The sequence below is a fragment of the Amblyomma maculatum genome, chromosome 11 (genome assembly GCF_055883805.1).
Source record: "Amblyomma maculatum isolate TAMU_Amacu chromosome 11, ASM5588380v1, whole genome shotgun sequence".
Taxonomy (NCBI): Eukaryota; Metazoa; Arthropoda; class Arachnida; order Ixodida; family Ixodidae; genus Amblyomma; species Amblyomma maculatum.
In genome coordinates, this window is record NC_139354.1 from 112,410,987 (window position 1) to 112,483,075 (window position 72,089).

Genomic DNA, 72,089 nt, shown 5'->3' on the forward strand with positions numbered 1-72,089 from the left:
CCCTCCCACTGCTCGACTGACGGGTCTGTTATTTCGGAGATGCATCCAAGTGCTGTGTAGTGTTGTTGTTGTAGCGACTGTAGGAAGAAGGAAAAGAAAAATTTGGAGGACGCTTAAGCTTCGCCTTCAAGAGTGGAACGCGATAGCATTATTGCACCTCGTCGAGAAAACTTACTGAACGCAAGGGTATTGGGGCATCCTCGCACGGGTACCCGCGCGGCCCGAAGGGGAGAAGCGGGTGAGCGAAGATAGTGATCTAAAGAAAGGAAAGACGCTTGATTCTACAACCTGGGAGGGTGCACGGCGAAACGTCAGGGGCGAGTGGCGCGCCACGTGTCGGGGCAGCGCCGCACATTGCGAGGAGGGGTTCTTCTGTGTTTGCCGCAAGATGGCTCTGCATGTGCGCAGAGCGCAGAAGAAATGTAGCGGAAACGTACTTCGCTACTCGTGTAACTGCGACTTCTGTAAGTAACATGCTCATAATTACCGATATACACTGCAGTATAACGTTCTACGGCATGTTTCTAAGGCAACACCGCATTCACTAGAAGCGCTTTTGTACCGCTTTCAAGCATCGAACTCGTGGCTGAGTGGTAGCGTCTCCGTCTCACACTCCGGAGACCTTGGTTCGATTCCCACCCAGCCCATCTTGGAACTTGCTCTTTATTTATGAAGTGCATGTTTATTTATGAAGTGCATGCCGGGATTTATCACTCACTGGACGCCGACGACACCGGCTTTTCTGCGACACGAGCTCCTTAACGCTACCGCGCTAAAATGCGCGGGCCTGCTACTGGCTCTGCATCTGAGCCACCTCCGCTGCCTCGTGCGGACAGAAAGATAAATAAAGAAGAAATAAAAATTACCCACGACGTTACTTCCTAATGCGAAAATTGACCGCAGCTCATCACCTGTTTCACCTTTTCGATAGATTTAGGCAAAGATGTCCGGAGTTCCCGGGTTCGAATCCGACCTCGGCGGCTGCGTTTCGATGGAGGCAAAACTAAGTGGCGTCCGTGTGCTGTGCGATGTCAGCGCACGTGAAAGATCCCCCGTTGTTCGAAATTACTCCGTAGCCCTCCACTACGGCTCCCCTTTCTCTCTTTCCACTTTCACTCCCACCTTCATCCCTTCCCTTACGGCGCGCTTCAGGTGTCCACAGAAACAAATGTGACAGATACAGCGCCTTTCCCTTCCTCTGAACCACTATTATTATTGTCGAGCAAGACACGTATGTACAATTAAAGACAACTTTTTTTTTTAATTTGCACACTTATTCTTTCACGAAACACTCCACTAACAGTTCCTTCACGAAGCACTCCACTAACAGTTCTTGCCCCGCTGGGGTGGCGCAGTGGTTACGGCGCTCGACTACTGTTTCCAGGGATGCGGAATCGAATCCCGGCCTTGGCGGCCGCTTTTCAATGGGGGCGAAATCAAGGCGCCCGTGTGCTTTGCTATGTCAGTGCACGTTAAAGGGCCCATGAAAAGCTTGAAGCCGTGCTTAAGAAAGGCGCACGAGCGGTCGGCGTGTCTTCACTAGTCAGCAAAGCGCAAAAAAATTTTAGGCTAACATCTTTAATAGCGCAGATATTCCATATTAAAAATGACGCTCCTCCTCTCCCGTCACTGTAGCCCTCAACTCATACACGCCGATGCGCCGGCCAAAAAAAAAAGAAAATGTCCGGGCCGACGCCCCGCCCATAATGCGTCACGAAGTGACGCCACCGACTCTCGGTTTGTTTACTTCCGGTAGTGCTCCGATTTCTTCCCCTTCGCGTTTGCGGCGGTTCACGTGTCGGTTGCCATGGATCGTATGGATCCCGAGCTCAAAGCGAGGCTGCGTGAAGCCGCTGCCGAGCTGGACTTTGATCCATATGATTATACTCCGTTTCGTGATCCGCTAGACAGCGACGACAGCAGCACGCCATCGACTGGCCCTTCTGAACCACCCGCTGGGAACGGAGACGACGGCCTACCATGGTGCGTTCCGTGGCGCACGCGCCACTGCACATAAGTTATTACAACTTTCTTATTTCGCGAAATGCCGTTTCGTGTTTGCTTCGCGGCCTTTTGACATTTTACTTATGCGCAGGTGCCGCTGCGGCCGCTGCGAAAGCATGTCCACACCTGAAGAAGATGTGTGCTGCCGCAGCATGCCGGAGGTGCTGGTGGTGTGCCAGCAGGACGGCGGCTGCATTACGATCCACCCAGCGTTCCAAAGCGTGTGCCTAACGCCCGAAGTCTGATTTATTTATAGGCCTTCGGGCTGTGCACATTGCACTAGAGGAGGAGGGAGCGAACATCGATGGAGACGGAGATGTAAACAAGTAGGTAGTGCGGAAGCGTCAGGTGACAGATTCGCATTATTATTTTTTTTTGTGTGTGTGTATGATCCGTTTACTGTAAGGCGTGGTATTTTCAGGCAGCACCGCTTCATAGCCTACCGCTTGTTTACCATGTGGATTTGGGGCAGGCTGGGCGAAGGCAACAGGGTGGTCCTGCCAGCCTGCGTCGTTTGCCGGGTTCGGCGTGAATTTCCGTCGGCGAGCTACGTGGGATTCAGGCACCCTCCCCTTTAATCTCAGGTGATTGTCGCTTCACTGCATGCTGTATTCTAAACTTTATCACGTGTGCCAGGCGCACTGCTTCGAGTGGTGCATGGCAGTGCGTTTATTTTTAAGGTGGAAAAATAGAGAATGCTATTTTATGAACGCCAAGTTATGCACTGCGTCAAGTGTCTGTTTTGTGGCACTGTTTAAGAACAGACATCTCATTCCTCTAAAGTGCCAGACCTTGTAGATATCTAAGCAAGAAAGGTGTAGGACTGTTAGTTAGTGAAAAATAAAGCCTGGGAAGAAAATTCAAATCCTAGTAAAAAAACAGATACAAATCCAAAAACAATCCAGAATGGAGGACAATGCTGAGAGCATCGCCAAGTCTGCTTGAGCACATGCTTCCAAGCATCTACCATAAACATTCATTTATTTGGAATGGAATTTTATAGAAAAAAAAAAATTAAAATCGAAACACAGAATGCTTGTGCCGAGGCAGCACAAGCATTCTGTGTTTTGATTGATACCGAGTGTGTGAGTGCTCAATACTGACACAGTGAAATGAGTGCTTGAAGGTTTGTTTATTGATACTCCTAGCCGTGAATACATGACAACAGGTCACAGAATACATCCATTCCAGCAGTGGAGTAATACAGGTGAAGCACAGATCAAACCACAACTCTTGTTCCTGCATTTGCTGATCTGAATTATTAATTTGAATTTATTTACAGTCTAATATGCTTGCAGAGTGTTACATTTCTTATCTCCAAGCTGCAGTAATAGCTGGTCCCTTTCAGGTGTGTTTGCCAAAGTGTAGCGGCAGCACTGCATATTTTCAAAACGTTGTGCAGGTTCAACCGTCCTTGAACCAAATTTCATGAGCGTTAGCCATTGGCCGCAGTCACAGTTGCTGCTGCCACTTCGATCTTGGCTCGCTTGCACTCTTGCTCAGCTTTTTGGCAATGGGCTAGTCTGGCTTCTCTTTGTTCAATGGTCTCGGCAGGCTGTATGGCACGGTTGCAACCTCCGTCTATAGTGAGGTGGCGTATGTGCATGGTGTATTTCCGTAAGTTTAATGAAGGAGAAGGAGTAGATGAAACATTAAGACGATGATCATTGTAGCGCACGAAAATGTCTTGCAATTAGAAATTGATGGAGGCGATGTTTACTGTACAGTGCGAGAGTGTGTTGTAGTTTTACTATGAGGTGTGATAGGTTGTGGCAATAGCATAGTGCTCTCATGTCTAAGCTATAAAGATGACATTGTTTGCTGCACAGCGTGAGAGTTCAAAGTCAACATTGCATTCACTTTGAGGTTTGTGCACGGGAGAAGTCGAGCGAATGCTCTAAAAGCCTTATTTTAGCTGTCTCGGCTATCACCAGCTGTCATGCCTGGACATAATCCCCTATTTCTTGATTATCAGCTGTATCTAACTGTGCATTACATCGCTCTCCTTTCACAGTGAATATATGTACACAAATTCTGCCAGCTAAGGTAGCCACTGCTTCTCATTTTGTGGCCTGTACCACAGGAATCACTTAGTTGGGCTGGGAGACCTTGTCATTGCCTGTTCTAATATTTATCCCTCTAGCATTTTATAGAGCGAGGAGCCTCTTTCATAATTCATTCATTTGGCATTGTTGATAAGGATGTTTTTAACTTGTTCTCTTGCAATTTCTGGGGCCTGAACTTTGTCGACAGCTTGGCTTGTTATCTTGCTTCCTTGAGATATGTGAATATATTTCTAGTTTTTACTGTCTCTTTTCTATCCGCATATCTCCTCTTCTGTGGCTTCTTTTCATGGTCGCTTTTTCCAGTGTTAGTGTTTACATTTTATTCATCTGTGCAGGATAGTCAAAGGAAAACGAAAGGCAGTATAGAACAGAGCACCAGATAGAAGGAACAGAACTGAAGAATTTACAGCTTTGCAGAAAAAGACCACGATGAAATTTGCAAGGAGAGAAGAAGGGAGCACTTATCCAAGGGGAAGAGGTCACCTGCCTTGGGGCAGAGCATTCCGACCAGTTGCGTGGGCGTGTGATGGTGGGCTGTCGGCTTTGACGGTTCCAAGCGGCCTCCACTGGCTTCTGCTTTGGTTATGTGGGCTGAGGCATTCCCCGTCTACGGTACGAGCAATGCACTTTGCAACACACTCTAATGCTGTGCAGTAAGCATCATTCTCTTCATCAAGTTCAAACTACAACATACTGTTCAGCTGTGCGCAAACATTGTGATCTTCATGAAGTACCATCTGCACCACTCCTTCATTTAACCTGGGTAAATATGGCATACACGTACGCCATCTGGACGAGTGCGGCCGAGGTTTGCTAGCGTAATGTCGGACCAATTTAAGCAGTGTGACATAATTCGCAGTGCTTTCACATTACTGCACCTAAGCAGAATTGAGTACACTCGTGCAATTTCTTTTGGAGGGGGGGGGCAGTTCTTTTGGAGGGGGGGGGGAGGGAGCAGTTCTTTTCACTGCACTAGAGTATGCAGGTTGTGCCACAAATATTTCTCAAAGTTGGCAAATCCCATGAATCCTTGCAGCTCATTGACCTTTTTGTAATTTTTGTAATTTTTTAGCATATGTAATACCTTTCCTGCAGTTTTGGTCTGTTCTATATTGTCACAAACCCCGCCTTAACGATTAACAGAGGCGCGGGATCCCCTTTACGGTTACCCGTCGTCCCTCTATGAGGTTTGAGAACACAGTTAAAAGTTAGGCCGGTCAACCAGTGAAGTGCGTGTGTTGGTGTGTGATCAAGGAATAATTTTATGCGTCACTTTTTTAACACACAATGGGAACATATATTGGGAAAGGTTGAGGGTTGCCGGAGAAGGGGTAGGCAGCGAACGCGATGGTTAGATGGCATCCTCGAGGCACTGCAGATGAAGTTATGTGATGTTAGGAAGATAGTGAGAGACCGGAAAGCGTGGCGTGACATGGTCAATAGGGTCACGAAGAGTCGGACACGACTGAACGACTGAACTGAACTGAGTCCAAATTACACTGCATAAAAAAAATTAATAAAACACCAGGACATGATAGTAATAAAAAACGGCTCAATAAATGACAAGAGAAAAAAACCGACAATGAACAAACGCTGCGATAAAGAAGACTATAAAATAACAAAGCAAAAATTCCAGAGATAGTAAGTAAGGGCGAGAGACACAAAAACACAGCGTAAAATACTAAGCCAGGTCAAGGTTTAAACAAAGGCAAAAAGAATATTCAATTAACAAAATACTAAGCCAGGTCAAGGTTTAAACAAAGGCAAAAAGAATATTCAATTAACCGACAGTCTGTAGCAAAACGGATTCTCACAGCCTTCTTATCTAATGAGGTATCGTAATCGCAGAGTTGGTCGGTAGCGGCGGCCGTACAGGGAGTGGGGACGACAAGTTGGTCGTGGGCTCGGTGAAAAAAACAAGACACTTTCCTGGAGCAAGCAGCCACGAGAGTAAACTTTTTTGTATAGCAGGCCATCACATAGGCATAGGCAAAACTGGCTGTTCGAGGTTGGGTCTTGAGCAGCCGCTAATAACGACTCCAGATGCTGATCGGTGTGTTCCTGGGTTAAAAAGGTATGAGTATTTGGAAATCTCTGAGATAAAGCAGTGACGTAATGATCAAAGTTGTCCGTGTCGCATTCCGTCGTGGCAGGTGGCAACCAGGAGAGGCAGTCTCCATCTGCGTGCCGTCGGCCACTTTTGTATGAAATGCTGTAGTCGTATTCTTGCAAGCGAAGTGCCCAGTGGGCTAGGCGACTAGACGGATCACAGAGATTGATTAGCCAGCATAGGGAATGGTGATCGATTACTACTACGAAAGGCTCTCCGTACAGATAGCAGCGAAACCGCTGCACGGCGAAAACAACCGCGAGACATTCGTGCTCGGTGATGGTGTAGTTGTGCTCAGTCTTGCTTAAAGTCCGACTGGCGTAAGCAATCACATGTTCACAGTCGTCATAGCTCTAAACGAGGACAGTACTGAGGCCTATGCCACTTGCGTCCGTGTGCACTGCAGTTGGAGCAGAAGGGTTGAAATGCCGTAAGATAGGATGTGATGTTAGGAGGAACCTCAGTTGTCGGAAAGGATGAGTCGCATTACCTCACCGACTTGAACTTGTGCAGTGTGCAAAATGGCTCCATTCTGCACAGCTAGTACACTGCAAGTCATGTACTTTGCGCTGTAGCCTGGCGAGTCACAGCGATCATCCCCTGCCAGGTCTGTTGTTGTCCCTACAAGCTCACTAGCAAGTTCTGCTTGCCTGTGCTGAAAAAGCTGCAAAGAAGGAGATGTTCAATTTAGAGGCTACAAACTTGCAGTCATGTGGTTGCCTTAAAGCATATTAGGATGAGGGGGGCAGGTTTCAAATGCTGCATTGCTTTTCACTTTTCTCACAGCACATTTACTAAAAAAAAAATATTGCAAAAATTATGCCTTCAGTGCTAGAGCATGCAGCTGGTCTATTAAACATGTAGCCAAAGGCAACAGAGATGTGCAGTAGCAGGTGCATTGCACTTCAATGCCTCCGCTGTTGCATATATGCTGCATTTTATGCTTTATATGTTGCATTGTAGCTTCAAGTTGTTGTCATGAAAGGATGCGACATCTAGTTATCGAGTTAATGACATATACTTTGACTTGAATGTTGTATGAGAGATATCCTTATTGTCAAACCTCATTTCTGGCAGGTAGCAAGTATGCCCGTTGGTAGTTGTAGTTGGTCCTCTCTGTGATGCCTTGCACCCCAATGGATTGCAGGAACCGAAGAACTGAAGCTATACCGCAGCCAGAGAACAAGATGCCTGCAGCCAGGAGGACATTTCTTGCTGCCTTTCTTTCAACCAGTGGTTGGCTTTTCCAGAGGAAAGAATGCTGCAGTGAGCATGTCCCCTTCACAGTCACAAGGCTTCCCGCTATGCTAAAGTAAAGGGTTCTTGTTTGCCCGCACATTGTTCAGGTCTCAAGAAGCTGCCGCAGGCAACCCTCGAACACAAGGAATTTTCGCTCTTTGTAGAGGGGTTCCTCAGTCGCTGACTGGGCCGTTTCATCCTGATGGTCGCTGAAAAAGAAGTGCAGTGATGTCAGCGATTGGTGCCATGTGATTGTTAATATTGTGAACTAATACGTAGCAGCCGTGGATGTTCATCTCGGAATGTCTTGGCTGTAAATTGTGCTAAATAAAGCTGCTGTCAAAGTTTATAGTAGGTATGCATTTTTTTTCTTTTCATTCTATCAACAGGGAACAGAAAAATGCCATGGCAAATTAGGTACACTTTAGGGCTACGCAAATTATTTTTTTTTTCACAACAGAATAAAATATCCTTGTGCATCTTAGTGACTTGTTCAAATATTTGTGCAAAATTAAACTTCAAAGTGCATGTGATGGCTCCGTAGTAGCTCTAAAGACAGCACTAATGTACACTAGGCAGACACAGCATGACCATATTATGTAAGGAAAAATTGCCCTTTTGCTACCTGACGCAACTGTGAATATCCTAACACCACGTCCGAGATTAGTGGTGTGCAAGGTATGTATGAGGCATGGTCTCTATAGACTCATCAAGGCAATATTTGTTGACCCATTGTGAGTATTACCACATCCTTAATCATGTCAAGCCATGCATGAGAGTTATGAACGCTATCATTCGAATGGACTGTGTCACAGGGAGGGTATATTTGCAGGTTTGAACGAGTGAATATGTGACACATAGGTGACGTATTTCGTCAAGTTTGTTTTTTTTTTCCTAATGAACAGTGCTTAAATGACAAATTTTCTTGCCTGCCATAGCCAGCAAATGCACAAAAGTGGATGAAAGAAGTTCTGTTCTAACGAGCGGCCAGTGATACCAGTAACTGGCCAGTGATAGCAGCCTGCCACCGACTTCTCTGGTGGCAGGCTTCTCTGTTTGAACCTTGGTGCTGACTAGAGACTTAAGTCCAATAGACACCTGTGTGCCTGGAAAAATTTCATATATTTAAAATTATTCGCAAGCACCCCATCTACGTTTAATGTAATCAATCATATAGCTCTTTAATACATTTTCACAACACTACAAAATCTTTATCCATAATGACTTACTAACAGAATGGCACTCCCACATTGTGTTGCCACAGTATGCGTGCGAGTAGTTGAAGGTCCCGCTGGTGATGCTTCCTGCAGACAGATATTCATAATTATAATGATGGTTGCAGATTTGAAATTTTTCATGCTTTCATTTTCAGGTGCTGTATAGAGTGAACTGCCCGTAACAAAATGAAAAGATTGTCAACTTGCTACACATACACAAATATTCTGAAAGTGGAGAACTGATATGACTAAAAAATTTGCACAGACAAGCTGTAGTTTGTGGAGTTTCAAGAGCCCTGAAAAATTTGGAGGCACGTTAGCAGCACAAACAAAAGACACAGTGCAGGACAGTCGACTAATACACTGTTCCATGAACCAATTCAGCAGCTCATTATTTTAGAACGTCGGGTCTCCCATGTTAATCCAGTTAATATATGTGCTCAGAGTTTCTTTTTTTGGTGCGCCAGTGCACACCAAAGCCTTGCATCATCCACTAAACAAAATTAACTATTTGAACTGAAAAATAATCTCATCTATATAGGAAGAGCTACATTTTAATTGCTTCCAGAAGGTGCCTCAAGCGATGATCGAGCTTGTGCATGGAAGCAGACATAACATTTGCACTAATTTGCATAGCTTACTTACTCGGGCAATAGAGCCATTATATGCAATATAATACAAAGCTGTTCAGTACAGTTGAAAATTAAGCATGTACGTATGTCAAAAGACTTTCATCATCCACTGGACAAAATGAACTATCCAAAATATTCTCACCTCTACAGGAAGAGCTGTGGTATTTGGATCACCTGCGGTAGGTGCCTGAAGCAATGGTTGAACACGTAACTAACTGCATGAAAGCATAATGACATAGCAACAGTTGTGCTAGTTTATATAGCTTCTAGCAATAGAGCCATCATATATGTGTGCAACATATTCCAAAGTTATATATGTGGCCTAAGTATTCATAAATATAAATATAAAAGTATATATACATTGTTATTAATACCATGATAACAGTACTAACCTGTCCAGAGGAAACCTGTGTAGTGCTGAGGTCTTTCAGGCTTCCTGGCGATGATGGTTTGCCATGCTAGGAAAAGAAAGGAAATTTGTGCGTAATCAACATTGTGTTAATGGCAGTTTTATTATTCTGCACATGAATGAGAATGAAAGGAGACAACAGTCTGCAAGTGCAAGGTCATAGGGGATACCTTCTTTTTTTTTTATCTATATACCACATGTTATTTTTCCTTCCACTTGGTATTTAATTATCTTTCTGCCTAAAATCGTTACATGACTAATTCTGATCAATATCAACCACAAAAGTATTTTTAAAAAAAACCTACATTTACCTTGGACTCGACTGTTGGCTCCTTTCATTAATTGTATCATAACGAGCCAATTTCCCCTTCAATTTTCCGCTTCATGAATGAGAAAGACATGCATATACAGGTGTTAAAAGGCAAAGATCAAGAGTAGACTAAACGCACTGTAAAATAAGCATATCTTTAGGTGGATGGGGGTGGGGGGGGGGGATGCAGTTGGTCTGTATTGTTATTAGTGTGCTGGTATTTTTTTATTACAAGTCAGGCTTGGTTTATGGGGTTCAACGCCCCAAATTCGACTCAAACGAGGCGCCGCACAGCACATGTACAGGTGCGGACGTAAGTAAACGGAGCAGCTAGGCTTTTTCAGTAAAATTAAAATAACGCCTTCCTCACTGGAGATCAGGAAATATTTGTCCGTGAAAGGGCACTTGCGTCTGCTACCGGTCCACGCATACCACGACTACCAGCTTCAAATATGCACCGAGTGAAAAATGAAGAAAAAGCGTGCTCCGTTTACTTTTGTCCGCGCCGGTACGCGGGCAGCTTGCTTGCGCTTCCGTTGAAAAGCGGCCCTTGGGCACAGCAGTCGACCACCCTAACCCACTGCACCACCCAGGCAAATTATACTGCGATTGTTGTGATCGCGTACACGTTAGTGTATGTTAATTCATGGTTTCATGTGCGCAGGTCGCCTTATCTTTTTTTTTTTTTTCCTTATCCGCGCGCCGCAGGGCGAGAGCTCCCTTTCATACATTTTCAGCGCCTTAACTTGTTGTGGTCCTCTCGCAAGAGCGGTTTGCGCGCAAGGAATCTGCGCCTGCAAAACTTGCGCTAGGCTTCATGAACTTCCATGCGAGACTCCGAGCCATGCTACGCGTGTTTCCACAATAACTCGCAACCCAGAAAACTTACCATTCCAGGGAGAAACTGCGTCGGCAAAGCGTCGGACTTGAGGCGTTGACGTCTCACGTTGAGGCCAGTTTGCTGCGCCAAACTGGGATTATACTGGTATGCGTCACGGAAAAAGTGGCGGCCACGAACTCTGAGCTCCTGGCGCTTGTCCGACGATGACAGCCCGACGCGTTGGAGCCAGCTTTCTCGCGTGACACCTTGCTTTGTAGGGACACGATGTCGCATTATAACATCTTTCCTGTCCTCGGCTTTACAGCCAACTACACAGCAATGGTGGTCCATTGCAGACCAGAAAAAAGCAGCAGCAGTTGGGATCGCGAGATTTCAAGACTGACAACCGGGCAACACGTGCTTTTGCGAGCAGACGGATCTCTCTCGGCCGGAAGTGTTCCGCTTCTATCAAGATGCGCGCAGAATTCTTACCTTTCTTTAATGTACAATAATAACTAACGAATAAAATACTACTTTCAGGAAGAATAGTGCTAATTTTAAAATCTATAATTGCAAAAATTACACGTGACGTCATATGGCAATGGCCAATGATAACGCTAACCCCAATGACGTCGCATGGGCTGGGCGGCTGAAAACGCACGGTGGTGAGTCGCCCAAATCGGCTGCGAGCGGCAATTTTCCAAAATTATTTGTAAATTACAGCTAACACGCAGAGCTTTTTGAATGTGATCTCGATGCTCACTAAGACCACCTCTAAACACATGCAGCATCAAAATACGGCCGTAAATGGCGTTTCAGGGGCCCTTTAAAGAACCCCAGGTGGTCGAAATTTCCGGAGTCCTCCACAACGGCGTCTCTCATAGCCTGAGCTGCTTTGGGATGTTAAACCCCACAAACCAACAAACCAATAACTAAGAGTTCTTGGCTGTCATGAAATAACTTTTGTAGCCGGAGAAATGAAGAGAACAATTACGTTATTGGGAGGTGGTGGGAAACAGCGCGTGGGCCCATAGGAACGTTGCGCGACGAACAGATAGCAGCGACTTACTGATATCGCTGAAGCAACTAGCGAGTGGGGGTGGCGCTGCGGTCGCCGACGGGAGGGGACGTGCTTCTCATCGGCCCCTGCTATTATTCCAATTAACGCAGTGTTAATTTACAGTTACCGCGATATATTTGGTACCAAAGTGTGCGCGAAGGTGCGGGGCATCGACCGGTACCAGTTTTGACCAAGCGGTACGTGATTCTCCCGATTTACGAGGACTTTTCTCTGGTGCGGTGCGGACTTTTCTCTAAGCCTAACGTCGGCCTACCACGAGTATGGCCACCGGTGGCGACGGGCCCGGCCGCTAGGCCTAAACCGGCGACGAGTACGACCAAGATGGCGTCCGAAATGGAAGTGGCCACGTCGATGGAAGACAACATGACGTCAGCACCGAGCATCGGCAGTCTCGGCGGGCGTACGTGCATTGAAGTTCAAGGAGAGGACATTACACCGGAAGAAGTCGAAGGCAGGTCGGCCTCCGGCAAGCGCATCAAGCAGATCATGGCCGGCAAGGAAAACGGTGAGTCCGCCGCCATTACTCGCCAGTCTAGACCCAAGACTAGGGCCAGCTTTGCTAAGAGAGTTGCAGCCTCGGTAACGAAAGCGGCGAGGATGCCCATGGACATGCCGAAGGAAGACACTAAGATAGTCATGAGACCACGGGGAGGTCTCAACGTAGCGAGAACTGAGGTTTCAATAATTATGTCGGCCGTCATGACGGCTGCTCGAGTAACGAAGGAAGAAGCCAAAGCACACACCATCTGCACGAACGCGCAGCAAAACATCATCGTGGTCAGCACCCCGGACGAGAGGCGTGCCACGCTGTACTCTAAGGTCAAAACCCTTAACGTAGGAGACAGGACATACGAAGTCAGCGCCTACCGAACGGCGCCGGACGGCACGGTCAAGGGAGTCATCCGAGGCATAGCCGTAGACGACACCCCGGAGGAGATAGCCGAAAACATCGTGAACCCGTGCAACCCCCTAGCGGTGGAGGCGCACAGAATCGGCAATACAACCACGGTGATAGTACTCTTCGCAGGAGAGAAAGTACCGAACTACGTCAAGTATGGCTCGATATTAGTCAGGTGCGGGCTTTACCGCAAGCACTTTGACGTGTGCAGGCAATGCGGCAAGATCGGCCATAGAAGAGACGTATGCCCGAATCCCAACACCAGAGTATGCTTCGGCTGCGGAATCGCGAACCCCAGCGAGGATCACAAACGCGAATGCAAGCCCAAGTGCAGGCTCTGCGGGGGACAGCATCCAACGGGCGAGAGGGAATGCAAGAACAAGTACAAGATGCCGTATGTGTTTAAAAAACGGCAATGGGAACGCAAGATGGAAGCCAAGCAGCAACTGGATCCGAAAAGCTTTCCGCCGCTGCGAGAGCCGTCTGCCGAGAGACCCCGCGGAGATTCGAGGCAGCGCGACAGCAGCCGCAAGAGGGACAACAGCAAGGGAGGCAGGAGCGCCAGCCGCCACAGACCGTCGCAAACGGGGGAAACAGTCGCCTGGGCCGAAACAGTCAAGGCAAACATGGCAGAGAAGAGACAACCACCGGCGCAAAACGCCACGAAGAAGTTCCAAGAAGAGAACGGGGTGGTAATAAAAGCCCTAAGAGACGAGAACGAGAAGCTAAAGCAGAGAATCGCCGAACAGGACGCAACCATCAAGGAAATCAACGCTAAGCTAACGACATTAATTGCGATGCAGCAAAAGCAGCAGCTGCTGCCGAGGCCCGCACAAGAGAGGAAACAAGAAGATATAACCGAGGACGAACCAGAGGTCGAGGTGGACCCGAGAGCCACGAAAGCGGCGGGACCGGCTCCCAAGAGGAGAGCCATAGAGGGCGCCAAGGAACGAAAGACAATGGAGAGAATCGAAAAACAGGACGACAGACTCGACCGTCTCGAGGCGATCAGCAAGGTGACCAACGAAAGCCTTACTGCGCTCACGCAAACGGTTCAGCAGATGACAACGAACATACAGAGCACGATCCAGAACATGATGGCGCAAACGCAAGCACAGCTGCAGACGCAGATAGAGGCACAAATACAAGGTATGGAAGCACAGATCATCGCCAAACTGCAGCAATCATGGACGGGACAGCACGTACAGCAACATCCACACCACCAGTGAGAGACCTCTTGGTCTGGCACTGGAACTGCAACGGCTTTGCCGGCAAGAGAGCGGTGCTGCAGCAACACTTGCAGCAACTAACAAGGAAACCAGACGTCATAATGATTCAAGAAACACACAGCGAAGAGACGCCGAGACTGCCGGGCTACCGGTCGCACGACAGCCCGCCGAGCAAAAGGGACACGTTTAAGGGCAAGGGCAGAGGGGTCTGCACCTTAATTAGAAAAGGGATCACCTTCGTGGAACACGAAATGATCGGCAGAAGCGCCATCGAACACTGCACGGTGGAAGTAATCACGGGCAAGAAGAGGAAGGAGAGCACTTTCCTGGTGAACGTCTACAGCAATCCGTCCCACGGACAACAGAAATTCAAGGCACTGCTCCACAAGGCAACTTCAGTCGCGGGGAGCAATACGCTCGTAGTGTGCGGAGACTTTAATGCTCCGAGCCAAGACTGGGGCTACCACAGAACGACGGTCAAGGGGAGAGAGCTGATGCAAGACGCCACCGACGTCGGACTGAACCTAATCACGGATCCGGCCTTTCCCACCAGGATCGGCACATCTGTTACGAGAGACACAACTCCGGACCTTACCTTCGTCAAAACTGACGGAGGATCAAGAGAAGCGAAATGGAGAAACACGGGCCAAGAGCTGGGCAGCGATCACTACATCGTGGAGGTCGTCGTACCGCTCGAAGGCCAAGGCAACACCGGCATAAGGAAGCATCGCATTACGGACTGGGACGCCTTTCGAAAGGCGCTACCCGCGGAGCAAGTGGACATTACGAACATCGAGCAATGGACGGCCAACGTCGTTGAGACGACGGAAGGAGCCACCAAAGAGCTAGAGACGGACGAACGGATAGACAAGATTGACAGTCGGCTGGCCCACCTGATAGAAGCCAAGCAGTCCATAAAGGCGAGGTGGCAGAAGCGACGAACCAACCGAAGTCTAAGGAAGAAGATCGCCGAGCTCAACAGGCAGATCGAGGTCCACTGCAGGGTGCTATGCACCCAACAGTGGAACGAGGCCTGCAACGAAGCCGACGGACAGATGCACAAGGGCAAGACGTGGAACATGCTGCGGAACCTTCTCGACGAAACCAAGACCAAGGGCCACCAACACAACAACCTGGCCAGGATCCTACACAAGGCAATCTGCGAACACGGGGAAGACGAGGTCAAGCGGCGCTTGGACGCCATGTACCTGCCGACCACCCCCACGGAAAGACACCCGGATTACCAAGGCAAAGAGAACGATACGCTAGATCGCGACATCCAGACCTGGGAAGTCAGAGTTGCCCTGCAGGATCTCAATGGAAGGTCTGCCGCGGGTCCCGATCGAGTGACCAACAGAGCGCTCAAGAACCTCAACGAAGCGGCCATCGAAACGCTCACGAACTTCTACAACAAGTGCTGGCAAGAAGGAAGGCTACCCAAGTAATGGAAAGCAGCCAAGACGATCCTCATCCCCAAGCCTGGCAGGCCGCCCAACATAGAGAACCTCAGGCCGATCTCGCTCACTTCGTGCGTGGGAAAGGTCCTCGAGCACGTTCTCATGAACAGGTGGCAGCGTTACCTGGAATAATCGGAGTTTTACCCAAATTCCATCATCGGGTTTCGGAACAAACTCGGGACGCAAGACGCCATGATCTTACTAAAGAACGAGATCATCGACGATACGACGGGCACCAAGGACAGCAGAGCCGTACTCGGGCTGGACTTGCAGAGCGCCTTTGATAAAGTGAGGCACTCGGCTATCCTGGCCCAAGTATCCAGGCTAAATATGGGCAGGAGGACATACCAGTACATCAAAGACTTCCTGACGGAGCGGACCACCAAAATCTGTGCGGGAGACCTGCAGCTCGAAGAGAAGAAGCTGGGCAGCGTCGGAACTCCGCAGGGGTCGGTAATCTCCCCGCTACTCTTCAACCTCGTGATGATCGGGGTGGCCACCCGGCTAGAAAGAGTAGCGGGAGTCCGGCACACCATCTACGCCGACGACGTTACGCAATGGGTACCGGGAAGAAGCGACGGACACATCGAGACAACGCTGCAAGAAGCGGTCAACGCCATCGAGGAGCAGCTGGACGGGTCTGGACTCGTTTGCTCTCCGGCCAAGTCAGAACTGCTGGTGATTCCCCCGAAAGGATCGGGCAGGAAAAGAAAGAATATGGAAGTCAAGTACGAGCGTCCCAAGATCACGGTCAAAACGGCGGGAGGACAAGTAATACCGGAGGTCGAGAAGATTCGAGTACTCGGGCTGCTCATCCAGCGAAACCGAGCCAACGGTGAAACGGTCAACAAGCTCGCGGGCAAAGCGGCTGCGGCAATGAGACTCATCAAGAGGGTGTCCAACAGAAAAGCGGGGATGAAGGAGGAGAGCCTGACTAGGCTCGTTCAATCCTTCGCAGTTAGCCACATAACGTACGTGGCCGCCTTCCACAACTGGAGGCCGAGTGAACGTAACAAGATAGACGCCACCATACGCAAGGCGTATAAGGCGGCACTCGGTCTCCTCGGGGGCACGAGCACCGAAAAATTCATGGCGCTGGGAAACCACAACACGCTGGACGAAATAGCCGAAGCACAGAGAACGGCGCAACTCGAGCGTCTCTCTGAAACGAGAACCGGAAGACAGATACTGCGGGACCTTGGCCTCGAACCGAGAGAAGGCAAGCAGCAGAAAGACGTACCTATACCAGATAGCATCAACAGAAAGCTCAGGGTCTTCCCGATCCCGAAGAACGTGGACCCCGAGCACAACAGGGAGCGGAGGTTGGCGAGGGCCAGGGCTCTCGTAGACCTCCACGCCAGAGAAGAAGGCGCCGCCTACGTGGACGCGGCGGAGTATCGAGGGAACACCGACCCATACGCGGCGGTGGTTGTCGAGGCATCGACGGGTGCAACGAAGACCGCGGTGAGCGTCCGGACTCGAGAAGCGCACCGGGCGGAGGAGGTGACCATCGCCTTGGCCGTTTCCGACCCCGGATGCACTACAGTGTTGTGTGACTCTAGAACAGCAGTGAAGAACTACGCCAATGGTAGGGTATGTAGTGAGGCCGCGCGCATACTGCGCAAGGCCGAAGACATCGGACGCAAAAGTCCTGTGGTGATCAAGTGGTTTCCGGCCCACATGGGCAGTGACGTGTCGGAACGCGGAAACGTGAACCACAACGAGACGGCCAACTCGGCCGCGCGAGGACTAACCAACCGCGCGGCTGCAAGCACGGCCGACTCGGAGTCTTGGTCGCGGCGCAGTGCCAAGGACAAGATGACAACCTTCAACGAAATAGTGAAATGGTACAGACTGAACAGACAGACTATGCCGCCACCTCACCCGGGGCTTTACCGGAAGGAGGCCGTGTTATACAGACAGTTACAGACGGGGTCCCTGCTCACCCCGGTGCTAGCTAAGCACATGTGTCCGAGTGTGCACGCGAGCGACATGTGTAGACTGTGCGCGAAGGAGAGAGCTACCGCGGCTCACATCCTTTGGGACTGTAGCGTAAATCCGCGCGAAGCCAGCGAGAAGACGACGATCCCGCCGCAGCTAGAGGCTGCAATGAGGAGCTATGATCAAGAGACACAACTCAAGGCCGTCCAGCAGGTCTCGGCAGCTCTAGAGAGGCAGCGACCGAGCGAAACCGAGGAGAGGGGGGGCAGCACCCCCAAGAAGGGGGCGGCGGCCCTCTCGAACCCGCGGAAGTAGCGAGGGACGTAACAAGACCTCAAGGAGCACAACGCACGAGACTGACGTAGTGGCCGCGTCGCGGTAAAAGCTTGTCCTCCCTTCTTGGAGGGAGCCTAACCGATTCTGCAGGCATTTTAAATAAAAGTTGTTCTCTCTCTCTCTCTCTCAACTAGCGAGTGAAGCGAGTGAGAACGGGATCGATCCCGACTTGCGGCGGCTGCGTTTCGATGGAGGCGAAACGAAGAGGTGTCCGTGTGCTGTGCGATATCAGCGCACGTAAAGATCCCTAGGTGGTCGAAATTATTCCGCAGCCCTCCACCACGACTCCTCTCTCTATATTTCCACTTTCACTCGCAGCTTCCTTCTCTGCCGCCGTTTCTGCAACTGGCGAGCACCCTCTCCGCCAAGCAGGAAGAGGGGGGACTCCTCCTCTTTCTGCATGGCGGCGAGGGCGTTCTGGCCCGCGGGGGTGGTGCAGTGGTAAGACTCCCGACTACTGTGCGCGGGTTCGAACCCGACCTCGGCGGCTGTGTTTCGATGGAGGCAAAACGAAAAGGCGTCCGTGTGGTGTGCGATGTTGTTGTGGCTGTAGGAAGAGAGAGAGAGAGAGAGAACAACTTTTATTTAAAATGCCTGCAGAATCGGTTAGGCTCCCTCCACGCAGGGAGGACAAGCTTTTACCGCGACGCGGCCACTACGTCAGTCTCGTGCGTTGTGCTCCTTGAGGTCTTGTTACGTCCCTCGCTACTTCCGCGGGTTCGAGAGGGCCGCCGCCCCCTTCTTGGGGGTGCTGCCCCCCCTCTCCTCGGTTTCGCTCGGTCGCTGCCTCTCTAGAGCTGCCGAGACCTGCTGGACGGCCTTGAGTTGTGTCTCTTGATCACAGCTCCTCGTTGCAGCCTCTAGCTGCGGCGGGATCGTCGTCTTCTCGCTGGCTTCGCGCGGATTTACTCTACAGTCCCAAAGGATGTGAGCCGCGGTGGCTCTCTCCTTCGCGCATAGTCTACACATGTCGCTCGCGTGCACACTCGGACACATGTGCTTAGCTAGCACCGGGGTAAGCAGGGACCCTGTCTGTAACTGTCTGTATAACACTGCCTCCTTCCGGGTAAGCCCCGGGTGAGGTGGCGGCATAGTCTGTCTGTTCAGTCTGTACCATTTCACTATTTCGTTGAAGGTGGTCATCTTGTCCTTGGCACTGCGCCGCGACCAAGACTCCGAGTCGGCCGTGCTTGCAGCCGCGCGGTTGGTTAGTCCTCGCGCGGCCGAGTTGGCCGTCTCGTTGTGGTTCACGTTTCCGCGTTCCGACACGTCACTGCCCATGTGGGCCGGAAACCACTTGATCACCACAGGACTTTTGCGTTCGATGTCTTCGGCCTTGCGCAGTATGCGCGCGGCCTCACTACATACCCTACCCTTGGCGTAGTTCTTCACTGCCGTTCTAGAGTCACACAACACTGTAGTGCATCCGGGGTCGGAAACGGCCAAGGCGATGGCCACCTCCTCCGCCCGGTGCGCTTCTCGAGTCCGGACGCTCACCGCGGTCTTCGTTGCACCCGTCGATGCCCCGACAACCACCGCCGCGTATGCGTCGGTGTTCCCTCGATACTCCGCCGCGTCCACGTAGGCGGCGCCTTCTTCTCTGGCGTGGAGGTCTACGAGAGCCCTGGCCCTCGCCAACCTCCGCTCCCTGTTGTGCTCGGGGTTCACGTTCTTCGGGATCGGGAAGACCCTGAGCTTTCTGTTGATGCTATCTGGTATAGGTACGTCTTTCTGCTGCTTGCCTTCCCTCGGTTCGAGGCCAAGGTCCCGCAGTATCTTTCTTCCGGTTCTCGTTTCAGAGAGACGCTCGAGTTGCGCCGTTCTCTGTGCTTCGGCTATTTCGTCCAGCGTGTTGTGGACTCCCAGCGCCATGAATTTTTCGGTGCTCGTGCTCCCGAGGAGACCGAGTGCCGCCTTATATGCCTTGCGTATGGTGGCGTCTATCTTGTTACGTTCACTCGGCCTCCAGTTGTGGAAGGCGGCCACGTACGTTATGTGGCTAACTGCGAAGGATTGAACGAGCCTAGTCAGGCTCTCCTCCTTCATCCCCGCTTTTCTGTTGGACACCCTCTTGATGAGTCTCATTGCCGCAGCCGCTTTGCCCGCGAGCTTGTTGACCGTTTCACCGTTGGCTCGGTTTCGCTGGATGAGCAGCCCGAGTACTCGAATCTTCTCGACCTCCGGTATTACTTGTCCTCCTGCCGTCTTGACCGTGATCTTGGGACGCTCGTACTTGACTTCCATATTTTTTCTTTTCCTGCCCGATCCTTTCGGGGGAATCACCAGCAGTTCTGACTTGGCCGGAGAGCAAACGAGTCCAGACCCGTCCAGCTGCTCCTCGATGGCGTTGACCGCTTCTTGCAGCGTTGTCTCGATGTGTCCGTCGCTTCCTCCCGGTACCCATAGCGTAACGTCGTCGGCGTAGATGGTGTGCCGGACTCCCGCTACTCTTTCTAGCCGGGTGGCCACCCCGATCATCACGAGGTTGAAGAGTAGCGGGGAGATTACCGACCCCTGCGGAGTTCCGACGCTGCCCAGCTTCTTCTCTTCGAGCTGCAGGTCTCCCGCACAGATTTCGGTGGTCCGTTCCGTCAGGAAGTCTTTTATGTACTGGTATGTCCTCCTGCCCATGTTTAGCCTGGATACTTGGGCCAGGATAGCCGAGTGCCTCACTTTATCAAAGGCGCTCTGCAAGTCCAGCCCGAGTACGGCTCTGTTGTCCTTGGTGCCCGTCGTATCGTCGATGATCTCGTTCTTCAGTAAGATCATGGCGTCTTGCGTCCCGAGTTTGTTCCGAAACCCGATGATGGAATTTGGGTAAAACTCCGATTCTTCCAGGTAACGCTGCCACCTGTTCATGAGAACGTGCTCGAGGACCTTTCCCACGCACGAAGTGAGCGAGATCGGCCTGAGGTTCTCTATGTTGGGTGGCCTGCCAGGCTTGGGGATGAGGATCGTCTTGGCTGCTTTCCATTGCTTGGGTAGCCTTCCTTCTTGCCAGCACTTGTTGTAGAAGTTCGTGAGCGTTTCGATGGCCGCTTCGTTGAGGTTCTTGAGCGCTCTGTTGGTCACTCGATCGGGACCCGCGGCAGACCTTCCATTGAGATTCTGCAGGGCAACTCTGACTTCCCAGGTCTGGATGTCGCGATCTAGCGTCTCGTTCTCTTTGCCTTGGTAATCCGGGTGTCTTTCCGTGGGGGTGGTCGGCAGGTACTTGGCGTCCAAGCGCCGCTTGACCTCGTCTTCCCCGTGTTCGCAGATTGCCTTGTGTAGGATCCTGGCCAGGTTGTTGTGTTGGTGGCCCTTGGTCTTGGTTTCGTCGAGGAGGTTCCGCAGCATGTTCCACGTCTTGCCCTTGTGCATCTGTCCGTCGGCTTCGTTGCAGGCCTCGTTCCACTGTTGGGTGCATAGCACCCTGCAGTGGACCTCGATCTGCCTGTTGAGCTCGGCGATCTTCTTCCTGAGACTTCGGTTGGTTCGTCGCTTCTGCCACCTCGCCTTTATGGACTGCTTGGCTTCTATCAGGTGGGCCAGCCGACTGTCCATCTAAGGAAAAAAAAGTGCACGGGCCTGCTACTGGCTCTGTTGCTGGGCCCCCTCCGCTGCCTCTTGCGTCAACTTACATTAAAGATCCCCAGGCGGTCGAAATTACTCCACTACGGCTCCTCTTTCTCTCTTTCCACTTTCACTCCCACCTTCCTCCCTTCCCTTACGGCGCGGTAGAGGTGTCCACAGAAAACTAGTGAAGCAGTTACCGCGCCTTTCCCTTCCTATAAAGAAACAAAAAATCTGTTACGCATACCTGTTTGTTCCTCAAATCTTGCTTCCATCGTTCTGAACATAATCATCAAACCATATAGACGTGTTCTATAGGAGTGGCAGTAATATGCGTGCAAACTTATACCGTGCGAGTCAGCATGAGGCAACGGAGGTGGCTCAGCTACAGAGCCAGTAGCAGGCCTGTGCATTTTCTTTTCACTCAGTGGGTTGCTTTCCGAGTTCCTTCACTTTCTGTCTTCTGCCAGCACAAGGCAGCGGAGGTGGCTTCGCCCCGCCGGGGTGGTGCAGTGGTAGGACGCCCGACTACTATGCTGGAGCACCCGGGTTCGAACCCGACATCGGTGGCTGCGTTTCGATGGAGGCGAAATGAAGAAGCGTCCGTGTGTTAGCGATGTCAGCTTACGTTAAAGATCTCCGGGTGGTCAAAGCTACTCCGTAGCCCTCCACTACGGCTTTTCTTTCTCCCTTTCAAATTTAACTCGCACCTTCCTTTTTCTCTTACGGCGCGGTGGAGGTGTCCACGGAAAACAAGCGAGACATTACCGCGCCTTTGCCTTCCTAGAAAGCAATCTACGCAGTCAAGTTGTCTTGACTCGCTAGCGGCGGCAGCGGCATCAGTCAGTCGCTGTTAGCGCTGCCTTCACTGACTCCCCCCCCCCCCCTCCTTCCTTTCCTTGTGTTCTGCGGTTACTGCGCGCGCTCGTGCCCCCATCGTTCGCCGCTGAGGGTACTCCCCCCCCCCCTCTTACTGCGAGGTTTCGGTTGATTGATTGATTTATAGGAAGTGAAAGGCGCGGTAACTGTCTCACTTGTTTACTGTGGACACCTCAACCGCGCCGTACTGGAAGGAGGGAAGGCAGGAGTGAAAGCGGAAAGAGGAGCCGTAGTGGAGGGCTACAGAGTAATTTCGACTACCTGGGGACTTTTAACGTGCGCTGACATCGCACAGCACACAGACGCCTCTTCGTTTCGCCTCCACCGAAACGCAGCCGTCGAGGTCGGGTTGGAGATTTTGGTGTTGGACGACGACTGTCTAGATGCGCGTCCTTCTCTCTCTGTTCTAGAGCGCAGCTCTGGCGCCCGTTCCTGGGTTTCGCGTCGGCGTCGGCCTCGTAACCAGCTTCACACCCTTTCATTCCTCCAGTTCGAGCCGGCGCTTAGGCTTCGGTTGACGAAGCTCCGGCTCTAATTGGGGTGATGAAAGGGGGCGAAGCTGGTTACGAGGCCGATGCCGCCGACGCCGACGCAAAACCCAGGAACGGGTGCCAGACCTGCGCTCTAAAAGAACAGAGAGAGCAAGACGCGCGTCTGGACTGTCGTCGTCCAACACCGAAGCGACGACGGGTGCAATGACGGCTTACAACAGATACAAATCCTATGGCATTCCAGCCCCCGCCACAATTACGCGGCGGCGACCTAACAGTCCCAGCCCCGTAGGGCCAGGAGCAGCCATCCACCCTCCCTACACTAATGTCACTGCTCATTAAAGGCACCCAGTCGAAGTTATTCCACAGCCTTCCACTAAAGCACCTCTTCCAGCGTTCAATTCCACTTCCTTTCCTTGCAGTGCAAATGTCCACGAAGTAATGCTACAGATATTGCGGCTTTCCTTTCCCATCAACCAATTTACAGTCGAAATACTACACAGATAACACACCTTTTCGTTTATCTGCCCCGAAAAAATGAATGAAATTGTTCACAAGGCAGCAAAGGCGCCTGTCACTTTTTTATCTGTCACTTTTTTCTGTGAACACCGGCCACGTTTTGCGACTAGAGGAAGTAGGAAAAGAAGTTACACGGGCCTGCTACTGGCTCTGTAGCTGAGCCACCTCCGCTGCCTAGTGTGGACAGAAGTAAAAATAATTAGACGGTCTCTTAGATGTCAAAAGGAGAATGGCGAAAGCCTACCCTTCCTATCCTATAATTTGCCTCCTATCGTTAGCCTCTTGTCAGCACTCGTTTCAATGCTACGTATAACTATAATTCGTTTGCAGTACAGGAAAGGCGCAGTATCTATCACTTCCTTCGGCCAGTGTGAGTTTGGGTACCTCCTGTCGAGTGGCATTCCTTGGCGCACGTTCAAGTATGCCATTGCAGATGGCAGGTACGCTTCCCGCCTCGGCCAATCAGAACGACGCAAAAGTGGGACGCACTTTGTAACACGACCGCAGGAGCCCTTAAATGACTGATTGATTTATAGGAAGAGAAAGGCACGCTAACTTTCTCACTTGTTTTCTGTGGACACATCAACCGCGCCGTAAGGAAAGGGAGGAAGCTGGGAGTGAAAGGGGAAAGAGGAGCCGTAGTGGAGGGCTATGGTGCAATTTCGACCACCTGGGGATCTTAAGGGTCTGGTACTCCCCTGATGGGGCTTGGACAGGTGGGTCGCCGCCGCTTGCGGCGGGGGCTAGCCTGCCACACAATTTTTATCTGTTGTAGGGCGTTATTGCACCCGCCACCGTTTCAGTGGTGGACAACGGCTGTTGTTGTGGCGCGCGTCTTTCTCTCCCTCTTCCTTTTCTTTCTTCTCTATTTTCTCTTCTGTCTGCACGAGGCAGCGGAGGTGGCTCAGCTACAGAGCCAGTAGCAGGCCCGTGCATTTTCTTTTCTTTCTTCCTACAAGCACGACAGTCAGCGGAGGTGGCTCAGCTACAGAGCCTGTAGCAGGCCCGCGCATTTTCTTTTCCTTCTTCCTACAGCCACAAGTGGTGCAGTGGTAAGACGCCCGACTACTGTGCCGGAGTACCCGGGTTCGATCCCGATCTCGGCGGCTGCGTTTCGATGGAGGCGAAATGAAGAGGCGTCGTGTGCTGTGCGATGTCAGCGCACGCTAAAGATCCCCAGGTGGTCGAAATTACTCCGTAGCCCTTCACTACGGCTCCTCTTTCTCTCTTTCCACTTTCACTCTCAACTTCCTCCCTTCCCTTACGGCGCGGTTGCGGTGTCCACAGAAATCAAGTGAGACAGTTACCGTGCCTTTCCCTTCCTATAAATAAATCAGCACACGGATGCCTCTTCGTTTCGCCTCCATCGAAACGCAGCCGCTGAGGTCGGGTTCGAACCCGGGAACTTTGGCGCAGTAGTCGGGCGTCTTACCAGTGCACCACCCTTTCGCCTTAATATAGAAGAAAGAAAAAGAAGCAGGAAAGAAACGCACCTCGTAACCGCCGTCGATCACTACTGAAACGGTAGCGGGTGCAATGATGGCCTACAAACAAATAAAAATATTGTGACAGGCTAGCCCCCGCAGCAAGTGGCAGTCACCTACCAGTCCTAGCCCCGTAGGGCCAGGAGCAGGCACCTCACCCCTCACCCGACCAGAGATGGATCAAGGTGATATAGAACGGGGAAAGAGAGAAAGGAGTCCTAGTTGAGGGTAATTTAGATCACCTGTAAATCTTGAGCGTGCACTGCCGCACGCGGACGTCTCTCCGTTTCGACCCCATCCAAATGCAGCCGCCGGTCGGCTGGCTAGAATCCAGATATTCCAGCTTAGTAGTAGGGTATCTTTACCACTGTGCGACCGCGGTAGGCTTTACTAAAATAAAATAAATAAATAAATAAATGGTGTTCGATCCCGCCGCGGTGATGAAGTGGTTAGGGCACCCGAAGTCTGTGCCCAAGGTTGCCGGATCGAATCCCTGCCGCGGCTGCCGCTTTTCGATTGGGGCAAAAAAAGCTATGTGCTCCTTGCTGTGCTATATCAGGGCCTATTGAAGAACCACAGGTAGTCGAAATTTCTGGATTGCTCCACTGCGGCGTCTCTCATGGCCTGAGTCGTTTCGGACGTTAAACCCCACAAACCAAGCAAACACAGTGTTCGTTAATCTGAACAAATATGTAAGAATTGAAAATAAATGTTATGCAAATCATATGCGCGTACAAAACGAAATATAACAGACTAAAGTGCTGCATTTCGATGGAGGCGAAACGAAGTAGTGTCAGTGTGCTGTGCGATGTCAGCGCACGTTAACGATTTGCAGGTGGTCGTAATTACACCGGAGCAGTCCACTACGGCACCCATTTCTCTCCTTTCGCTTTCACTCCCCCGGCTCCTCCCTTCTCGTACGGCGCCGGTTAGGTGTCAGAAGTATGAAAAATACTGCGCCTTTCATGTGAACCAATTATATTATTATTTAGCAGTACAGAAAGAGTAAGTAAGCAGTGCTGCACATCTTCGCATTTGATTAACTAGGCAAAGCCGCTGCATTTTTTTTTTATCACCAATGCTAGCCACTTTCATGTGGCTCTGGTAGGATTGGGAAATAGTGTTTCACGCAAAAACAAATGCTTGCTTAAGTACTAGAAAGAAGCAGTGCACTTTGACACAACCGGGACATAAACGAGCGTCGTAATGATACACAGAGAAGAAAGTCATCTTTCGAATTGAATCCTTGGTGAACTTTCACATACGAGCGCGTGCTCACACACCCTGTGGTTTGCTTACACCCTAACAATACCTTGGTCCACAGGCAGACAGACCTCTCCTTTTTACCGCGAGGTTGCCGAGACAAAGCCGACTCTCGATGCAGACCTGTCAGCTGTTAATACGCATCAGCGAATTAGTAGCCGTTCGCAGGCTTTCAGCTGATGAGCAACGAGAGACCGCTGTACCCAAATGGCGAGCGTGGGCAGCTTGTTGGCTGCCAAATGAAGACCGAGATTTTGACTGGCTTAGGCGCTGGGGCGTCCTCCCCACGAGACAGCGCCTTGCCAGATGGGGTATTGTACCCAATGACCAGTGTGCCAACTGTGGTGCTCGCGAGAGCCTCGCGCATCTTTTTTTCGAATGTGTAGTTGTGAGAACAATGTGGCGGCTCGCTTATAGAATGGTTAACGTCCGCATGAACCCCGGCGTCAGGCGCTGGCGCAACCCTTTTGAACACCTTGCGTTCAATGTGGTTCTGTTTGTGTTGTGGCGTCGCAGGTGTCTCGTGCGGCGCGCCGCACTCCCGCCCGAGCAATGTACCAAGCCTTGCGGAGGCAGCGCTTCGTCATCTGGAAGTATTTGTCTGGACCGTTAGTAACGGACAGCGAGACGCGGTTTCTGTGGCGCTGGCACATGCGCTTCATTGTTGTACGGGGTAGCAGACTTGAGATGCCTGTGGTCCTTTATTAGAACCCTCCCCGTTTGTACTGTTTTCCCCTCACTGGGGAATCATGTTTTTTTTTTAGTTTATTATGCATATGTAACCTATATTGCTTTGTATAGTGCTTTGGTTTGTGAGTAATGTGCGTTTAATTATGTATGTATGTATGTATGTATGTATGTATGTATGTATGTATGTATGTATGTATGTATGTATGTATGTATGTATGTATGTATGTATGTATGTATGTATGTATGTATGTATGTATGTATGTATGTATGTATGTATGTATGTATGTATGCATGCATGTATGTATGTATGTATGTATGTATGTATGTATGTATGTATGTATGTATGTATGTATGTATGTATGTATGTATGTGTACGTATGTATGTATGCATGCATGCATGCATGTATGCATGCATGTATGTATGTATGTATGTATGTATGTATGTATGTATGTATGTATGTATGTATGTATGTATGTATGTATGTATGTATGTATGTATGTATGTATGTATGTATGTATGTATGTATGTATGTATGTATGCATGCATGCATGCATGTATGTATGTATGTATGTATGTATGTATGTATGTATGTATGTATGTATGTATGTATGTATGTATGTATGTATGTATGTATGTATGTATGTATGTATGTATGTATGTATGTATGTATGTATGTATGTACGTATGTACCCAATAAATTCTCTTTCTGTTATATGGTTTATTATGTATATGTAACCAATTGTATTTTGTGTGGTGCTTTGTTGTGTGAGTCATGTGCGTTTTCGTATGTATGTATGTAACCAATAAATTCTCTTTATGTGTTATTTGCACCATATGTATGCTTATAGTGTATTATATGTCTTGTGTTCAATAAACTTCTCTTTGTGTAGCAGCCTTACTGCGCTTGGATGAAGTTACGAGGAAATATCCCTTATTCGCCAAAACACGTAATAGTCGAATTTTCAGTAACTCTAGTAGGTGACATACTCTAGAGCTGCTTGATTGCCGGTTTTTTTATTTGCGAGCACAGAAATGAGTACGCTGGTGGCATGGCGGCTAGATTATGTACAGAACATGTGCCAAGTGCGGGAGCGATGACCGGCTCGACACGTGTACACACATGCCTCCGCATCTCCATGTATAAGGCCAAATAAATCCGCTGTCAGGGTCGTCTGAGTTTACCACAGTGAACAAACAGGCCGAAGTAGCTGGCTTCAATCTACAACCTATTATGCGTGCAAAAAACTTCGGTGCACACTTAATCTCTGCCGCTCATTAAGGCGCAGGAGCAACAATGATTCATGTTTTCAGAACCCAATGCGGATCTCCAATCGCATACACGTACTCTGTTGTTCGCTTAATCAAAATAATTTCGTACTTTCTGCCACGGGTTTCTCACGAACAATAATTTCCATGCAGTCGTAACATACCACATTGATGGTAATATTGTAACACTCTTGTCTCTATGCAACACAACCTTTCTGAGCCTAGGTTATGGTGCACACGAAACACACGGCACTTCCACTCCCACTCCCTTCTTCTTCGTCCAACTACCCCCGAGTTCCTAATCTTCATTTATCATATGGACTGTAACATTTGCCCCCCTTTCGCAAACGAAGCCTCCGGGCGAGTCAGGTGTTGTCACGAGACTGCATTTCTTCAAACGGGCGACATGTGTAACTTCAGTTTTTGTCGAACGTCGTCCACTGACCGTAAGGCGCGCAATGTGGTAGTTAAGTTCGCCAAGTCGTTCTAAGATCACGTATGGTCCAGTTTAGCGTGCCAGCATTTTCTGGTGTAAGCCGCGCTTTCTCATTGGTTTCCAAAGCCAGACTCGGTCACCGGGGAAGTAGGTGATCTGGCGATGGTGGTCGTCATAGCGAGCTTTCGATCGTTCTTGTGTTGCCATAGTCCTCAGTCGGGCTATTCGCCGCGCTTCTTCGGCCAAGCAAAGGGTTTTGGCTAAGCACGGGTCGTCTTCACAGGAAAATGGGAGGGTATTGTCGAGGGTGTGTCGAGGGGAGCGAGCGTACAGGAGGAGGAATGGACTGTATCCTGTGCTCTCATGCCTGGCAGTGTTGAAGGCGTATGTGATGAACGGAAGAACACAGCCTAAGTTTTTATGGTCCGATGCGACGTACATTGAAAGCATATTCGTGAGAGTTCTGTTGGTGCGTTCAGTTAAACTATTTGTCTGAGGGTGATAAGGGGTCGAATGTCTGATTTCAGATGCACATAAACGGGGAAGTTCTTCAATTACATTCGCCGTAAACTGGCGACCTCTGTCACTAATTACAACTCCCGGGGGACTATGTCGCAAGATGACTGAATGCAGCCATAAACAGGGAAACTTGGTATGCTGTAGCGGCGGGAAGAGCGGCTGTCTCACAGTAGCGAGTAAGATGGCCCACACATACAACAATTCAACGATTGCCCGCTTACGACTTTGAAGAGGGACCCAAAAGATCGACTCCGACTTCCTCAAAAGGAGCCTTGGGCAGCGCTATAGGGTGAAGCATTCCGGGTGCAATACCAGTAGGATCTTTGTGACTTTGGCACTGAGGACAGCTGGCAACATACTGGTCAATCGTTTGGCGCTCGGGGTAGTTGGACTACCTCCGAGGAACTCGGGGGTAGTTGGACGAAGAAGGGAGTGGGAGTTGAAGTGCCGCCAGTGTCGTGTGCACTATATTTTGGGCTCAGAAAGGTTGTATTGTATAGAGACAAGAGTGTTACAATATCATTTAAAGCCCTGCTTTAACTAAGCCATGCATGTGTGCCTACGTCACCTAGGGGCAGCACCTCGTTTGGGATTCAAGGGTCCCGCTTTCCTCCCTATGCCACATGAGCTGCATAAATAGTTGTTATCAACGCGGCTATATCTTATGGAAGTATGACGTCACAGAGCTATTCTCAAATCAATGATCGGCGATCTCAGTTGCTAACTATCTGTCGTATTCGCAACGGTTTGTCGTATTCGCATACTATCTGCCGTACTCCCAATGGAGCACCCCGACAAATGTCTGCTCTAGTTGAGTGTTGAAAGAAAGATACCTGTTTATTTTGGTCGTACGGGGAAAATAAGCGCAAAAAAAAAAGAGACAAACACAAGAGAGGAGACAGGATAACGCGCTACTGGCAACTGATTCTTTTATTGAAATCGACACACAATATATAGGGACATCGTCACACCACCTATCGGCTCCCTACGCGTCAGAAGGCAATATTATCTAACATAAAATTATATGTTCAACCTAGGTTGATCTAAACCCGATAAAAACACCTTACTCTTTAAGAACAACAAATCGACACGTGGTACGTAAAGGGACAAAGAACAAAAAATACAAGAATAAACAATAAATTCCATGTTTACCATAGGGTGGACTAAAACCGATAAAAACACAGATAACTTTAAAAACAAAATGACACGTGGTGTAAAGGGCCAAAGTAACATGATGGAATGAATAAGAAGTGAGCAGAACTTAAAAACCCAACCCCGAGAAATCATGTAACATCCAAAACCTTCTTCAATGTTTTAAGCACTATAAGCACCTTGTGCCACCAAAAACAGGCAAACAAAACTTCTGTGATGATGGGACCCAGTGAAATGCTGATAAGTGAAGGCGACATAAAAAGCACGCGAAAACATACAAACTAGAACGGACACATGTACCAGCGTAAGCATTCACCAAATGTTTCGTCTTCTGGAGACACACAGTATATAGTAGCACACCTCGTATTCTTGTTCTGTTCAGCCAAATTTTTTTCAAAAAACTTTCCTCACTCTTATACGTGGAAACCGAGGCATCGCTAACACATCGCTAAATAACGCTGTTTATTTTGCTTCGCTCGGGATACACAATGCACACACTAAACACACGCGGCTCATGCTGGCGGCGGTACTCAACATGCATGGAATGGCTGCGAGCATATTCCCCGTTTCCAGCGTCTGTGGCGACAAACAGCGGACGCATTTCATGGCATATCACTGTAGACCACAAAATCGCAAATGAAATCATTATTTTCCTAATCGATGCCAAACCTCACCTGTTCATTCGCTATTTTTCTGGACCTCGTCACAGTCTGACTGCAAGGCATCGAAACTTCCTTAAATCGCTTTTGTAGAACCCTCACTAAGCAAACGATTCGGCCTGATCAGATTCATTTTCGTGGACGAAAAGATCGTACAATCTGAAGTTGGGCCTTTATTTGCAGCCGATCGAGATTCTGCGATTTCACCAGATTATGACCCATTCTCCGTTTTGACCAAGTATGAACATCTTGGATTTCGCGCTACTCATATGATTAAGCCTCTGCAAAGCTTCAAACTGGGCAAATTCATCCGCAAATTATCTAGCGTACAGGTACAAAAGAATCAAGTGTAAACTAGCAACTAAACTTCTTTTCGATTTCCAATTTAAAAGTACCATTTCCTAAATCAGCAATAGATAATATTGTCACGGGACCAGGTCTGAGCAGAAGTCGCCAAGCAGAAGTCATACAGCGACAGCGAGCTAGGTCATGGCTAGCAGCTTAACATCAAAACTTCGGCTTCTTCGTTTCAAGGAGCCCAAGCGCTCGCGAAAGCACGAAGCACAGCACCCGAGGCACACAAGTTGTTACTTGGGACATTGAAGAGTTAGAACCATTAACAGATTTGAACTGAACGCGAGATGCGAGCAATCCCGAATTTCGTTATCAAATCTGAGAGTAAATATAAACCTGTGACTACTTGCGAAGTAGTCTATGGTGTAGGACCCGATGAATTGCCTTAGTAAAGTCGAGAGACAAAGCGTCGACATGAGACTCGAAGTCTATAATAGTAGAGAGGTCGTTTGTAAATCCAGCGAAATAAGCATTCAAGCATATCCCCGAGGAAGAGCATGTTTTTATTTAAATATGATGTTTTCTACCAATAAATGAATAATTTGAGTGTGTATGACGTGTTCAAGGAGCAATGAACTTAAGATGTTAGTCAAATAGATCGGTCTATACAGTTTAGTGTGTCAGAGTAGCTGCCAGATTTGAACGTAGATATTACTTCGCTACACGCATTCGTGATGGGAGGAGCCAGGAGATAACGACTGAGAAATAAATGCAACTGAGGAGTGAAAACTACATCAATGTATTTTTCTTAGTACATTGTTAGAGCTGAGAGGATTCGCGACTGTGATAAATTTGAGATTAATTAACAAAGATAGATTATTTAACAAAGATACCATGCAACTAATGGGCATCGTGGCAAAGTAAAATCATGATATTTATGCACTACTAAAGTGCAAGTATTCACTTCCTGCATGGCAACAGATAAAAATACTTCATTAAAGAGCTGAGAAGAATGCATATATCGTTCAGCTGGTCACGATTTGAATTCGTAAAAAATGTATAGGCACATGAAGGCGGGTTAATTACGCTTCAAAATATTCCTGATTTATTAGACATCATAGTGGGAAAGGTGTGACTGTAAATTTGGAGTTGCACAGCTTTAAAATTCTTTGGTAACTATTAGTGTTTTTATAAGGGCCGAGCATCGAGTGCGCCTGCGTAGGTCACCAACGTGCGCTGAAAATGGCGCTGGTAAAGGCGGCCAGAAAGCATACCTCAGCCACCGATAGCGGGAGGCAGACTGGCCCCCTCGCCCTACGCAGGGAGAGCGTTTATTCCGCGCTTTCCCTTCCCGCTTCTTCCCCATGGGTGCCATAGAGAAGACGCTCACGATAAAGAGAAACATGTGAGACACTGCTGTGAGGAATCGTGACAGTAACATTATTTATTGCGAGATTCTAATATGGTTAATGGGTTGTTACCAACTGTCTGAAAGGGGGTTTTTACTGTGCTTTAACAGGGATAATAGCCCTGTCGAACCACACAAGAACACAGCCAGTCTCAGTCTCCACAAGCGAGCACGAGCAGCGCAGCGGCACTTCGTCGTCCTTATCCTCGTCTTCGTGATATTCTCGCCTACTTAATCCTCGTCATCGTATATCCTCGTGTAGTTCACTACAATTTCCCCCGGAGCGAGGAGGAGCCATCCTGGCGACCTATGGTGAGGGCAAGAGGAGCGGATCGTAGTACGTTTTGAGGCGGCTCACGTGCACAGTTTCGCGGCCGCGATGACGCATGTGCGAAGAGGTAGTGAGTGGCTCCACGATGTAATTCACAGGGGAGGTTTGACGGACAATGCGGTAGGGGCCATGATATTCGGTTCGAAATTTTGATGACAATCCCGGTGGGGTGCCGGGAACCCAAAGCTAAACAAGGGATCCTGCAGGAAAAACGTGTGGCGTCTGATCTTTGTCGCGGTGATGCTTTTGGCGGCCTTGAGATTCCGATGTAAAACACCGGGCCAACTGGCGACATTCCTTCGCATGTTTGGCAACGTCTGAAAGGAGAGTACACTCGGATGAGTCGGGACGATATGGTAAAATAGTGTCCATCGTGGACGACGCCTCACGCCTATAAAGGAGGAAGAAAGGGCTAAATCCAGTAGTTGACTGCGTGGCGGTGTTATAAGCGTATGTCACGAAAGGAAGGACAGCGTCCCAGTTAGTCTGATTGGCGGCAACGTACATCGTCAGCATATTTCCGAGAGTACGATTGAAGCGCTCAGTCAACCCGTTTGTTTGAGGGTGGTAGGCTGTTGTGGTCCGATGTATGATGCGACATTCGGCCAGTAGAGATTCAACGACGTTGGAAAGGAAGACGCGTCCTCGGTCACTCAGCAGCTCTCGCGGCGCGCCGTGGCGAAGAACAAAATGATGTAGCAAGAACAGGGCAACTTCACGGGCAGTAGCGGCGGGTAAAGCGGCGGTCTCGGCATACCGGGTGAGGTGGTCGATGCCGACGATAATCCACCGGTTCCCAGAAACCGTGCAGGGAAGTGGCCCGTAAAGGTCAACGCCAATGCGGTCAAAAGGGCGGGCCGTGCATGGAAGTGGTTGTAAGGGGACAGAAGCACGAGGTGAGGATGACTTCCGGCGCTGACAGGCGATGCAGGAGCGGACGTATTTGCGAATATAACCGTACATGCCGCGCCAATAGTAGCGTTGAGAGATCCTTTGAAACGTCTTCACTACACCAGGATGGGCACACCGAGGGTCGGCATGGAAAGAGGTGCAAATTTCATGTCGTAAATGGCGGGGAATGACGAGCAGCCACCGTCGACCATCAGTCATATAATTGCGGCGGTAGAGAAGACCGTCTCGTAGGGCAAAGTGTGGTGCTTGACGGCGTAAAGCCCGAGAAGGCGCAGCAGCGTTAGGAGAAGTGGACACGATCTCGATAAGAGATGCGAGCCACGGGTTTTTTCGCTGCTCCGCAGGCATGTCAGCGATGGCTAGAGAGGACGGGAGAACGAGATAGTGCGTCGGCGTCCATATGTTTACGGCCAAAGCGATATATAACGCGGATGTCAAATTCCTGTAGGCGGAGAGCCCATCGTGCGAGGCGGCCGGACGGGTCTTTAAGAGAGGACAGCCAGCATAACGCGTGGTGGTCCGTGACGACGTCAAACTGGCGACCGTAAAGGTAGGGTCGGAATTCTGTTAATGCCCACAGAATTGCCAAACACTCCTTTTCCGTAACTGAGTAGTTGCATTCAGCTTTAGAGAGGATACGACTCGCGTACGCGACGACGTATTCGTGAAAACCGTTTTTCCGTTGTGCCAAGACAGCTCCGAGGCCAACTCCACTCGCATCAGTATGGACCTCGGTGGGTGCTGTCGGGTCGTAGTGGCGAAGGATTGGTGGCGAAGTCAAAAGACGGCGCAATGCGTTGAACGCTTCGTCGCACTCGACCGACCACGCAGTTAAGTCACTGTTTCCTCCGAGTAGTTTCGTCAGGGGTGCATTTATCGAAGCAAAATTTTGCACGAAGCGCCGAAAATAGGAGCATAGACCTATGAAGCTTCGAAGTTGCTTGAGCGAAACCGGCTTAGGAAACTCCGCCACTGCGCGCAGCTTGGCCGGATCAGGGCGAACACATTCTTTAGAGATGATGTGCCCCAAAATAGTCAACTCCCTGGCAGCGAAGTGACACTTCTTAAGATTCAGTTGCAGGCCGGCGTCAGTAAGGCAAACCAAAACTTGCCGCAAGCGCTCTAGGTGCGTAGCGAAGTCGGTGGAAAAGACAACAATGTCGTCCAAGTAGCAGAGGCAGATGTGCCACTTGAACTTCCGCAAGATGTTATCCATCATCCTCTCGAATGTGGCGGGCGCATTGCACAGACCGAAGGGCATCACATTAAATTCATAGAGGCCATCCGGCGTCACAAATGCGGTCTTCTCTCTGTCACAGGCGGCCATTGGTACTTGCCAGTAACCTGAACTTAAATCAAGAGATGAAAAGTACTCGGCACCTTGGAGGCAATCAAGAGCGTCGTCTATACGCGGAAGGGGGTAATTGTCCTTGTGGGTAACTTTGTTCAGGCGCCGGTAATCAATACAAAATCGAAACGAGCCATCTTTCTTTTTCACTAGCACCACTGGTGAAGACCAGGGGCTTTGTGATGGACGAATTACACCACGTTGTAGCACGTCCTAAACTTGTTCGTTGATCACGTGACGCTCTGCCGCTGACACACGATAGGGGCGCTGTCGAAAAGGCGAGTTAGAGCCGGTCTTAATGTGATGCGCGACTGTGGAAGTGCGGCCAAGAGGTGTGTGGGCGGCGTCGAAAGCGAAGCGAAATGTCTGTAAAAGGGCCACGAGCTGAGTCCGGTAGGTGGAAGGAAGAGCGTCATCGATGGCGGTTCGGAAGAAGTCGTCTGACAATGAATCAGGCGTCGGATCGGACAGCAGAGCATCAATGTAGTTACTGCGGTAGGTCTCGGAGGCATCCAGGTCAGAGAGAAGGTGGGCTGGTTGAATAGAACCGGGAGATTCCCCACGTAGCAGAGTAATCGGGCGTGGGGACGGATTGTAGATGAGTAGCTTCGTGAGGCCACCGTGAACATCGAGAACAGCAGATGGCAGCGGCAGGTGCTTGCGGTGGATGAAGGATGCACACGGTGTAAATAAAACACTAACGTCTGACACGGCAGGACACGAAAGAGGCACAAGGGCACAAGCCTCTGGTGCTACGTCGACATCTTCAGCGATGGTCAGCTTTTGAGGACACACTGAACGGTTGTCGTCGGGCAGTGCGTCGCACAGTGCAGAAAATTCTACTTTAGCTCGGGCGCAATCGATCACGGCGTTATTTTAAGACAAGAAGTCCCATCCGAGGATCACGTCGTGGGAACAAGATGACAAAACTACGAACTCGACACTGTACAAAATACCTTCAATGACGACACGCGCTGTACATGCTGCTAAAGGTGCAATCCTCTCTTCACTGGCAGTGCGGAGCGACAAACCGTTAAATGACGTCGTAACTTTTCGTAATCGTCGGCAGAGTTGCTCATGAATCACTGACACTGCAGCACCCGTATCGACCAGCGCATATACGGACAGACCATCTATAGAAATCATTATAATGTTCGTGGGCGGAATATGAGGCCTTGAGCTTTTCGCAGAGTACGCAGTTCTTGCCTCAGGAACCGCGGAGCTTAGTTTCCCTCGTCAGCAGGTGGTGGTCGCCGGCGCATTGGTGACAGTGACCGGCGACGCGGAGAAGGAGAACGACGGGTTGTATATGAACGCTGTTCTGGGGCATACGCAGGCGGAGAGTGGGCAGAACGAAGCAGCGGTGGCGAGTAATCAGAAGACGCAGGCTCGGCCATGCGACGACGACATCGACGGGCCACATGTCCAGCGAAACCACAGTAGTAGCAAATAGGACGATTGTCCGAAGTACGCCAAGGGTTGTAATAGCGTGCAGTTAGCGGATGAAGCGGGGCCGTTTGAGAAAGCGGTGCAGGGCGTAGAACAGGCTGCATGGGTTGTGACGGCTCAGGCGGTGGCCGCGCAGCCACAGCCGCGTAGGTCAAAGGGGCTGGAACAGCAGGTTGACTATACTGGACTGGTGCTTCGACGTATGTCAAAGGAGCAGCAGAAGGAGCTTCAGGAAGCGTGGGGAGTGCTTCCGCAACTTGTTGGCGGATGACTTGCAGCAGCTTTGGCACTAAAGGAGTGGGAGCGTCAGTACGTTGGCGAACGAGGGATAATTGACGGGCAACTTCTTCTAGAACGAACTGCTGTATTTGTGGCAGCAAGGTGGACTGCTCTGCTTCAGGTGTCAAAGCTGCAAGCGGCGCGGGGTTTGAGAGCGAAGAGCGAGTGATGTTACGGCGCTTGCGTAATTCATCAAAGTTGTGGCATGCGTTGATAACGTCGACGACGGTGGCTGGATTTTTAGCCAGAAGCATCTGGAACGCGTCATCATCAATTCCTTGCATAATGTGATCAATCTTGGTACTCTCTGACATTGAAGCCTCCACGCGCTTGCACAGGTCTACGACATCTTCAATATAGCTGGTAAAATTCTCACCAGGAAGCTGTGCACGGCCGCGCAGGCGTTGCTCAGCGCGTAACTTGCGCACTGCAGGCCGGCCGAAAATATCGGCAAAACTAGCCTTGAAAGTAGACCAAGATGTGATATCGGCCTCGTGGTTGCGGAACCATAGGTTTGCAACGTCCGTTAGGTAGAAAAGGACGTTATTGAGTTTTTGGTTGTCGTCCCAGTGGTTGTGAATACTGACCCGCTCATATGAGGCCAGCCAGTCTTCCACGTCATGGTCGCCGGTTCCGCTGAAGATAGGAGGATCACGCTGGCGCAAAGCTCCAGCGCAGAACACCGCGGATGAGAGGCCGGTTGGACTGGGGTTGGTAGCGTCGGTTATTGCTTGTGTCGGGAGTGTGCGGCTGCGGAGCTCCAGGGCGGCAGGAAATGTTCACCTCCACCAAGTGAAAGGGTTTTTTTACTGTGCTTTAACAAGGATAATAGCCCTGTCGAAGTTTCACGGCGAACCACACAAGAACACAGCCAGTCTCAGTCTCCACAAGCGAGCACGAGCAGCGCAGCGGCACTTCGTCGTCCTTATCCTCGTCTTCGTGATATTCTCGCCTACTTAATCCTCGTCTTCGTATATCCTCGTGTAGTTCACTACATGTCTAACAATTTTTTCTTGCCTCATCGAGCTGATCATTGAACCTAATTGTGATAACCAAGGTGAATGTTGTAACGGGTGATTCAGGGGATAGTTTTAGGCTGTATCAAGTGCCCCTGAATGAAATAAAAAAAAAACTTTCACCCAAAATCCACCGAGAAAAATAAAGGGTTAACTCGACTTTCGGATGACTGAAATTGGCTCTGTAATAACAAGTGATCTACTTTGAGTTGACTTTCCTTTCAAACATACTGTGATAGATGAAACCATTAACGATGCCGCGATCGGAAATAGCTCTAAATCTACTCCCACACCGCGTGCTGTAATGAAGGCAGGGCGCTAGTTCCCAGATAAAATATTCGAGGGAAAGGCTGGGTAGTTTTTTTTCGTGAGGAAGTGTCCGCGGTGACCAAAGACTCACGCAAGCTGAGTCTGCCGCCTCGATGGAGTAGTGAAAACTGCGCGCAGGCATCACTGCTCCACTTCACGCAAGGGAACAACGAAGAAATCTATGACATTTTGGACAAGTGAGTCTGCGGACAGTCAGCCAGAGTCTGCGAACAGTACACAAACCAGATGCTCGTGCCAGGTTTAGACAAGAATGGAAAGCATCTCAAAAAGACTTGTCAACATACTGCAAAAACCGCACGAAAAACGTTATACGCGGACTGGTGTCGGTCCAGATTTATTAAAATTATGTACAGTGCCTTAAGTTCTCGTTAAAATGTTGTGTTACACGCGAAGGGTAACAGTTCATACTTCTAGATTTGTTCTCAAACCTAACTCCGCAGACGCTTGCCATGAAAGCGCTCCACGTCTTACATAATTCCAAGCGCCTATTCAAACCGGTCAAAAGGCACACTGCATAACATGGCAGTTTTTACCCCGCACAAAATTTAGGGCTTCAAATTGTTGACGTTAATATATCCAAAAGCGTATTATGAGCTGTTGTTATGCACCATAACGGTTTAAAGACTCGAACATGGCAGTTGAAGTTGATGCTGCCAAACGAGTGCGCACTGCTCTTACACGTGAACGGCGGTTGCAGAAGCGGAGCAGTTTGTCGGTGGCAACCCCACCAAGGAGAGGTCGCAGGTAGAAACTACAGGTCAATAAGGAGGGCATCGGCAGTGGTTGACCACTGAGGCTATATAGCACCAGAAGAGTAAGTGAGGTCAGGGGTTGTGTGGCTCGGGGAGTATGTGCCCTCCCTAGTGGGTACTCCAGGGGTGTTGAGGAGAGTGAAGTGAGCTTGCTTTACCATAGAGAGTAGTAGGCTTTGGGAAGGCCGTAAGAAGGAATGCTCCCTTCGATCTGTCGTTCTCAGACACGCTACAGCTGCCTAGACCACGCAGGCCGTTCACCCGGCTTTGTTAACAGTGGTGCTTCATATCTAGGTAGCTCTTGTCCCACCCATAATAGAATCAGGTGTAGATAACTTCGCCCGCACCCCAGTTGTTCCGCCGGTCGCAATGATTCCATTATGGTCTTTCCCACTGGTATGCGTCTGGCAAGTCGTATTTGACAGGCGACCTCGCCAAGCACTGATTGATGGGCGGGCGGTTATACCTAAAGCAGAAAATTGATGCCGTTTATGGCTAGGAAATCGGTTGACGTCACCACGCTGGCGTACGGTGCCAATGCACATTTAAGATTACATTTATATTCATGCATAATGGAACGCAGCGTTTTATATGGTCATAACTTATAAGCTATATAGATTCTGCAACGTTGAATTAGAGTTCAACGGAACGCTCCTCTCCATGTTGTTCTTTTCTTTGTGTCTTCGTTTGTATGTGGCCCGTTTTATCATGAACGTTGAATTACTCAGCCCTTGACTAGTAAAATACTGAAAGGGGCATTTAAGCCTAGAGATTACTCATCCCTGTCATAATGCATTCGAATTCTGTCAATTAAGCACTCTCAAGTGTCTCTACAAAATTATAATTAACCGAATATCGAGCGTATGCACTTTAAAAGGAGAGACAGCCGAAGTGAAGCCCACTGTTGGAGGTCGCCAGACACCAGTTTCTATTCATGATTACAAAATTTCAACCGGTAGATTCCTATGGTAGGTATGAATTCATTACCTTTTCTTTTCCTTTTTATTTTTTCCAAATTCTAGCTAAACATCGATAATGATCTGAATACTCCTGTTCTTAAACATATATATTTACAATCTACAATGCACCCTGGCCAATTTTCCGCCGTGGGTATGTGTCATATTGTCAGAGGCCATCATCATCATCATCATCCACCCGATTCGACACTGTTTACAGAGCGTGGGAGCAGGTCACTGAACGCCTCTTCAACTGCGGCAACGGGAGCTCACAGGTCGACAGAGCCCATCAACAGAAGCGCTGGCCCCGACCTAAGAGGGTAAGCTCAGCTTTCTGATAGGATTTTGCAGTCAAAATACGATGCAAGGTTTCCAAGGCGCAAAACGAAGCCGTTTAGAAAGGCTATTAAGCACGCGGCGTCCATTATGGTAGTCAGGGTTCACGTTTTGGAGCAGTGGCTCTCCAGAATGCTGCTTTGTGAGAAGCGAGGATCATTGCTTGAGGGCGTGTGGATTTCGCATGTTGTAGCCTAGAGTTCTTGTACGTGTTTGCGTAAGTGTGTGTATGCTGTGCGTCGCTTTGCTGTCCACTGTATATGTAGGCAAAGTAGGCGGCGTATTTTTATTACTGTTAGTGGGATTGTGCTGTCAAGGTTAACTTATATTGCTACAAGACGAGCGCACGATAACGACCGAGACGAAGCCGGTGTGTGTGTGTGTGTGTGTGTGTGTGTGTGTGTGTGTGTGTGTGTGTGTGTGTGTGTGTGTGTGTGTGTGTGTGTGTGTGTGTGTGTGTGTGTGTGTGTGCGTGTGTGTGTTAGCGCTTTACGCACTGCGGCTGCCTTCTCCTTACCGGTATGGTAGAGGTGTGTGAATGAGCGGCTTCATTATGAGCACACCTACGATGTATTAGGGGCACAGCTGAGTCCAAGTAATTCTGATGTTTGGAACGTGTCCTGTACAGGGCCTTTTGCTTCTGTACTAAACCAGAGTTTCATATTGTCGGCGTGTGTCCACGACGCTGGTTCGGGATCTTTTCAAGTAATTTATAAGCAGTAGCTGTGTTGATTAGAAGGAGTGCTAGAATTGATCTCTGCTGTGTTGCTCGGCTGCACGAGAAATGGTGGATGAGATAGAAGTTGCCAGTGTCATATATGTAGTCACTGTTGGACAGGAAGGCCTGTGCATATTTCCAGGTACCTTTTCCGCAGGTTGTGGCTTCTTGGGATATGATTTTGCCGTGGCCGCTGTCAAATACTTTTCTGTACATCTAACAGCAGTATGAATTACTTGCTTTGTCTGTTGAGATTGATAATTTGGTTTCTTTTATGCGGTGGCGAATGCCGTGTGCTGATTGATTCGGCTGAAAGCAATTATTGCAGAAATCCTTATTGCCTCTAATTGCGGTTCTGGTCCGAATTACGACAATGAGCTCAGATAATTTGGCTACACAGGCACGAGTTGCAGCAATGCATCATACAAGGTATTTGTCTACCTCTGAGGCACTGATATTGAACCTGCTGGTGTCGAATAATATTATGGTGGCTCACATAATTGTGCATGTAAAAGTTATATAGTGACTTGTGAACCATAGCTGGATTTACATAATAGTAGATAGAAAACTAATCCCTCACCAATATTTAGGCGAAAGCCTTTATTGGCTCATGCTGTCATGGACAGTGTGCCGCTTTTGCGGCGTTCTTATAGGCCGAGGCGAGAGGCGTCCCCGCCATCTGCAATACCACACTTCAATGTTCGCCAAGGAACGCCACGCGACAGGAGCGATGGTGTACCGTCCAAACTCTCAATTGCCGGAGAAAATGGGATAGATACTGCGTCTTTCAATAGTTGTAAACATAGTAATAATAATAATTAGTTCACAGGAAGGGAAAGGTGCAGTATCTGTCACACTTGCTCTGTGGACACCTCAGCCGCGCATAAGGGAAGGACGTGGGAGTGAAAGACGAAAGAGAGAAAGGGGAGCCGTAGTTGAGGGCTACGGAAAAAGTTCGACCACTTGGGGATCTTTAACGTGCGCTGATATCGCACATCACACGGACGCCACTTCGTTTTGCCTCCATCGAAACGCAGCCGCCGCGGTCGGGTTCGAACCCGGAAACTCCGGCACAGTAGGCGGGCGTCTTACCACTGAACCACCCCAGCGGGGCTTTTCTTGTAAACCAATTATAATTATTTGTAGCACTGCAACGAAAGCCGATAACAGAAGTCTCATCTTATCCAGCATTCCTGCCATCTGCAATGCCACACTAACGCGATCCAAGGAACGCCAAGCGACAGGAGGGATGGTGTACTGTCCCTGCTCACACTTGCCGGAGAAAGGGTGATAGATACTGCGCCTTTCCTTTCCTGTAAATCAATTACATGTAGCGCTGCCACGAAGGCCGACAAGAGGCAACGATGGCAGGAAAATGATAGTCATTCTCTTCTTAACAGACATCTAAGACCCCCTGCAATGTTTTTGCCCTAAAACCGGTGCAATAGGACAGGATTAGAATAAAGTTTTCATACGCTATTGAAGCAATTCTAATGCATGGTTTTCGCACAACCTTTTTGGCCTGCTGCCATGTCATGGGTACCATCCGGAATGTCATATTATTGTGTGCTACTTTTCTCCCTCGCAGGTCATGAAGAACTGCCCTGAACATGAGAACAGGTATCACAGCAGGCACGCCACTGACTGTGCTCTAGTTCCCGGAAGCGACTAGGTAGACGCGCCCGAAGGAGTCACCGCTAGTGACCCAGGGAGAGAAGCTGACGTTGGCGGCGTCGGCAGCGGTCTTGCGCCAGGTGGAGAACACTTCGGTCAGCCGCCAGTCCTGCTGCAGACATTGCCGGAATTAGCAGTAGCAGCAACAGCTAACGACCCGAGCCTCTCTTCCATGGGAGCCGTCCTTCCAGCCATGAGGCTGGTCGGTCTTTCTCCGTCGGAGCCGACATCAGCACCAGTCATTTGGATTCCCGTCAATATGTCCCAAATTGCTTTCGCAGAAGCAACAGGAGTGGTACGGCGCTGCTTTATGCTCATGTTCTTGCCTCAAAGCTTGAAAAAGGTGGCGGAATACTGATATGTGTATCACCATTATTTTGTTCACATTGAAGCAGCTCAATCGATGCATCCTTCTTTTTCTTGACGCAAAACGGGCCTATTGGCGGTATATTCTAAAGCGTACGCTATACTAAGCAGGGTGACATTTCGGATTTCGTCTCTTGGGTTCGAATTATCTTGAATGGAGACAAACACGGCGCATTCTTTGCCTCAAAAGCCAACGCAAGCAAGGAATATAAAAATTCTGAATCAAAGGTGCTCTGACGTCTACCTAATTAAGTGTAGTGGCTTACTGAAAAACTACACTCTGTGCCTTGCTTTCCCAAGAAACGAACCTAACCAAAACTATTCAAACCCACAGAATGAAAATACTGTGTTAAAAGCGCTATCGCGTCTATTCTTCAGAGAAGCTTGAGCTTCTCCAATATTCAAACCGTCTGTAACTTTGTAAGTCATGCTTAACTAAGATTTATCTCCAGTAACTAGGTTAAAGCTGTAGTTATGTCACCAACAATATTTAAGATTATGCATCTCGTCATTGGCACCACTTTAAAGACTTGTCCCGCATTGTCTGTAAGGGATGAAGGGCTCGAGAACACCACCCTCCGTTTTCTAGGGTTCCTGGCCACGAGCAGCGGTGCTGAGGATGTACAGAGCCAGGACGAGTACGGGCGTGACGAACACAACACATGACGTTGAGAAGCAGAACCAGTATGCGCCCTTGGCCGTTTCCTCCTGCTTGTCCTGGGATTCTTTGCACAGGCTGTCTGCTTGGGAATTTACGGTCATTGCATCTTCATTGAAGAGCACTCCTTGAGTGGAGCCAATATACGTGGACGGTTGAAGTGGCATCGGGTCCATCGCTGGCAGCGGATTCGGCGAGATGACGCCTTCAAGCACAGCACCGGACAAGCCGTCTTTAACGTCGTTGTGTCTTGTAATATGATGCCACTCCGATAATAAAATATTTGTCGTTTCGTTTAACATGAATAGGTGCGCTGCCAATCTTAACATGCTGCAACCATCATTACATGAATAAACCGTTTGAAGTACACGTGCGGCTTCTACTTACTTCAGGCTGCTCATGCCTCGAGCCATTGCTGCCTCGGACGTGCTTCCGATATGCATAAAATATCCTTGGAACCAGATTTCTAAAGTAGCTGAAAACTGCTTCTGATCTATCAACTTCCGCCGACTTTTGCAAGCTTCATATTTTGTGTCTTCAGCTTAATTTGTAGACGTTTTAGATTTGTTAATTGCTGTCAGCGGTATGTATGTATTGCCACGTACTTAGTAACGCGCGTCCTCCGCGCTGGGCCGCAAAGATGAAGCGGTGGTTGACGCGTGAAGACCACTCAGCGAAACCACGTTCAAAAATTAAAACGAACACTTATTCCCGAGTGCGCATGCACGTCCCTGCACGTCTACACGACCTTGCGTTACTCGCATGTCTGCGGCTATTTGGGCCATGACAATAGCTTTCTTTTATCTTTTCGCATTTTATTCAAATTTGCCATTCCCCGTGACAATGCACTTTACATAAAATGCGTGGGCAAGTTTCGAATAACTTATACAATCCGTTTTTTATTTTAAAACAGGAGTTGGTAGAGTTGTGAATGAGAAGAAATAGGCAGAGCGCCAACAAAAGCATTTATTACTGTTTTATGATAATTTTAGTTTTAGCCTAGAGTGTCGTGCATTCTAGTGCCCGCCAAGAATTCCAAAGCAACCGTATACATATATAAGATACATATATACGGTTCCAGTTGCCACTCGTCATCAGGCAGCAGCGACTTGAATATAGGCGATGTTTGCAACCGAGCGACGTAACCTTTCCTACGCCCGTTCGTAGGTATAAGATTTTTTTGTTCTGGAAATTCCAAGTAGCAGAGTAGCTTGGTGCAGAGGGCGAAAGGCGAAATTAAATCCATCTGACTTGGCTCTAATTACCACACGAACACAACAACAGGGAGAATTTATATATGCATACAGAAGCAATATAAACATCACAATGGAAATTTTTGTGCTACACAAGTTTCTAATTTAAGCAATACTTTCATCCTAATTACACGGAAAACAGGCATAAAACAAACACAAAACAGTACAGTGCAACAGGAGACACATGATTTATATGTACTGATATTACCAATAAACAAAAAATATAAAAGGAAAAAAAATGTTCGTTCGATTTCTTAATCTCGGTATTGGCAACGCAGAAAAACTATACGGGTAAAAAAGGATCAATGTTTTTTAATTGTTACATTCATACCGGGATAGAAAGACTCTCTTTATCTCATGTTATTCATCTCTCGGGCTATCACAGCACAGCGGAAGAAAACAGGGCATAAAAAATGATCACTTATATAGAAAATGATTGCCATGTATTTCAAGCCCGGTGTACCAGTCGCTTTGGCGGATAAATAGGCAGCAAGGCTTCCCAACACATTTTTTTTTCCCCGTCTGGACCGTAAGGAATTTGTCATTTCGATTGTGAACTATTTTGCAATGAACGTTTCTTATGCATTCTTTTTATTTTGCCCCACCGTTTTAATGACGGCAGTTATAAATACGAGGCTTAGAATGAACCTGCCGCGTAAAATTTCATTTCCGTTTATTAACAATTTACCCATGAGACAGGCTAACGTAGCAGCTAGAAATAAAATTTCGAAGGAGTGATTATAATGACGTCTTGAATATCTTATCTGCCCTGAAATGCGATTGTCAGAACAGGAAAATTGAAGCAATATCTACAGAGAGTCAAAATTCACAAGACAATGATGTTTTCAAACGAGGCACTGTTTTCTTTTGTTGTTCGCAGTAGTCCTAGTTTAGTAGAACTCCTTGGTGGGCGAATTGGTGCATGGCTTTGTTGTTAGGGACGAGTGCGTTCACATAAAGGACAAACACAAGAAGAGAACAATGAAGTAGGAGGGAGCGCACACCATCAACTGTTTTATTCATATCGATAGATTATTGTATAGCCAGGGTGCACACGTACCTTAAAAGGGTTGAAAGGAAGATGGTAAATGCTTGGTTTGGTTTTGGGGCTTAACGTCATTAAGCGACCAGGCTATATGAGAGACGCCGTAGTGGAGGACTCCAAAATTAGGACCACCTGGGGTTTCTTAACGTGAACTCTAACAAAATGGCGTCCGTGCTTATTGCTAGCAGGTGCTTAAACTCATAACCATTATGAAGATTTAGGTGCATACTGTAATAGGCTTTTGTTTGCAAATGAAGTGAACACTTTTGGATTACTGTAATCTAGGACTAATGAAATATGATGTTCTGGGAGTCCGTAACTTTCAAAGGTCTCCATGTCCGGGTCATTACCAGAGAGTGTATGGCCCGTAAATCACATACCGTTTATAGAGAGTCTTGTTCTTTACGCAGTTATCAGCCTGTATGTAAGTAGAGACTCTATATTCTGATAGACGTTTAATAATTCCAACGCAACCTACAATGAGTGTAACAAAGCTCAAACAAAGGTATCCTATTACAATGCGCCACTTCTTTGCCCATTGGAATCAGGTTATTTAGGTTGGCAAGCAAATACAATGGCGGAATGAGATTGAGTTCTTCGCTACAAAGATCACTTTTCTCTAATTCTTGCATGCCGTTGTCATAATCGAACCAGAAGAGAAACGAGTCACGATCGAAGAAAGATCCAGGCATCAGCAGCTTCCCTCTGCCTCGAAAGCTGGCAGGGGTGGAGGAATGTCCAAGCGTGTCGTGAGACCCATGACGAGTGCCAGTGGCCTTTGCCTTTAGACAGCGCAGTGCACTGTGCACGCATTTGAAATCCCTGTTTACATTGCAATATGTGAAATATTCTTCTCTACCATAACGGTTAGACGCACGAAATTATTGCCAGAAACCAACTAAGCGGCGCCTGGTTCATCAATTCGTCCCCTTTTTGGCCATTACGTGTTAGAAAAATTTTAAACTGCATAAAATGTCTAATTAGCATCTAACATTGTTTCGAAGTCTTTTCTGCCGACGTTTTCCATCGGGACCTGTTTGTTGTCATGCTGACAAGAAATGATAACCGCATTCTACACGCTGCGTAGCACCACTCTTTTCGCAGCTATACTTATGAGGCCTCTAAGTGCACGTTTCAGAGTATTTATCTTATTACACTCACATGCTTCAGTTAGAGCATTATGCGATTGTTCAAAACATATTCAAAATACATCAATGCTTTTGGACCGCCAGCGTTGGTATCGCTAGACACAAGGCTTTTACGCGAAAGGCTGCCCTTGCAAAAGAAGTAGAGTTGGACGCAAAGAGGTCGAGTAGGAAGCTTGACCCGAATAGTGCATAATGGGCAAAAAAATTGGCCCCCTCAAGTAGAGGAATATAGCAAAAGAACTGAACCACTCAGGGAAACTACAGAACCCTTTCGAAATATGAAAAATATTCTGTAGTTCTGTTGCAAACGTCAGTTTTACTGCAGTTTTGTAGTTCTTTCCGTAGTACGTTTCCGTTGTAGCTACAGAAAATGCTAATGTTACTACAGAAAGTTCTGTTCTCACAATATTTTTCCTGTTAAAGACCGCACAGAAATTCTGTCGTGAAAACCGACAATGATCTGTGGCTTTTTTCTGGCTTGGGAATGTTAAAACATGTCGTTTAATGTGAAGAACCCTTCTTGGAAGTTGCGAACGTGACAGAGTCGAGAGATCAAGCATTCGTCTTCCAATCGAACGTTTTGAAGATAGGTGCTTACATTCACACTTTCACTTTTCGATGCAGTTCTGCCCTCCCTTTTGTTTATTCTAGTTGTGCTGCTACTCGTGCATAAGGTGCCGTGTGATTTGTTTCTTCGCGCCATGCAGTTAGGTGAGGTGAGTTAACTTCGCTAAACCTTTAATGCCAGAGGCAACCTAGTCAACACCGCGTCAAAGCGGCTAGCATGAAACTCCTCTTGGTACGTAAACAGCTTACAGGACACGTACGTTATCTGCAGCAATGCATTCAAACACTTCATTTTCATTTTCTTTTTTCCGTCAGTGCGTCGACATTCACGAACGGGGCAAAATATTTGCACCATTGAAATTTTTAAAGGAGGTTCGTGTAAGAAAAAAAACAACCAAATGGCCTGAAAAATTTCGTTACTATGTATGTCATGGGAATTGAAATGACGAAATTTGGATTTCGGTATGAGTATCTGCCGTACTGTTATCGAAATTTACACTTCCTGAGCTCAACAAATATGGATTTAATAAACGCATGATACAAGTAGCAAAACCCCTATAACTCTGCTGCGTTTATCCCTGAAACATTTATAAAAAACGCTGCACAAAACAATCAATTTTAGCCTTTCATAACTCAGAGCACAACATTCGACTTTATTAATCAAAAACTAAATGCTACGAAAACGATGCATTTTTTATCATTTCGAAATATGCAGGATGCGTTTCTTTGTAATGCGTTCTCTATTGCATTGAGCTCATTGCCTCCTTCACGCATGCACTCGTCCTTCCTCGCACGTGCTTGCAATGACCGCATTTGGTTTTTTGGGGTTTAAATTTGTTTAGTTACCTTATGTTGCTTGCTTGGGTATCCGCGTATCCAACGCTCACTGCTTACCAAGGCTCACGCCAGACGCACGTCGCTTGGAACAATTGACACAATCTGCCTTTTTCTGAAGATCTAGCGCCCTATGAGATGAGGTCGAAGTTCGCCTGCCACTGGAAGAAAACAAACGTACTTAGCAGACTCAGCTGTGTTGTCACGCGGCGCAACCTGCGCCTGCGAAGTTGCAATGCGTATGTTTGACAGCTGCCGCCTCCTGTCGCGAACGCAAGCCACGTATATGAACTGCGCATGCGCAGCTGGGATTGGTGATGGCGGAGGATATCCTTTTCTCATCCTTGGTGAAAGCTCTTGATAACTATTGGGCTGCAGCTGTATTTCTTATCAGGACCATCTGGAATGCTCGTCCCTTTCAATAAACACTCGTCAGCATCGAACCTGTTTTAGGTGTTGACTCGTCATCCACCCCGCAATGTAGTTTTTCCTGCTGCTGCCGCTTTTTATTTTATTTTTGTCAGGCCACGGGATCATCGGTTCCAGGCTCAGAATTGCAAACCAAAAATATTTTTTTCACTCCTTGCCCTATTTCTCTCCCCCCCCCCCACTTTCTTCCTTTTCTTTTTCGGGGGCAAAAGTGTATAAAACCGCCGATTGTGTTGAACGCGCTGCCGAGAGAAGCCGTCTCCTTCTTTAAACGTTAGCGCAGCTTGCGAACTGAGGCTCCCTCTCAATTGTGGTGGTGGTGACTATTGTTTATTTTTGGGGTGGGGATACTGGTCACGTCTTATGTTAGCCATCTTTGTGGCATCACTCTTGGCTACCAGGGGGAAGGGGAAGTTGGAATTAGAGGGAGGTAGGGGAGGGGGAAGGTTGCTGACGCCGCAGATGACGCTGCCATTGCCGCACGAAGCACTATAGGCCCATGCAGACCTACAGAATAGAGCTGAGGCCGGTCTCCTCCAAATAAATCAGGAGGAGCCGGTGAGCAGAAAGTTGGTTCCGAGCCGGGAGAGCAATTGCTCTTCCGTATCAGCAGAGACCAAGATTCCGGTAGCCAGTCAGAAGCTTCTGGCTATGGCCAGTGGAGGCTGGACAGACAAGGAGCAAGTGCCCCAGTGTGCCAGTGTTGCCGCAAGAGGGACAGGCTGGGCAGGGAGCTCGGCCGCAGGCATACATGCGGGACGGAGTCCTAGTGCAGCCTATTCGAAGTAGTAGGAAGAGGAATTTGTCCTTCCGTGACAGTTTGTCAGAGAGCCATTGGAGATGTTCACCAGCTGCAACACGACGGTCAGGATGGAACGACCTTACTGACCTTCTCACGGTGGGTCTTGAAAAGTCGAAAGGTGTGACATCCTGAGTGACAGGGGCGCCGTTGTCGTGCGCCTCTTTGGCCAGGGCATCCGCCTCCTCATTGCCCCGGACTCTAGTATGTCCTGGAACCCAATGAAAGGTCAGTTAATACCCCGAGTCCTGAAGGGCTATGAGTCAGGCTCGGAGAATGTTCACCGAAAGGTTGATGCCATGGTGGATAGTTAGCAGCTGCAGAGCGGATCTGGAGTCACACAGAACATTCACAGGTCCAGGAGGGACACTGGAAGTGATGAACTGTGCGGCTAGGTGAAGACCGGCAAGCTCAACAGCTGTTGAGCTGGCAGAGAATGACAGGCGGCAGGACCTTGACTGGTCTAGCTGCGGTGCTGTCATGGCAGCAGCTGCTTGGAAGGTAGCGGGACGAACCGAGCCATCCTTAAAGAGGAGTGTAGATCCTTTACACTCCTCTAGGAGAGCTGCAGTTGTCTGCTGGAAGGCAGCTGCAGGGGTGTGACGCTTGGTATGGCCGTCCGTACCCAAAAAGACAGAAATTGGGGTTCGATTGGGTGGAGGGGGTAGGACTGAGAAACCTGGGACGGGGCCAATGATTTCCCTGTACACTGCAGACAGCTTACCCATATGAGAATGGGAATTGCTGTACAGCCGTGCTAGGAGCTGGAGCATGGCTGAGACGGTCAATGTGGGTCAGCCCCTCTGGGCGAGGAGAAGGTCCAGAGGGTAGATACCAGCTTCCGCGAAGGTAGCAGGAATCTGTGAAGACTGAGGGACTCCAAGGAATCTTCTAATCCATCGCCTTCGAATCATGTCGAGACGGATGACTCGAGTCGAACGAAGGGAGACGAAGGGCAGGACGTACATGATGACCGATGTCGCCACTGCCTCAAAGAGCTTGATTGCCCAAGTGGATGAGCAACCATTGCCATTTGCGAGGAGACGCTGGAGTGCTCTTCCTGCACGGTCCAGATAGGGAATGAGGGCTTTGTCCTCAGGAATCCAGGTGAGACGGTCATCAATTGTGAGACCAAGGTATCTCACCTGGCGTCTCCATGAAAGGGGGGTTCCTCCGATATGCAAAGTTGCAAGTTGGTGGGAACGCCTTGCTCCTCTGGGATGGTAGACAAGGGCCTCAGACTTGGTAGCCGAGGGGGTCAATCCCTTGGATGCTAGGAAGTACTGGACGCCGTCCAGTGCCCGTTGCATGGCCTTCCTAGCTGAGACAATACGTCTGTTTGGAGCTCTGATTGAAAGGGCTATGTCATCTGCATAGATGGAGCACGAGACATTGCGGATTCTGATCTGCTGAAAGAAGTTCGGCATGCCAGCTAGGACAAGTTTGAACAGCCATGGGCTACAGACTGATCCTGTGGGGAACCCCAGATGTAACAGGACGAGGAGAGCTACGTGTTTTCCCAACTCGAACTTGGAAGGAGCGATTTGAGAGAAATGCCGAGACAAAGCGACGCAGTTTCCCAGTCACTCCAAGGGCATCCATAGCCTGCTCAATGATGGTATGGGGCAAGTTGTCAAAAGCGGACTGGACATCCAGGACGACCAGGAAGACAACGTTTCCCGCATATTTGGCTTCTGCTTCCGAAATCCTGTCTGCATCTCCGGAAGGAAGTTGGTTGCTCTGGCGATCCATGTGTGTCACTCCAGGGCAATGAACTCCATGGTCTTGCAGGCTGCAGAGGTGAGAGATATAGGATGGTAGGAAGATAGTTGTTTAGCCGACTTACGGGGTTTAAGGATGGGGACAACGATGGCATTCCTCCAGTTGTCTGGTAGTAGGCCGCTCTCCCATGTGTCGTTGAAGACGGCGAGGAGGCGTGTCTTCTCCGGGGCATCTAGATTACGGAGCATCTGAAGTGTAAGTCCGTCAGTGCCAGGGGCTGATTTCTTCTTCGAGCGGTTGAGGGCACGGTGAAGCTCATGAGGGGCAATGGGATCATTACAGAGGGCAGAGATGATCTTTGCCAAAGCTGCTGGTGGTGAAGGGGTAGCCCGGAGGGGTGAAGGGGGATTTGCCACTGGAAGTCCAGCGGACGGAGAGGGCGTGACTGACTTGGCAAGGAAGTCGGCAAGTTGCTTTGCCAAGTATTGAAAGGAAATGCCTCTTGCGATGGCTGCTCCCAGGACAAGCTGACGACTGAAGGCAACCTGCAAAAGTGATTTGAGGATGCGCCAGGCAGCAGAGGACTGTCTGGCTGACTGTATGGACAGGCAAATGTTGGTCCACCTCTCCGGGGAACGGCGATTGGCCTGACGACGGCAGCAAGCATCGATCCTGCGGTAGGCCTTCCAATGTTCGGGATGGTGGGTGCGTTCGGCCACTCGCTCAGTCCTTCGCCTGGAGGCCCTAAGTCCGAGTAGACGTAGGTCCGGGACTGGTGCATGGAGTGGAACTGCACAGGTGATTGTGGACTTCTTGGTGCAACATCCAAGGAGATCCAGGAAGTCACCTGCAAGTGGAATGTCCAACTTGTTCTCTCTACTCGGCCCATTTAGTAATGGGGTAGAGCTTTTCCCTCCTCCGACCCCTTAAAGAGGGGTTAAGGAAGATGGGAAAATGATCAGAGCCCAAAGAGTCAGGTGCTTTGGCCCACGAATAGTGGCAAGCATCAGAGATAAGGGCCAGGTCGATGAAAGAAGACCTACTTGGCCAAATGAAGATGGGGGAGGTAGGCTGTAGGAAGTGCAGGCCTGCAGCATTGATTGTGTCTAAGAGCTTTTTGTCTCGGGTGGTGCTGGACTGGTTGCCCCATGCCCTGTGGTAGGAGTTGAAATCACCGCAGATAAGAACATCCTTACCAAGACGGGAATGGAGGGCAATGAGGCAGGAGGGGTCCCAGAGAACTCCTGGAGGCACATATACTGAAGCGAAGGTAGTGTCCGTGCCACCTATACGGACGCGCACGGCACAGATCTCCAGTTGTCCTAGGTCAGGTTGTGCAAAACATCCATCAGTGTGTGGGGTATGTCACTCCTCACATACATGGCTGTGCGGGGCCTGTGTTGTGGATGCGAAAGATCCAGGCAGGGGGCATCACTGCATTCATGGTTGGAACAGCATGAGCGGCCAGAGTACTCGGTGAATCCTAGTAGACGGAGGTTCTTCGCGGGGACTCGGGTCTCCTGTAAAGCAAAGACATCAAATTCCAGAGCATTCTGGAGGATTAGATCTTTGAGGTCCGCGTGTCATACTCGCAGGGAATTGGTATTCCACTGCAAGACACGCGGTCTCCTAGGAACAGGGTTGCGTCTGTTTCTACGTCTGGCCATGATGGCCCGTAGTAGGGCTCCCAGAAATGAGAGCAGCAGCTTCTCCCAATCGGCGAGCGCCAGTTGGGTGGGAGCTGGGTCATGAGCGCTTGGACAGCAAGTCGCAGCGCTTCAGTTAGGGAAGTGAGTGTGGCTTGGATATCGACTGCCACAGGCTGCTGAGACGGCTCCCGAGCTGGTTCGCTGGGAGGCTTTGGGCTCCATGACTGAAGGGCCTTTGAATAGGAGTCAAACTGGACAGACCCAGTGGGCTGAAGAGGGCGGAGCTCGTTGAGCATTTCCCGCCGGTCTTCTGGTGTTGTTGTCTTGCGGAGTGCCGTGGTCAGCTGCTGTTGGTGTCGCCATTTGGGACACGAGGCATCAGCAGCCCGGTGCCGACCTCCGCAATGGAAGCACTTGGGAGTGCTAGAAGTGCACTTCCGAGTGTGGTGGGATCCGCCGCAGGTGGAACAGCGGTCAGGCCTTGTGCAAGCGGCGGAGACATGGTTAAAGGCTCCGCAACGGGTGCACTGGAGGGGACGAGGTTTGAGTGGACGAACAGCGAAATTCATCCCATTGATGATGACGTGGTCAGGTGGGGGGGGGGGGGGGCAGCGAAGCGGACAGAAACAGGATGACCTCGGTGACGAGCTCCGAGCATCTCTATATCCGCCTCAATGCCCTCTGCAATGTCCTGTTCCCGAACTTCGCGATCGACGCCGAAGATGGTGCCCACATGGAAGTCCATGCGGGAAGCCTCGAATGAGCGAACGGGAATAGCGAGAAGGGACTTGAGGGACAGGAGGTGATCGCGTGCTTCATGCGACGAAACATCCGCAGCAAGGATGTTACGTTTCCGGTTGAGCCGGACCTCGATGGCACCTGGCTGGCCATACAGGTAGGCACTCATATGTTCCTTGATGGTCTCCCTGAAAGAAGTGTTCTTCTATAGAGCGGTGAACAGCACCATGGACACACGAGTCACCTTGGGGCTGTTGGTTCGACGAGTGACGGTAGTCCAACCACCGGCATCCCGATTGTAATCAGGAGCCGGGTGGTTAGAGTGAGAAGGCTGTTGTTCCGAGGTAGAGATGTTAGCCTGGCCCTGAGGTGAACCAGATGAGTTGAACCAGGGAATCTCAGGTGATGAATCAGAGGGTGGTAGGGCAGCAGGTGTCTCGGAATCCTGATTTTTAAGATCTTCCGCTAAGGGGGCAAAATAGTTATGCAGTGGTAGCTCACCTTGGGAAGTGAGCTTGGTGCTCGCCGGATGGGAAGGGTACGGCTGCGAAGACCCGGAGGGACGAGGCTGGCGAAGGCGGTTCGCAGTTACGAGCACACAATCGAGAGCCTTGAGTTGCGTAGCAAGGTCTTCTTCTCCAGCTGGGAAGAAAGTAGTAGATGAGTTATTGCTCTCACCTGATATGACAGCTTCGAGAGCCTGGCGAGACGCCTCTGGCTGACCGGTGGAGAGCAAGATGGAAGGTGTCCGGCTAGAGTCGGACGCCTGGGCTGCCGCAGTGGCATCGTCGGTGACCTTGCGCTGTTGGCGCTTGGCCCTTCCCTTGCGCTGAGGCTTCGGAGGTGGGTAGCGGTCGGCAGCATCCTTGAGGAATTGCGCCGCTCGGAACCGGGTCACAGGGGGAGATGGGCTGCGGCTACCAGTCGGAGAGGAAGAGACAAGGAGCGGTGGAGACCCTGAGGCAGGAGGGGTGACAGAGTTGCGACAGAGCTCTACAATGGAGGGGGTTGTCAGCAACCGAAAGGCCTCCAGTTCGCCCCGGACATGGCTCTTGATATAGGCACGAAGGGATGCCGGATCTCGGCTGTGGCTGCGAGCAAGGCGGAGCAGGGGTTCCGCTTGGGGACCGCCGCGGCGACGGGTACGTTGCTCCATAGCAGCAAAAACTGAAAAACTTCAAGCGGGAAAAACGGCTGAAACCGCAGATTAGTTCACTAGAGGCTTACCTTGATAGCGAAGGTAGGACAAGAGTGCGGTCAGATGAGAACCAGGTGGGGCGATGAGTAGGTCCCAGCGGCAAGGCGGCACCATGCAGCCGTAAGCCTGGCACGACCCGGAAAGGGGCCGGCGGCGTTGCTCTTCCTCGGTGGGCGCCCACGGTGAAAATCCGAGTGGTGGTGGTCTCGATGATTATTCCAGGTGGAAATCCACACAGGGGGCACACAGGGGCCCGGCGAAAATCACACAACACACGCGCAACACGCAACAAGCACAGGGGAGGCTTCCGAGGCAGCACGGAGTCAAGGAGCACGGCCGAGGAGCGAGCGGCACGGCGAGCGCGCGCGTACTCGTCGGAGCAAGCCGCGCACGCGTTCGAACGCGCCGAGAACTGGAGGCGAAATGAGACGGCGAGAGGAGCGCACGAAATCGAAGGGAGCGAGCGACGCAGGTCCACTCTCCTTGAAGCTTCCCATCATCGATAATAAGCAGCCATCTTCTTTCTCTCGTTCTACCCTGGATTTACATTAACTAGTAACTCTAACGTTTAATTGCACTCAGCACTACCTGTACATTTTATATGCATGCAACACGCTTGGCTTTTTGCCCGCTACAGAGACTATGTCTGGTTTGACCTGTATCCTCTACCTAGTGCGCTATGTGTGTGGATGAAATAAAAATGTTCTCGGGGATCGGAAGGATGCATCTGGCACAAGAAAATGCTAATTTGGAGGGACATGGGAGAAGACTTTGCCATGCAGTTGGTATGGACAGAGTGAGCAGGATGGTGATAAATCCACGCCTAGAATGCCTACTAGATTAAATCTCATCGAAGTTCCATCTGACGTGCCACCGCTGCCCAAGGATCGGCCATGAAGTCTGCAAGCGGACCTTCTCGAGGTAAAGCACAATCAGCGCGAGGGACCAGAAGTGCTCATTCACAAGCTGCAGAAAGAGAGGATGCTGTAGGCGTCGCTGCTACGAAATACAGCCGGCAGAGAACCCCCTCAAAAAAGGCAGCACTGTCTCTGGCTCGTCCCGTCATCGAAGAACCAACTGGAAAAGCCGAACACATAGCGACGGCCGATGCGGTCCCTGGCTCTGCGGCCGTCTTTGTAGCCTCCGGTCTTTGTGCCGGTCACCAATCCAGCGCGGCAGCAGCGGGAAATCGTGGTGGCGTGGCGAAACAAGCAGGATGGGGCCGATACAGCTGAGCGCGGTCTTCGCCTTGAGAGCAAAGGGCGGTGAGGAGGTTGTCCCCTTGGATGCCGTCACCGGTCCCTTGAGTACGCTTCCTCGAAATTATATTGTTTGCTGCTTGCATTGGAGCTCAAAAACAACATTCTGACCTTCATTCTAAGACTTGTTTGTAGGGGTTATTTTTGATCCCTAACCACCTGTGCAGGGAAATTGATCGAGCATGTAGTGGAGGCACGTCTCAATAACTAAATGGAAGACCACCATCTTTATCCTATCTCCATGGTTGTATTCAGGTCTCATCTCTCAACGCAGGACGTGATGCTGCAACTAAAACATGAAATTCTGGACTCACAAACGCGGGACACTAAGCTCATCCTGGGTCTTAACCTGGCGAAGGCTTTCGATAACGTCACGCACAAGGCGATCCTGGATAATCTCAGCCTCCTGGGAGTAGGCCCGAAAACCTACAACTATGTTAAAAATTTCCTTTCCGACAGAGTGGCCCAAATTAACTTCGGGGAAAGTAAATCAGAATACATAGAGCTAGGTAGCAAGGGGACCCCGCAGGGATCTGTACTGTCCCCGCTTCTATTAAACGTGGCCATGATCGGGCTTCCTAGCAAACTAGCAGCGATTGAAGGTCTCAGTCATTGCATGTATGCGGATGACATAACTATTGTCAGACATGATATCCATGTACATCACACCAGATCATCGAAATTGGGACACTATTCTACCATTCGTTACATTTGCCTATAACACAGCAGTACAACGGACTACCGGTTATTCTCCATTTTTTCTCGTTTATGGCCGTCCTCCCATTACAATTCTCGACGCTTCCTTCTTCTCTACGCCCGACTACTTCACATCAGTACCTACCCATTTTTATCTCGTGTAGCCAGATGTCGTCATCTTGCCCGCCTCAACACGGCAGCGTGCCAGGAAGACCGCAAGACTAGCTATGATTTTACACATCGAGTGGTCTCTTTTCGTCCTGGCGACGAAGTACTGCTTTATACACCATTGCGCACCCCTGGCCTTAGTGACAAATTCCACCATCGCTACATAGGTCCCTATGAGGTGATAAGCCAAACTTCCCCAGTGAACTACAAAGTGACGCCTGTAGATCCCCCAGCTGATCGACGCCACCGTGAAACTGAAATTGTTCATGTATCTCGCTTGAAACCGTTTGTGCGCCGCGATGCATCGCTTAGTTAGGAGCGGCCAGGCTGCCCGCTTCCGACCCCCCGGGCAGATTGTGTGCGCCTTCCGTGGATGTTCTTTAATTTGTTCATTCCATGATCTTCCTCTTTCATTTGTACATACCATCATCATCGTCCCGTGGCGCCGGCTCCGGCACGCGCCTGGGTTTTTGTCATCGGATTAAAACGCTAGACAAGGCATCGCTGGCCTTGCCGTCACAACCTTGCAGTCTCAACCTAGCCTTTTTTCAAACTATGTGGATTGGCAAAGGAACCGACAGTCAAATAGAGGAGACTCTCCAAATGGCCATAGGAGAAGTTGAAAAGTACGTAAATGATAGGGGACATAGGTGCTCCCTGCAAAAATCGGAAATGCTTTTTTACCAACCAAAGAGGAAATCACGGTAGGATCCCCCGCGGATATCTCTTAAGGCTCAGGGACTCGATATCCCGACGGTGAACAGGATTAGAGTCTTAGGGCTGTACATTCAAAACAACGGTTTCAATTGAGAAGCAATAAAAAAGTTGGAGATATGCGCGCAACAGACTATGCGGCTCATCCGCAGAATCGCAAATAGGCGCTATGGCATGAAAGAAACGAATCTAATCAGATTACTTCAAGCCTTTGTAATAAGTAAGATTGCTTGCACAGCTCCTTTCCTTAATCTGAAGGCAGTGGAGAAGTCCAAGCTGGAAGGGATCATTCGCAGAAGTGTCAAGCAGGCGCTGGGTTTACCAATTCGGACCCCCACCGCAAAACTTTTAGAACTAGGTCTTCACAACACACTGGATGAAATTGTGGAAGGCGTGACAATCTCACAGTACGATAGGCTGTCGGGAAGCTTTACAGGCAGGAAAATCCTAGCGAAACTAGGAATAAATTAGGAGAGTCAGCGAGGTCCGAAAGTGGACATGCTTAAGAGCGTGCGCGATAGGCTGATGATCCCACCACTACCGAAAAACATGCATCCCGTCCACCACAAGGATCGCAGAGAGAAATAGGCCGAAGCCCTCGGCAAATGTTTCAAAAACTATCCGATAGAAGACGTGGCCTACGTGGACGCAGCTAATTGCGGGAAGGGAAGAATGGTGATCGCGGTAGCTAGCGCCGAGACATATCTCCGAGCCGGCGCCTCGATCACGAGGGGCAGTCCCGAAATTGCAGAAGCTGCCATCGCACTTGCAATAGTGGGTACGGATGCGTCAACGATAGTCAGTGACTCAAAGGTAGCAGTGATGAACTTTGCCAAGGGGAGGGTCTCCCCTGTGACGACCGGAATCCTGCGGACTGCAAGGGACGACCGCAAAATTCGCATAGTCTGGACACCTGCACATGCATCCCTGGCTGGAAATGAAGCAGCTCACGAACTGGCTCGAGATCTTGCTTTCCGAGCCAGTTGCCATACCGAGGGCTTCACAGACAGGGATCGTCTTGTGTTTTGCAGAGATCACACAACATTATAGGCTTAATCGAACGAAGTACCCCGCCGCTGATAAATCATTGACAAAGAGTCAGGCCACCTCTAGGCGCCGTCTCCAAACTTATACGTTTCCGAACCCGGTTATGTGTAGTCGTGATTATCCGGGACAATATTCAAACGAGTGTAAGTAATGTAAGGCCAAAGCGGATCTCAACCATATTCTCCGGAAATGCCTTTTTGCCCCCCTGGAGGGACACTTGAACAATGGGAGGCTCTCCTACTCAGCTCCGATCCGGAGACTCAAACAAAAGTCGTCCAACTGGCCGAAGACGCCGCCAGGAGCCAAGACCTTCTGGTCGTCCTTTAGGCGAGGGGCCTATATGTCCTTCAGACTGTTGGCAATAAACGTTTTACAATCCAATTTTGATACTGACGGCGACGGTGTTCTACGCAGACTCCATTAATGGGGCTGGTAGGTAGGTCACCGCCGCTTGCGGCGGGGGCTAGCCTGCCACGAAATCTTTATCTGTTGTAGGCCGTCATTGCACCCGCCACCGCTTCGGTGGTGGACGACGGCTGTTGTTGCTGCGTGCGTTTTTCTTTCTTCTCTATTTTCTCTTCTGTCGGCACGAGGCAGAGGAGGTGGCTCAGCTACCAAGCCAGTAGCAGGCCCGTGCATTTTCTTGTCCTTCTTCCTACAGCCACAACGCAGCCTCTCTTCCCTTACGGCGCGGTTGAGGTGCCTATAGAATACAAAGGAGACAGTTACCGCACCTTTTCCGTTCCTATAAATCAATAATCGGTACACTGTCACGTTGTCTTGACTCGCTAGCTGCGGCAGCGGCATCAGTCAGTCGCTGCTAGCGCTGCCTCCACCAAACCCTCCCCCCTTCCTTTCCTCGTGTGCTGCGGTTGCTGCGCCCGCTCGTGCCCCCATCGTTCGCCGCTGAGTGTGCCCCTCCCCCCTTATTCCTGCCAGGTTTCGGTTGATTGATTTATATGAAGGGAAAGGCGGGGTAACTCTCTCACTTGTTTTCTGTGGACACCTCAACCGTACCATAAGGGAACGAAATGTCTCATACATTGAATTACTCGCCGGTTTCAAGTCCATTCGGTGCCACAGTCTCTCCCACAATACACGTCTCCAAACGGATTGCTCACAAAGATAATAATAATTGATAATTAGTTCACAGGAAGGGAAAGGGGCAGTAACTGTCACATTTGTTTCTGCGGACACTGTACCGCGCCGAAAAGGAAGGGACGAAGTTGGGAATGAAAGTGGAAAGAGACAAAGAGGAGCCGTAGTGGAGGGCTACGGAGTAATTTAGACCACCTGGGGATCTTTAACGTGCGCTGACATCGCACAGCACACAGATGCTTCTTCGTTGCGACTCCATCGATACGCAGCCGCGGAGGTCGGGTTCGAACCAGGGTACCCCGGCACAGTAGTCGGGCGTCTTACCACTGCACCATCCCGGCGGGGCAGGATTCGGTTGACGAAGCGCCGGCTCGAACTGGGGGGATTAACGGGGGGCGAAAGTGGTTACGAGGCCGACGCGGCCGACTCCGACGCGAAACCCGGGAACGGGCGCCAATGAGCTGCGTTTTAAAAGAACATAGAGCGAAAGACGCGCGTCTGGACGGTCGTCGTCCAACACCGAAGCAATAATGGGTGCAATGACGGCTTACACAGATACAAATCCTGTGGCAGGCTAGCCCCACCGCAAATAAGCGGCGGTAACAGTCCCAGCCCCGTGCCAGGAGCAGCCATCCTCCCTCCCTACACTAATGTCAGTGCACATTAAATGTACCCAGTCGGTTGAAGTTACTCCGCAGCCCTCCACAAAAGCACCTCTTTCAGAGTTCACTTCCACTTTCCTCCTTTGCAGTGCAAAAGTCCACGAAGTAATGTGACAGATATTGCGACTTCCCTTTTCCATCAACCAATTTACAGTCCAAATACTGCACAGAAAACAAAACGTTTCGTTTATTTGCACCGAAATAAATGAATAAAATATTTCACAGGACAGCAAAGGCTCTTTAAGTGTGACTTTTTTTTGTGTGAACACCCGACACGTTGTTGCGCCTGAAGGAAGCAGGAAAGGAAATTACACGGGCCAATACTGGCTCTGTAGCTGAACCACCTCCGCTGCCTTGTGCTGACAGAAGTGAAAATAATTAGTCTCTTAGATGTCACTTAAGAAGAGAATGGCGAAAGCTTACCCTTCCTATCCTATAATTTGCCTCCTATCGTTCGCCTCTTTTCGGCATTTGTTTCAGTGCTACTTATAACTATACTTCATTTGCAGGAAAGGAAAGGCGAAGTACCAATCCCACTTTCTCCGGCAAGTGTGTTTGGACGGTACACCATCGCTCATGGCGCGTGGCGTTCCTTGGAGCGCGTTCAAGTGTGGCATTGCAGATGGCATTGACGCATCCCGCTTCGGCCAATCACAACGCCGCAAAAGCGGGACACTTTCTAACACGACAGCATGAGCAATTAAAGGTTTCCGCCTTAATATAGAAGAAAGAAAAAAAAAGGAGAGAAAGACGCACGTAGGGGCAACAGCCATCGTCCACCACTGAAACGGTATCGGTTGCAACGATGGCCTACAAAAGAAACGAATATGGTGACAGGCTAGGCCCCGCAGCAAATGGCAGTCACCTATTAGTCCTAGCCCCGTAGGGCCAGGAGCATGCACCTAACCCCGAGGTCTACACCCGACCAGAGATAGATCAAGGTGGTAGAGAAAGCAGAAAGAGAGACAAAGAAGTCCTAGTTGAGGTCTTCCGAGTAATTTTGACCACCTGCAGATCTTTACTGTGCACTGACATCGCCCAGCACGCGGACGTCTCTGTTTCGCCCCCATCCAAATGCAACCACCGGTCGGAATTCTAGAACCCAGATACTCCAGCTCAGTAGTAGGGTATCTTTACAACTATGAACGGTAGAGCCTTACAAAAATTAAAAAAAAAAGAAAAACGAAAAATAAATAGTGTTCGATCCCGCCGCGGTGATGCAGTGGTTAGGGCACTCGAAGTCTGTGCCCAAAGTTGACAGACCGAATCCCGGCCGCGGCGGCCGCTTTTCGATTGGGGCAAAAAAAGCAATATGTCCCTTGCTGTGCTACGTCAGGGCCCATTGAAGAACCACAGGTAGCCGAAATTTCTGTTCTCCACTGCGGCGTCTCTCATGGCCTGAGTCGTTTTTGGCCGCTAAACCCCACAAACCAAGCAAAAACAAACTGTATTCATTCATCTGAACAAATATCTAAAAATTGAAAATAAACATTATGTAAATCATATGCACGCGCAAAACGAAATATAACAGACTGAAGTGCTGCGCTTCGATGGAGGCGAAGCGAAGTGGTGTGCGTGTGCTGTGCGATGTCAGCGCACGTTAACAATCCCCAGGTGGTCGAAATACACCGGAAACCTCCACTACGGCACCCATTTCTCTCTTTTCGCTTTCACCCCCTCCGCCCCTCCTCCCTTCTCTACGGCGCGGGTAAGGTGTCCCCAGGTGGTCGAAATTACTCCGTAGCCCTCCACTACGGCTCCCCTTTCTCTCTTTCCACTTTCACTCACATCTTCCTCCCTTCCCTTACGACGCGGTTGCGGTGTCCACAAAAATCAAGTGAGATAGTTACCGCGCCTTTCCCTTCCTATAAATAAATCAGTCCACGGAAGAAGTATGACAAATACTGCGCTTTTCATGTGAACCAATTATTATTATTATTGAGAAGTACAGAAGGAGTAAGTAAGCAGTGCTGCACATCTTCGCATTTGGTTAACAAGGCAAACCCACTGCACTTTTTTTTTTATTTATCGATAATGCTAACAATTTCACGTGACTCTGGTAGGATTGGGAAATAGTGTTTCACGCAAACAAAAAAACTTGCTTAGGTACTAGAAAGAAGCAGTGCACTTTGATGAAACTGGGACATAAACGAGCGTCATAAAGATACGCAGAGAAGAAAGTCATGTTTAGAATTGAAACCTTGGTGCACTTTCACATATGGACGCGTGCTCTGTCATCCTGTAATGAGCACGGCGCGCCGCGAGCTTGTCGAGATCGACTCTCGATGCAGACCAGTCATGTGGTAATGTAAGCGACCTGCCAGCCATACGCATCAGCGAATTAGTAGCCGTTCGCAGGCTTTCAACTGATGAGCAATGAGAGACCGCTGTACCCAAATGGCGAGGTGGGCAGCTTGTAGGCTGCCAAATGAAGTGCGAGATTTTTACTGGCTTAGGCGCTGGGGTGTCCCTCCCACAAGACAGCGCCTTGCCAGATGGGGTATTGTACCCAATGACCAGTGTGACAACTGTAGTGCTCCCGAGAGCCTCGCGCATGTTTTTTTTTTTTTTTTTGCGAATTTGTAGTTGCTAAAAGAATGTGGCGGCTCGCATATAGGATATTTAACGTCCGCATGAACCCCGGCGTCAGGCGCCGGCGCATCCCTTTTGAACACCTTGTGTTCACTGTGGTTCTTTTTGTGTTGTAGCGTCGCAGGTGGTCGCTCAGGCGTGGTCCCGGCCGAGCAATGTACCCAGCCTTGCAGAGGCTGCATCTCGTCATCTGGAAACTGATGGCGAGACGCGGTTTCTGCGGTGCTGCAGCCGCGCTTCTATGTTGTACCGGGTATTGCTGTTGTTGTGGCTGTAGGAAGAAGGAAAAGAAAATGCACGGGCTTGCTACTGGCTCCGTAGCTGAGCTATAGCTGAGCCATCTCCGCTGCCTCGTGCAGACAGAAGAGAAAATAGAGAAGAAAGAAGAGGAAGAGGGAGAGAAAGACGCGCGCCGCTACAACAGCCGTCGTCCACCATCGAAGCGGTGGCGGGTGTAATGACGGTCTACAACAGATAAACATTCTGTGGCAGGATTGCCCCCGCCGCTAGCGGCTGTGACCAACCTACCCCAGCCCCATCAGGGGAGTCTCAGGCATCTCAAGGCTGCTGCCCGGTACGCCTCAGCCCCATCAGGAGAGTCTAGCAGACTTGAGATGCCTGTCGTCCTTATTAGAACCCTCCCCGTTTTTAATGTTTTCCCCTCCCTAGGGAATAATGTTTTTATAGTGTATTATGTATATGTAACCTATAGTGTTTTATATAGTGCTTTGGTTTGTTAGTAATGTGCGTTTTTTATTATTGTATGTGAAGAATACTGGGAAATGTATCAACAACCTTAAATATGCGGATGATACAACTTTAATGACAGAAAGTGAAGTGGAACTCAAGAGACTTCTGATGCGCGTACAAGAAGAGAGTGAGACGTTTGGGCTTAAACTGAACATTAAAAAGACAAAGGTCATGGCGTCTCGCCTTAGCAAGTTCTGGAGCATCAAGGGACAGGAAGTGGAAGCTGTGACAGATTTTCTCTTCTTGGGCTCCAAGATTACCCCGGAAGGAGACTGCAGCCATGAAATTAGGAGACGCCTGCTTCTGGGAAAGAGAGCCATGGCTAGCCTTGACCGCCTAGTAAAGAGCAGAGACATTACACTGCCAGCCAAGATCCGTATAACTCGTGCTATGGTCTTTTCACTTGTGATGTATGGATGCGAGAGTTGGACTGTGAAGAAGGCTGACCGCCGAAGAATTGACGCATTTGAATTGTGGTACTGGCGGAGACTCTTGAGAGTTCCTTGGACTGCCAGAAGATCAAATCAGTCGACATTGTCGACCATAAACCCTGACTGCTCATTGGAGGGTCAAATTCTAAAGTTAAAGCTCAGCTACTTTGGTCATCCGATGAGAAGAGAGGACTCGCTGGAGAAAAATTTGATGTCGCGAAAGATTGAAGGTTACCGGAGAAGGAGTAGGCAGCGAACGCGATGGTTAGATGGCATCTTCGAGGCGCTGCAGATGAAGTTAAGTGATGTTAGGACGATAGTGAGAGACCGGAAAGCGTGGCGTGATATGGTCCATAGGGTCACGAAGAGTCGGACTCGAATGATCGACTGAACTGAACTGAACTGATGTAACCAATAAATTCTCTTCATGAGTTATTTGGTTTATTATGTATATGTAACCTATAGTGTTTTGTATAGGGCTTTGGTGTGTAAGTAATGTGCGTTTTTGTATGTATGTATGTACCCAATAAATTATTTTGATGTGTTATTTGCGCCATATGTATGCTTATAATGTATTATTTCTGGTGTTCAATAAACGTCTCTTTGTGTAGACGCCTTAAAAATAACATATGGATGAAGTTACGAGGAAATACCCCCTTATCGCCAAAACACGTAATCGTCGCATTTTCAGTAACTCTAGCAGGTGACATACTCTAGAGCTGCTTGATCGCCGTTTTTTTGTTTTGCGAGCACGGAAACGAGTACGTTGGTGGCATGGCGGCTAGAGTATGTACACGTCATGTGACAAGTGCGGGAGTGATGACCGGCTCGACACGTGCACAGACATGCCTACGCATCTCCATGTATAAAACCAAATAGAGCCGCAGTAAGTGCCGTCTGTGTTTTCCACAGTAACTGGCCGAAGTAGCTGGCTTCGATCCACAACCTATTGTACGTGCAAACAACTTCGGTGCACACTTAATCTCTGCCGCTCTTTGAGGCGCAGGTGCAACAATGATTCATGTTTTCAGAACCCAATGCGGATCTCCAATTGCATACATGTACTCGGTTGTTCGCTTAATGAAATTTTTCTCGTAATTTCTGCCACGGCTTTCTCACGAACATTAATTTATATGCAATCGTAACGTGCTACATTGTTGGCAATATCAACAAAGGCCCTGCTTTAACTAAGGCCTGCATGTGTGCCTATGCCACCTAGGGGTAGCCCCTCATTTGGGATTCAAGGGTCCCGCTTTCCATCCCCATGCCACAGCAGCTGCATAAATAGTTGTGATCAATGCGGCTATATCTTTTCTTATGGATATATGACGTCACAGAGTGATTCGACCAATCAATAATCGGCGATCTCACTTGCTAACTACCTGTCGTATTCGCATACTATCTGCAGTACTCGCCATGGAGCAGCCCGACAAACGTCTGCTCTCGTTGAGTGCAGAAAGAAAGCAATCCGTTTATTTTGCTTCGCTCGGGATACACAATGCCCACACTAATCACACGCTGCTCATGCTGGCGGCGGTACGCAGCATGCATGGAATGGCTGCGATCACATCCCCCGTTTCCAGCATCCGTGGCGACAAAAAGCACAAGCATTTCATGGCACATCTCTGTAGACCACAAAATCGCACATGAAATCAATATTTTTCCTCATCGACGCCAAACGTCACCTGTTTCCTCGCTATTTTTCCAGACCTCGTCACAGTCTGACTACAAGGCATCGAAACTTCCTGAAGTCCCTGCGGTAGAGCACTCACTAAGCAATCAATTCGGCCGGATCAGATTCGTTTTCGTAGACGAAAAAATTGTACAATCTGAAGTTGGGCCTTCCTTTGCAGCCGATCAAGATTTCTCAGATTTCACCAGATTATGACCCATTCTCATATTGCAAAACAACGCGTATAACGGTACACAAGAACGAGAAAGACATGGGAAGAGCGCTTCTCCCTCCTCCATTCTCCTCTTTTTACCAAGTTTGAACATCTTGAATTTCGCGCTACCTTTGTGATTGCGGCTCTACAAAGCTTCAAACTGGGCTAATTCGTCCGCAGTTATCTAGCGTACAGGTGCCCTAACGAAAAAGCGATGACAAAAGAAACAAGAGTAAACTTGCAACTAAACTTCTTTTTCATTTGCAATATAGAAGCATTAATTCGTAAATCAGGAACAGTTAATATTAGGAACTGGGGACGAAGCACACCACCCGAGCAACACAAGTTCAGACTCTAGCCATTGAAGAGTTAGAACCATTAACAGATGTGAACTGAACGCTAGATGAGAGCAATCCCCTATTCCGTGATCAAATCTGAGGGTAAATAATAAGCTGTGACGACTTGTGAAGTAGTTTATGATATAGGACCCGATCAATTGCCTTAGTAAAGTCGAGAAACAAAGCGTCGTCGTGAGACTCGGATTCTATAATATTAGAGAGGTCGTTAGTCTAGCGAAGTAAGCATTCAAACACAACCCCGAGGAAATGCATGTTTTTTTTTATTTATATGTGATGTTTTTTAATAGACAATGAATCAGTTCAGTGTGCATGACGTGTTCAACGAGCAATGAGTTTGAAGATATTGGTCAAATAAATCAGTCTATACAGTTTAGAGTGTCAGAGAAGTTGCCCGATTAGAACGTAGATATTACTTTGGCACACAACGTTCGTCATGGGTGGAGCCAAGAGATAACGACTGAGAAATAAATGCACCTGAGGCGTGGAAAGTATATGAATGTATGTTTCTTAGTACATTGTTAGAGCCGAGCGGATCCGCACCTACGATAAATTTGAGATTATTTAACAAAGATAGATTAGTTAACAAAGATACCATGCAACAAGGGGGCATCGGGGCAAAGTAAAAGCATGGTATTTATTCACTACTAAAGTGCAAGTAATCACTTCCTGCATGGCAACAGATAAAAATACTTCATTAAAGAGCTGAGAAGAATGCATATATCGTTCAGCTGGTCACCATTTGAATTGGTAAAAACACATAGCCACATGAAGGCGGTTTAATTACACTTCAAAATATTCCTGATTTATTAGACATCATAGTGGGAAAGATGTGACTGCAAATCTGGAGATAGACAGCTTTAGAATTTTTTGGCAACTATTAGTGTTTTTATAAGGGCCGAGCATCGAGTGCGCCTGCGTAGGTCACCAATGTGCGCTGCGAATGGCGCATGGTAAAGGCGGCCAGAAAGGATACCGCAACCACCCGTAGCGGGCGACAAACTGGCCCCCTCGCCCTACGCAGGGAGAGTGTTTATTCCGCGCTTTCCCTTCCCGCTTCTTCCCCATGGGTGCTGTAGAGCAGACGCTCACGATAAAGGGAAACATGGGAGACACTGCTTTGAGGAATCGTCACAGTAACGCTGGTTTATTTATTGCGAGATTCTATAGGTTGTTACCAACTGCCTAACACTTTTTTTCTTTTTATAGGCTCGCCGGAGCTTCTCATTGAACCTAATTGTGATAACCGACATGAATGTTATAACGGGACATTCGGAGGATAGTTTTCAGCTGTGCCCAGTTCTCTTGAATGAAACCGAAAAACACTTTCACCCAAAATCTACCGAGAAAAATAGAGTTAATAGTATTTGTGGCCGAAATTGGCTCTGTAATAACACCTGATCTTCTTTGAGTTGACTTTCCTTTCAAACATGCTGTAATTGATGGAACCAGTAACGATGCCGCGATCAGAAACACCTCTAAATCTACTCTCACACAGGCTGCTGTAACGAAAGCAAGGCGCAAGCTCCCAGACAAAGTATTCGAGGGAAAGGCTTGGCAATTTTTTTTCCCGTGAGGAACTGCCATCGCGGTCACCAAAGATAACGCACGCTGGGTTTGCCGCCTCGATGGTGTAGTGAAAACACAGATACAAAGAATGGCGCTCAGGCATTACTGCTATACTTCATGCAAAGGAACAATCAAGAAATCTATGACATTTTTGGACAAGTGAGTCTGCGATCAGTAAAGATGTCGAACTATATCCTCTTGTTACAGTACGCACACCAGACGCTCGTATACTAGGTTTAGACAAGAAGGGAAGGCCTCTCAAAAAGACTTCTGCAACATTCTGCAGAAACGAACTAAAAAAGTTATACGCGGGCTGGTGTCGGTCCAGATTTATTAAACTTATTTACTCCAGATTTGTACAGTGCCGTAAATTCTCGTTAAAATGCTATTGCGTTTCAAGCGAAGGCTAACGGTTCAGACTTCTAGATTTGTACTGAATCCCAACTCCACAGAAGCTTGCCAAGAAAACGCTCAGCGTACCACATCGTCCCACGCGCTTATTCAAACCGATCAAAAGGCACACTGCACAACGCGGCAGTTTTGTGCCCGCGCAAAACTTAGGGGTCGAAGTCGTTGACGTGAATATATCCAAAAGCGTATTATGAGGTCTTTTTACGCACCATAACGGTTTAAAGCATAAAACATGGCAGATGAAGTTGATTCGGCCAAATGAGTGCGCGTTCTTCTTACACGTGGACCACGGTTGCAGAAGCGGAGCAGTGGGTGGGGGCCAACCCAACCAAAAAAAGGCCACAGGTAGAAACTAATGGTCACTAAGAAGGGTATCGGCCGTGGCTGACCACTGAGGTTATATAGGACCAGAACAGTAAGTGAGGACAGGGGTTGTGTGGCTCTGGCAGTACGTGCCTTTCCTATAGTGGGTACCCCGGGAGTGGTGAGAGTAAAGTGGGCTTGCTGGGCCATACAGTGGAGTAGGCGTTTGGAAGGCCGTAAGAAGGCGCGCTCCCTTCGACCTGCCGTTCTCGCACACGCTACAGCTGCCTAGACCACGCGGGTGGTTCACCCGGCTTTGTTCACAGTGGTGCTTCATACCTAGGTAGCTCTTGTCCCACCCATAATAGAATCAGGTGCAGATAACTTCGCCCGCACCACAGTTGTTCCAGTGGTCGCAATGATTAAATCGCGGTCCTTCCCACTAGTATGCGTCTGGCAAGTGGTATTTGACAGGCGACCTCGCTAAGCATTGATTGATGTGCCGGCGGCGACATCTAAAGCAGAAACTTCGATACCGTCCATGGCTAGGAAATCGGTTGACGTCACCACGCTGGCGTACGGTGTCACTACACATTTAAGATTACATTTATATTCATGCATAATGAAACATAGCGTTATATATGGTCATAGCTCATAAGTTATATAGATTGTGCAACATTGAATTAAAGTTCAACGGAGCGCTCCTCTCCGTGTTGTTCTTTTCTCTGTGTCTTCGTTTGTATGTGGCCCGTTTTACCATGAACGTTGAATTACTCAGCCCTGACTAGTAAATTACTGCAAGGAGCATTTAAGCCTAGAGATTACTCATCCCTGTCACAATGCATTCGCATTCTATCAATTAAGCAGTCTCAAGTGTCTCTACGAAATTATAATTAACTGAATAGCGAGCGTACGCACTTGAAAAGAAGAGAATGCAGAAGTGAAGCCCACTGTTGGAGGTCGCCAAACACCCTTTTCTATTCATGATTACAAAATTTCAAGAGGTAGGTTTCTATGCTAGGTACGAATTCATTACTTTTTCTTTTCCTTTTTATTTTTTTCTAAATTCTAGTTAAAGATCCATAATTGTCTGAAAAATCTGGTTCTTGAACCTATATATTTACAATCTACAATGCACCCTGGGCAATACTCCGCCATGGGTATGTGCGATTTTGTCTGAGACCATCATCATCATCATCCACCCGATTCGTCGCCCCAACGTTACTAAGGATCTAGTAACGTTGGTTTACCCAGCGTGAGAGCGGGCCAGTGAGTGAGTGAACTTTATTATCGGCTCTGGGATCTTTTTCTTCGCCTCTTCAACCGAGGCTGACGAGTGGTTGGCGCCCCCAGTCCAGGGCACCACTGGCTTTCGCCAGTTTGCGAGCTCTTGTGACCTGGTAGAGCTGAGCCTCCGGGTCAGAGCTGGCCAGCAAAGCCTCCCACTGTCTTTCATTTGGGTTTTCAATTTTTTGTAGTTGATGTGAGCTGCATTCCCATGTTATGTGGTACAGGGTAGGGGTCTTCCCGCACCACGGGCACTCGTCTCTGAATGTCGTGGGATGCATCATGTGTAATATGTGTAAATTAATGAAGGTGCCAGTCTGTAGCCGCCTCAAATCTGTGGCCTCCTCGTTGCTGAGCTTTTTATGCGGCTCCGGATATACTTTCCGCAAGCCTCTGTAGTGTTGTAGTATTGTGGTGTAGTCAGGGTCAAGCGGAATCAGGTCCTCTGTCGCGAGACTGTTGGGCGCACGGTAGGTTGCATGTCCTCGTGCTACTCTGTCTGCGTACGAATTCCCCGTGATCCCTGCATGCCCCGGAATCCACACTAGTGTTTGAGTGTATTGTTTTGTTGGCTCGCTTGTGGAAAAAAGGATTTGGTGCGCTACCTTAGATAATTTACCCCGCTGAAAATTTCTGCACGCGGATTGAGAGTCTGACAGTATCGTCAGACTCTCTCCCGTTTCTCTTCCTTGCCTAATGGCCAGTGCAATAGCCACTTCCTCTGCCTCCGTGACTGTACAGTTTTGGATCGAGGCGCTAACTACCTCCCGGCCTTCGCAGTCTGTGACCGTGGCTATCGCCCTCTTTGCGTTGGTTTCGTATAGGCTGCGTCGGTGAACCTTGACGTGTCTTGTTGACCGAAATTTTTTTCATAATACTCTGCCCTTGCCTGCCTCCTTCCCGGGTGTAGGCGGGGTTCCATGTTTCTTGGTATGGGCCGAACTCGGTACCAATTTCTGACTTCCCGCGATACCTCTCTTGTCTTGTTATAAGCCTGCAGGTGTGTGCTATATCCCAGTCTTTCCAACACCCGTCTTCCCGTACTCGTTTGTAGAAGTCTGTTTAGCTGTGACTTGATTTGGGCTTCTGCTAATTCTTGTATTGTATTGTGCAGACCCAGAGCTGCTAGCTTGTGGTTCGGTGTGTTCTTGGGGAGCTTGAGTGCGGTCTTGACAGCCATTTTGATGATGGCGTCCGCTCTCTCTTCCTCTCTTTTGGTCATATTGAAGTAGGGTAGAGCATACGCTACTCTGCTAATAACGAGGCTCCGGACAAGTTTGAGTGTGTCGGGCTCTTTCATCCCCATCTTTTTGCTGGTCACCCGTGCTATCATTCGGGCGACCTGCTGGGTCGAGGTCTTGAGCAGATTAAGTGTGTGTTGACACCTTTGATTCGATTGGAGCCACATCCCCAGGATCCTCACGGTTGTCTTTTCGGGTACTGTCTCTCCTTGCAGCCGGATCTCGAGCTTGTGGCCTTGATCTGTGGGAGCAGAGCGGTTGCCCTTCCCTCGCCGGAATCTGATCAGTTCTGATTTTCTTGATGAGCACTCCAAGCCCCTCTGTTTTAGATATTCTTCGATGACAGATGCTGCTTCTTGCAATTTCGCTTCCTTCTCCCCGAGTGATCCTGTGGTCGTCCAGATGGTGACGTCATCAGCATACATAGCGTGCTGTATGCCCTCCACCTTCTCGAGGCGCCTGGCCAGGCCAATCATTGCCACGTTGAACAGTGTGGGCGAAATGACTGCTCCTTGAGGTGTCCCTTTGTTGGGCGGGGAGAAGGTCTCTGTTTCTATATTGCCAATCTTGATTTCGGCCGTCCGGTTACTTAGAAAGCTCCTAACGTACTCGTAGACTCTGGTTCCACAATTCGTGTCTGCCAGACCATCTAAGATCGCCTTGTGACTAACATTATCAAATGCACCTTTAATGTCCACTGCCAAAACTACGTGTTCTGCCGAGCGTGGGATACTCGTCAAGACCTCT

The 72,089-nt window shown here is 49.2% G+C and overlaps 1 long non-coding RNA gene and 1 pseudogene across 2 annotated transcripts; both read left to right on the plus strand.

Annotated features, from left to right (window-relative positions):
- Positions 1-2,133: 2,133 nt before the first annotated feature.
- LOC146174683 (uncharacterized) lies at positions 2,134-7,661 on the plus strand. 2 transcript variants are annotated; one of them, XR_014702357.1, is made up of 3 exons: positions 2,134-2,330; positions 2,426-2,588; positions 7,328-7,661. It is a non-coding gene; the product is annotated as an uncharacterized LOC146174683 (long non-coding RNA). The 2 variants fall into 2 exon arrangements; XR_014702358.1 differs by lacking the exon at positions 7,328-7,661 and adding an exon at positions 4,406-4,699.
- Positions 7,662-14,465: 6,804 nt separating this feature from the next.
- Positions 14,466-17,728, plus strand: LOC146174684 (uncharacterized; annotated as a pseudogene).
- The last annotated feature ends 54,361 nt before the right edge of the window (positions 17,729-72,089 follow it).